Raw genomic sequence first — 70,475 nt, forward strand, 5'->3', positions numbered from 1 at the left:
AGTTCGAGCTTCTACTTTTAAAAATCCACCTTTCCAGAAATAAGTCTCTCACTGTTGCTGCTTGTTACAGACCCCCCGTAGCCCCCAGCTGCGCCCTGGACACAATATGTGAATTGCCCCCCATTTATCTTCAGAGTTTGTACTGTTAGGTGACCTAAACTGGGATATGCTTAACACCCCGGCCATCCTACAATCTAAGCTAGATGCCCTCAATCTCACCCAAATGATCATGGAACCTACCAGGTACAATCCCAAATCCATAAACTCGGGCACCCTCATAGATATCATCCTGACCAACCTGTCCTCTAAATACACCTCTGCTGTCTTCAACCAGGATCTCAGCGATCACTGCCTCATTGCCTGCGTCAGTAATGGGTCCACGCTCAAACGACCACCCCTCATCACAGTCAAACGCTCCCTAAAACACTTCAGCGAGCAGGTCTTTCTAATCGACCTGGCCCGGGTTTCCTGGAAAGATATTGACCTCATTCTGTCAGTAGAGGATGCCTGGTTATTCTTTAAAAGTGCTTTCCTCACCATCTTAAATAAGCATGCCCCATTCAAAAAATGTAGAACCAGGAACAGATATAGCCCCTGGCTCACTCCAGACCTGACTGCCCTTGACCAGCACAAAAACATCCTGTGGCGTACTGCATTAGCATCGAATAGCCCCCGTGATATGTAACTTTTCAGGGAAGTTAGGAACCAATATACACAGGCAGTTATGAAAGCAAAGGATAGCTCTACAAACAGAAATTTGCATTCTTTAGCACAAACTCCAAAAAGTTCTGTGACACTGTAAAGTCCATGGAGACAGTGTAAAGTCCAAGAGCACCTCCTCCCAGCTGCCCACTGCACTGAGGCTAGGAGACACTGTCACCACTGATAAATCTACCATTATCGAGAATTTCAATAAGCATTTTTCTACGGCTGGCCTTGCTTTCCACATGGCCTACCCCTACCCCGGTCAACAGCTCTGCACCTCCCACAGCAACTTGCCCAAGCCTCCCCCATTTCTCCTTCACCCAAATCCAGATAGCTGATGCTCTGAAAGAGCTGCAAAATCTGGACCCCTACAAATCAGCTGGGCTAGACAATCTGGACCCTCTCTTTCTAAAATGATCCGCCAAAATTGTTGCAACTCCTCCCTATTACTAGCCTGTTCAACGTCTCTTTCGTATTGTCTGAGATCCCCAAAGATTGGAGAGCTGCCGTGGTCATCCCCCGTGGTCATCTCTTCAAAGGGGGAGACACTAGACACAAACTGCTACAGACCTATATCTATCCTACCCTGCCTTTCTAAGGTCTTCGAAAGCCAAGTTAACAAACAGATCACTGATCATTTCGAATCCCACCGTACCTTCTGCGCTATGCAATCTGGTTTCCGAGCTGGTCATGGGTGCACCTCAGCCACGCTCAAGGTCCTAAACCATATCATAATCGCCATAGACAAAAGACAATACTGTGCAGCCGTATCCATCGACCTGGCCAAGGCTTTCGACTCTGTCAATCACCGCATTCTTATCGGCAGACTCAACAGCCTTCGTTTCTCAAATGACTGCCTCGCCTGGTTCACAAACTACTTCTCAGATAGAGTTCAGGGTGTCAAATCGGAGGGCCTGTTGTCCGGACCTCTGCCAGTCTATGGGGATGCCACAGGTTTCAGTTCTCGAGCTGACTCTCTTCTCTGTATACATCATTGATGTCGCTCTTGCGGCTGCTGATTCTCTGATCCACCTCTACGCAGACGACACCATTCTGTATACTTCTGGCCCTTCCTTGGACACTGTGTTAACTAACCTCCAGACGAGCTTCAATGCCCTACAACTCTCCTTCCGTGACCTCCAACTGCTCTTAAATGCAAGTAAAACTAAATGCATGCTCTTCAACCGATCGCTGCCCGCATCTGCCCACCCGCCTAGCATCACTACTCTGGACGGTTCTGACTTAGAATATGTGGACAACTACAAATACCTAGGTGTCTGGTTAAACTGTAAACTCTCCTTCCAGACTCATATTAAGCATCTCCAATCCAAAATTAAATCTAGAATCGGCTTCCTATTTTGCAACAAAGCATCCTTCACTCATGCTGCCAAACATACCCTCATAAAACTGACTATCCTACCGATCCTTGACTTTGGCGATGTTATTTACAAAATAGCCTCCAACACTCTACTCAGCAAATTGGATGCAGTCTATCACAGTGCCATCCGTTTCGTCACCAAAGCCCCATATACTACCCAACACTGCGACCTGTATGCTCTCGTTGGCTGGCCCTCGCTTCATATTCGTCACCAAACCCACTGGCTCCAGGTCATCTATAAGTCCTTGCTAGGTAAAGCCCCGCCTTATCTCAGCTCACTGGTCACCATAGCAGCACCCACCCGTAGCATGCGCTCCAGCAGGTATATTTCACTGGTCACCCCCAAAGCCAATTCCTCCTTTGGCCGCCTTTCCTTCCAGTTCTCTGCTGCCAATGACTGGAACGAATTGCAAACATCACTGAAGCTGGAGACTCATATCAACCTCACTATTGTCGTAGCTGAATCAGAATTAGTTAGGTAACATAGATAAATAAGATGTTTTATTTACTTTCATAATATGCAGAATATCAGAAAGGGAGAAGGGCTCCACTATGTCTGTACGCTGGTCACTCCCTTCTTTTCCCATTGGGGGGAGGAGTATGGCAGTGTCTGGAATCATTATATTACCCCTCTGCTGATGTTGAACTTATCTTTCATAGTATATGACCTAGAGGTTCACTCCCCTTAGTGAGCTTCTCCAGGAGTGGGGAGAAGAGGGGGTGTATTTGAGATGGGAGTATCTACAATTGACAATTGATATATGCCATTGGATGAGGTAATGTTTTGGTCCTAAGTGGTACCAAGAACGAGATTAGAACCTCGGTTAAAGAGACCAAACTGAACGATAATTTATAGCTAATGCTATAAATTATGGGATACTCCTCTTTCAAGTAAAAGGCCCTTTGTAATGTTCCTAAGATCTGTTTCGTCATGTGAGTTGAGAGGGGTGTGTCTTGGCTATAAATGATACTAAGAATTGTTTTGTAGGGACTCTCAGAGAATTCATTTATAGACACAGAATTGATCTGAGAGTCAAAAAGGGCTATAGTGAAGCTCATATAATTAAAGATGGAGTTTAAAATATAACTCTGACCTGTGTGTGGTTTGCTCTCTCAATGTTTAGTAATACAGGAAATTACCACGACACTATCTTTAAGCATCAGCTACCAGAGCAGCTTACAGATCATTGCACCTGTACATAGTCCATCTGTAAATAGCCCATCCAACTACCTCATCCCCATATTGTTATTTATTTTATTTATATTTTGTATTTTTTTTGCTCCTTTGCACCACAGTATCTCTACTTGCACATTCATCTTCTGCACATCTCACTCCAGTGTTTATTTGCGAAATTGTAATTATTTCGCCACTACGGCCTATTTATTGCCTTACCTCCCTAATCTTGTGTTATTGACTGTACATTTGTTTATTCCATGTGTAACTCTGTGTTGTTGTTTGTGTCACACTGCTTTGCTTTATCTTGGCCAGGTCACAGTTGTAAATGAGAACTTGTTCTCAACTGGCTTACCTGGTTGAATAGAGGTAAAATTAAAAATTAAGAAAATACTATATGTGGGAATGTCTTATGTCCGTCCTACATGTAGTGTTGGTACATGGAATATTCCTCAACTGCATATATCATAAATTGCTATTGCAAATAAAGTATTATGTTCAACAACTGACATTTTCAGATATTATTTTGACAAACATGCTTTGGTGCTTACAATTCATTCTCTATTGTCAGAGATTTGGTGGGCACTGTCATCTGCGGTCTTTGTGATATGACTTTCTTTAAGCATGTACTGATGAAACTGTCACTTAATAGTTTTTTCTTAAAGTCTACAAACGCTCTACATTTATTCACTCTGTGATAGGGTTGGATCATATATGCTACTGTTATTATTGTCCTGTAAATGGTTCAGTGCCTATAATTTAGGCTGTGTGTAGAATGGGGCATAAAGGAAATTACCTCTACTACTAAATTACTACTAGATTATAGACATACAAATTTGGCTTGGGTATTCATTTGCCTATAACTAATCATAATTCCATTATTTTTACATAAAAAAGAGAATACTTCCAAATGAGAAGATCCTGCCAAGGAAAAGACGACTGGGCGGACATAAAGTGGAAAGGAGGGAAAATAACTCACACCATGCAGCAGGACTCCTTCAGCTGAGGGGTCTTGTAATGCAGGTTTGATAGTTATATTTTCAATAATGAATGGTTAGCTGTTATGTGACAATTAGGTCAAAAAATCTATTTTTTTAGTGTAGATGGCCAAGGAAGTTGCACAGAACTTCCCCAACATCCCCTCCCAAATTGATATCGAACCTTCAAAAACACATGGAGCAACTGCAAAAAGAAATGGCTGAGGATATGCTAAAAGTGTCTGGTATGTAATGACATTTAATTCAAAGTAAATGTAAATTCTTTATTTTTATCTAGTTGTGTGGGACAGCCATATGTTCAGTTCATGCCTATGATTTCAGAGTTCAACAAAGCCAACAACTGCTTCATGTGTGCCTCTGATAAAGAACCTGGATGTGGCCCAAAGACTGACTGGGTTAGTAACTTTATTTAACATGTTTAGAATCTTTTGACAACAGTGACAGCATGTCAGACAATTTATGATATAACACAATGGATGGCTAATTCGTCATACTGCATTGATATTTGATATTATTTATAACGCGTTACGCTTTGTCTTGTTTTAGATTGAATGTTTTGCATGCCAACGGTGGTTCCATGTGCTGTAACTAGGAATGAAGACTAAAGAGTTCAACAGAGTAAAGAACACAAACTGGAAGTGCTGTCTTTGTTGTTGAAAATGTATGCTATACCCCATCCATACTGAAGAGGCTCTGAAATGAACATCAACCAGAGATAAAGAGAAAGTTAACACTGTGAAATGGTTTGTACTTAATTGTAGTTAAATGTCTGTTGACATGTTGGAAAAGATTAAAGGTTTACAATTTCTGTTTCATTTGTCAATATTCCATTTTTATTCATTGATTTACTGCCCACCATTACTGTGGTTACATGTTCAGTATATGTATTGACCAGCAAACCCACTGCAGCCTACCTCACTAGCTCACTCCCCATCCCTGCTTTGGACAATTAATAGCATGACTCTCGTACTTTGCCCTTTTCCTTTATGGTTGATATTAACGACGAACGGAGTTATTATCTGTCTCTCTCCTATTGTGTACCGCTGTTAAATACTGTGGGGAAAATAAAAAACTGGGAAAATAAGTACTAAGAACTACCAATTATTGTAGATAAATATTAAAGAAAAGGGTAAACAACACTGGACTGAACCCCCTAATTGTCAAACTAATATTAATGTACAACAATATAGAAGAGACATGACGAGAGGTTATGCAATATGGGTGTATATCCACTGCACGCTTCTTAGGTGTGTAATTGACATGACCAAGGAGCTATTGCAAATTTGAAAAATTCATGTAAAACTATATGAGATGAAAATGGACTAACTAAAGGGTGTGCAATGTGTGTCTATGCTATCGGGTTAGCTACAACCAGTTTTGAAAGTGTTAGGTGTAATGGTTAAAGAGCTATTGAAATTAGATTTATTTTATTTTATTTGTCACTATGTTGACGGTCCCTAACTGTTGTTGGTGGACGTAAGGAAAACTACAGGCGAATATCCAACCTGAAACTGGCTTTACCTCGGTAAGATATACTTACTAAGGCTCTGGCTATCCGACTAGAAGCGGTTATGCCTACAATAATACCCCGCCGATCAGATAGGCTTTAAGGTCAAGAGACACATCCTATGTACTAGGTACTATCCTATGCAATAGCTGGTGGACAATATAACATTTTTATAAAACAAGGCGACATTAAGTCCTCAGAGCAGAGGTTACTCTCAAAGTAATCGAGAAATGGCTGCCAGACCACGTAAATCGTTCATGGGAGGAAGAGTTTGGAATCGAGATCTCCGATATCACCTGGCATTCTGCAATTGACAGGATACACTCATCCTCTATCTGCATTAGACATGAGTTACTACAGTTTAAGTATTTAATCGCCTACACGTTTGCAGGAGTAGACCTGCCAGATTGTAAACAGAAATAGACCCAACCTACTCTAGATGCCATCAGCCAACCGCCACTCTGTATCACATGTACTGGTCATGCCCGACACCAGGTCCATTCTGGTCCTCTATCTTTGAGACTTTCTCATATATATGCAATAAGAACATTTCCCCAACTCCCTTTTGTCCCTATTATTGAGGTGCTCCCGAAGGGATTACTTTCTGCATTACCCAAGCAGAGGCCATAGCCCACTTATTCCTTTTTAAGTGGAAATCCGATACCCTGCCATCGCATGCTCACTGAGTTAGGAACGTTATGGCCCATCTTAAACTGGGTTAGTGATGTTATGGCCCATCTCAAACTAGAGAAGGTAAAATATTCCACCCGTGGCTCCTTTAAAAAGTTTTCTAAGGTCTGGCAGCCATTTCTTGACTACTTTGAGAGTAGCCCCTGCGCTGAGCACTTAATGTAGCCTTCTTTTGCATAGGACAGCGTAGGACAGTACCAATGTAACCTCGATGTGTCTAAGATGTCACATGTCAATCTAAGATTGTAGGGAATAATCTTAAGGAGAACTGTGGTGTACACAGTGTATGACCTCCCAGAGGGCTCAGTGACACTGTGTAAGAGTGCCCCCTATTACATATTGGGTGGAACTGTGAGACCATTCAAGTTGACTACTACTAGGAATAAATATATTTGACCTCATTGCCTTAGCCTGGCATCCAAACTGAGGTGAAGTAAAACAACGGTGTGCGCAGCATTCAGTATGGTTCAACCAGGCTGTCGTTGGCTCTCTCTGCCCTCCACATCAGCTTTACTTCTCAAGGGTAAACTAGATGACTAATTGAACATGGACACTGACAATACTGGGAAGAAAAAAACATGTTTTATTTTCTTCCAAAATATGGTGGCTCTTCTGAATAGATGTCGATGTGGGGTCCTATGAGTCGTGCAGGTTAAGCAACGCCTGAGCTGTGTCAGAGAAGACAGAGAGAGTAGGGGGAGTGACAGAGAGACAGACAGAGAGAAAGAGAGAGAGAGATTTTTTTGACTCAAACATACTGTAGGTCTACTGTGTCTATTATGTACTTTACAATGAGGTTCTAAAATGAGGCATACTTATTACATGATCAAGGTATCTGACAAAAACCCAAGAAACCTATTCAGAAGGGAGCTGTTGTTACAATAGTTCAGACTCATTTCTACTAGTCTCGGCTATCAAGACTATTGCAAAGTGCATAGTCTCAAGTGGTTTCCTCTCCCTATCTCATCTCCTTCATCTGCGCTCAGTGCCACCTCTCGCCTTTTGGAGGACCCTACGAGAGATTTGGTTGGGGGGCCCTCACCCCCCGAGCAAAACCTTTTAGTCTCTTCCCCCATCTAAATATAGTCCGGGAGGGGACTACTACTACTACTACTCTGTGTGATTACTTACCTGCCAAGTTCTGCAGTCTCTTCCTCTCGTCCAGGTTGTGCTGGAGCATCTCCAGCAGCTCAAAGTACCTGAAAAGGGAATCCCGGGGCCAGATGACCTTCTCGTCCTCCTCTTGCTCCTGCATCACCTTCATGTTCTCCTCCACGTACGACTCCCAGTCTAACAGAGAGGGATAATACGAGGAAATCAGTTAATTAGGGCATGAAACAGAAAAATGCAGCAGAAAACGAGTCCAGGGATACCCTCTCTGTTTCAGTTTGTTTTAAGTTTGGTGCCTTTATGATGACCCGGATGGCTCAGACTACTCTTTTAGAGTGCATCGTAGTAATGAGATCTCAGTGTCCAGGGCATGTTGGTATGTTCACTGTAATTCTTAACAGAATTGATGTACTGTACCAAATATAATCACACACTCCAAATGTACTCCCTATGATTTATTGGGTATCACCGACATTTTGACACACATTTGGTTCCTTGGAAGTTGTGGGAACGTGTGTTTTTGGTTTCAGATTGGTTCCCAGGAACGGAGCCCTAAGTTTCCTGACGGGTAAAACTGAACTTTTTTTTTTTTTTACGTTCTTAGAACAAAACCAAACATTCCAGACTGTTATGGGAACATTTATTTTTTGGGTTGCAGGGACATTCTGAGAACATTTCACTTGAGTTTCTGGGAGGTATTATTAACTCTGAGAACGGAAATTATAGTTTATTTGAAGGTAATTAAATAACATTCTGAGAACATTCTCTAAATGTTATGAAAGATTTGTTAAGTTATTAGTGAAAGTTTGCCAACAATTACAGTAGGTGTGATCTTGCACACCCTTAACAAGATGGAGGATTAGAGAGTTTTGTTGACGCTGAGAATGGAATGTATATGTAAATAACATTCTTAGAGTGTTCTCTGAAAGTTACTTAAGTTTCTGTGGTTTTTCTGGAAAGTTTCCTTCATGTTCTGAGAACAGAATTTAGAGCTTATTGATGGTGATGTTTTTGGTAACATTTAGAATATTACCAAGAACGGACATAAAAGAGAACCATACATTCTCCGAAAGTTCTGAGAACATTGCTTAAGTTACACCGTTTTTGAGAATGTTCCCAGAATGTAGTCAAAATATTAAATTAAATAGAACCACATGGGAACTTGTGCAGAATGTTCGGTACTGAAATTCCCACAAAAGATTGTTGTTTCTTAAAGTTCTCTGAACAATTTAAGAACATGACTTTAAATAGAACCATGAGGAAACCTGTAAGAAACGTTATGCTGACGTACTGAAATTCCCACAGAAGACCGTTGTTTCTTAACATGAAACAATTTGAGAACATTCCCAATGTCAAACCATTTAGAGAACGTTCTCAGAATACTATCAAAATGTAATTAAATGTAACCATGTGTGAACTTTTAGGAATCGTTCTGTTAAAGTAATGAAAGAAAGTTTTTTTTGTCAAGTTCCTTAAATGTGCTGAGAATGTTCCAAAGCCAAGCAACTATCCTGCACCATTCACAACGCTGTGGGAAGGTTGTATGCAAAATAACCATAGCACAACCTCTAACCTCTCAGCTCTAAAAAACGTAAGGTTCTTAGAATGTTCTTTGTTCTGTGACAAAATAAATGGCTATTTTGTCTCATTCAAGGATTGCAAAGAAATGGTCCCTATTCAAAGTATGATGAGTATATTACGGTGTCCCATTGGTGGTTAGGTTTGAAAAGAACCCACCTTTTTCTGGAATATTACATCTTGTAAACTTTAGTAGATCCTCAGTGGAAAATGACTCTTCACCATCCTCTGCCACTTTGCTCAGCCTAAATGTATATTTGAATATATTAGACCTAACCTGAACTTTTTTCAATTGTGAATTTAAATGAAATTAATGCAATTGTGTCGACATCAAATTGTTTTATACATTTTATGGTATGACAGGGACGAGAACACACATTAAAGGTTATAAGAAACTGTCTTACCCGGCAAATTTCGAATGACTTATCCTCCTACAAAAAGAAAAGCAAAAACATACATTTTTCACGGTATTTGTCAAAAGACATTTCAATGACATCAACATATTTTATCGAAACAAAGGTAATATATTGGTTAGTTTCTATTGGCCCAGCAAGTAATGGTGAACATCAACATCAAAGACATTCTATCTTGAAAAGGATAATAATGTTTCATTTCTTTACTTGTAACGTTACATCTTATTCGCCAATCACGCCGGTCTGAAGAATCCAATAGAACATCTCCACACTCACCTCTTTATGATCTCAGCTTTAAAGAGATCAGCTTTGGCCTGGATCTCAATCTGGTGTACCTCTTTAGAGAGGTCACTCCGGATGGCCTGGAAGTTATTCACTGGACGGACAAAAAGGAAACAGACAATTAGGTAAAAAATCTGAGCATTATCACATTAGCATACCACTTAGACTGCATGCCCAGTAGTATTTATGCAAGGAGTATGGACATTGGAACAGTATGATATAAAGCCGTTTATATCAGTTAGAAATCTTTTTTAAATTTCCATTTTAATGTGAAATATCTAGATAAAAGATAAAAACCCACAAACAGACAAGTCTGAGTCAAAAAGTCAAAAAAAGAAAGAAAATGACATAGCTAAATGGATGCTCTTTATTAAAGCATTACAGGGAAGTACCTACCCATAATACCCACGAAGATATTGCGGAATACGAAGGAGCCTATGAGGAGCCAGAGGATGATGTATAGGCCACATATGGTTTTGTTCAGTTCTGGAACTTTGCGGGTGTCTGCGAGCAGAGCGTACCAGTGATCCATGGTGAAGAGGATGAAGAGGGTGATGAAGGAGTTGTAGATATCTCTGGGAGATGATGAAAGTTCATGAAAACGTGTCAAAAATCTTCAAAGATGTAACATGGCTGTAGGTTTTGTTCCGTAACGGAAATGGATTCTGACCGGTTGGACTCTAACCTTATCTGTAATGTAATATCAAGTGTTTGCATTCTACTTTTGAAGCCTTCTTAAAATGTGTGCGATTTAGGAAAATGTGATGTTTCTCAATGACCACTGTTCACATTAATATCATATTATCATAACTGAGAATGAGAGAAATACTCCTGTTAAATACTTCCAAAGAAATCAAGCTTTCATAGTAAGAGCAAATGTCACACACTTAAAGTTCATGTTGTAGACCAGGCCCTCGACGTTGGAGCGCGTGTAACTCTCGAACAGGATGACTCCAACCACAGCGAAGATATAAGCAAACACCAGCAGCAGTAAGAAGATGAAGGTCATAGACTGTAAACACACAGAGATGTCATGTCATCCTTCAGTAGAATAGTATAGAATAGAGGCACTTCATAACAGTGGGACCATTTCTATGTCCCATGAGGTCACAAAAGGACCACCCATGTATACAGGTAGGACTAATCAAATCATATGTATTACATTCGCCGAATACAACTGGTATTGACTTTACAGTGAAACGCTTGCTTACGAACCTTTAAAAATAATAATATAAAATAGTAACTAACACGAGGAATAAAATAAAATACACAAGAATGGAGCTATATACAGGGAGTACCAGTACCAGATTAATGTGCAGAGGTATGATGTATTTGAGGTAAATACACTACATGACCAAAAGTATGTGGACACCTGCTCGTCAAACATCTCATTCCAAAATCATGGGCATTAATATGGAGTTAATCCCCCTTTTCTGCTATAACAGCCTCCACTCTTCTGGAAAGGCTTTCAACTAGATGTTGGAACATTGCTGCGGGGACTTGCTTCCATTCAGCCACAAGAGCATTAGTGAGGTCGGGCACTGATGTTGGCCGATTAGGCCTGGCTTGCAGTCGGTGTTCTAATTCATCCCAAAGGTGTTCGATAGGGTTCAGGTCAGGGCTCTGTGCAGGCCAGTCAAGTTCTTCCCCACCGATCTCGACAAGCTATTTCTGTATGGATCTCACTCTGTATACAGGGCATTGTCATGCTGAAACAGGAAAGAGCCTTCCCCAAACTGTTGCCACAAAGTTGGGAGTACAGATAGAATGTCATTGTATGCTGTAGTGTTAAGATTTCCCTTCACTGGAACTAAGGGGCCTAGCCCGAACCATGAGAAACAGCCCCAGACCATTATTCCACCTCCATTAAACTTTACAGTTGGCACTATGCATTGGGGCAGGTAGCGTTTTCCTGGCATCTGCCAAACACAGATTAGCCCGTCAGACTGCCAGATGGTGAAGCGTGATTCATCACTCCACAGAATGCATTTCCACTGCTCCAGAGTCCAATGGCGGCAAGCTTTATACCACTACAGGGGAAGCTTGGTATTGAACATGGTGATCTTAGGCTTGTGTGAGGCTACTCGGCCATGGAAATCCATTTCATGAAGCTCCCGACAAACAGTTCTTGTGCTGACGTTGCTTCCAGAAGCAGTTTGGACCTGGGTAGTGAGTGCTGCAACCGAGGACAGACAAGTTTTACGCGTTACGTGTTTCAGCACTCAGGGGTTCTGTTCTGTGAGCTTGTGTGGCCTACCACTTCGCTGCTGATCCGTTGTTGCTCCTAGATGTTTCCACTTCACAATAACAGCACTTACAGTTGAGCGGGACAGCTCTAGCGGGGCAGAAATTTGGCGAACTGACTTGTTGGAAAGGTGGCATCCTATGATGGTGCCACGTTTAAGTCCCTGAGCTTTTCAGTGAGGCCATTCTACTGACAATGTTTGTCTATGGAAATTGCATGGTTGTGTGCTCGATTTTATAGTCCTGTTAGCAACTGGTGTGACTGAAATAGCCAAATTCACTCATTTCAAGGGGTGTCCACATTTTGTATATATAGTGTAGGTACCTAAAGGCAGGGTAAAGCTACTAGGCATCCGGATAGATAATAATATGAGTAAAATAAAGAGTGTGTGTTTGTGTTGTGTCGGTATCCGTGTGTAGTGAATGTGTAGTGTGTGCTCCCTCTCTGGCCTCTAGGTCACCAGGCTGCTCGTTATGGCGCACACCTGTCACCATCGTTACGTGCACCTGTGCATCATCAGACTCACCTGGACTCCATCACTTCCCTGATTACCTTCCCTATATATGTCACTTCGTTTGGTTCCTTCCCCAGGCGTTATTGTTTCTGTTCCAGTGTCATGTTGCTGTGTTGTTTGTGTTTCTTGTTTTGTATTTAGTTGCGTTTATTTATTGAAACACTCACTTCATGAACTTGCTTCCCGACACTCAGCGCACTAGTTATAGAGTGTGTATATGGTATGTGCAGTGCATTCGGAAAGTATTCAAACCCCTTGACTTTTTCCACATTTTGCTACAGCCTTGTTCTAAAATTGATTAAATCCCCCCATAATGACAAAGCAAAAATAGGTTTTTAGATTTTTTTTGCAAATGTATTACAAATAAAAAACAGATACCTTATTTAGTATCTATAAGTATTTAGACCCTTTGCTATGAAATTCAATTGATCTCAGGTGCATCCTGTTTCCATTGATCATCCTTGAGATGTTTCTACAACTTGATTGGAATCCACCTGTCATCAATTAATTTGGAAAGGCACACACCTGTCTATGTAAGGTCCCACAGTTGCATGTCAGAGCAAAAACCAAGCCATGAGGTCGAAGGAATTGTACGTAGAGCTCCAAGACATGGGATTGGGTCGAGGCACATCTCTGGGGAAGGGTAGCAAAACTTTTCTGCAGCATTGAAGATCATCAAGAGCACAGTGGCCTGCATCATTCTTCAATTAAATACATTTTGATCCACCAAGACTCTTCCTAGAGCTGGCCGGCTAGCCAAACTGAGAAATCGGGGGAGAAGGGCCTTGGTCAGGGAGGTGACCAAGAACCAGATGGTCACCCTGACAGAGCTCTAGAGTTCCTCTGTGGAGATGGGAGAACCTTCCAGAAGGACAACCATCTCTGCAGAATTTCACCAATCAGGTATTTATGGTAGAATGGCCAGACAGAAGCCACTCCTCAGTAAAAGGGACATGAAAGCCTGCTTGAAGTTTCCCAAAAGGCACTTGAAGAACTTTCAGACCATGAGAAACAGATTCTCTGGAAACCTGGCGCCATCCCTACGGTGTGCTGTGGGGATGTTTTTTAGTGGCAGGGACTGGGAGACTTGTCAGGATTGAGGGAAAGTTGAATGGAGCAAAGTACAGAGATATCCTTGATGAAAACCTGCTCAGGACCTCAGACTGGGGCGAAGGTTCACCTTCCAACAGGACAATGACCCTAAGCACACAGCCAAGACAATGCAGGAATGGCTTTTGGGACAATTCTCTGAAAGTCCTTGAGTGTCCCAGCCAGAGCCCGGACTTGAACCAGATCGAACATCCCTGAAAATAGCTGAGCAGTGATGCTCCCCATCCAACCTGACAGAGCTTGAGAGGATCTGCAGAGAGGAATGGGAGAAACTCCCCAAATACAGTGCCACGCTTGTAGCGTCATACCCAAGAAGACTGTAATCGCTGCCAAAAGGTGCTTCAACAAAGTACTGAATAAAGGGTCTGAATACTTAAGTAAATGTGATATTTCAGTAAGACATATATTGCAGCTTTTAAAGTTTCTATAATAGGAGACTCTGGAACGAAGCTCATCCATCTTATTCTCGAGTGACTAGACATTTGCCAATAGAACAGACCGGAACGCTTTTCAGTTTTTCTCTTCGCCTCAATTTCACCAGGACTCCACCTCGTCTCCCGCGTTTACGCCTGCAGCGTTTTGGTAGCCCATGGAACAAAGAAATATGGTCCAGTATGAGCAGTGGAACAGCTGAGTCTGAGTTGAAGTCGTATTTTAAGTTGAAATCGAGGTTAGTAACTGTCAATCTGATGTCCAGAAGTGCTTGGCAGTCATGTGATAATAGTATGGCTAGAAGTTGACCATGTTACCTGCCTGGGGCCTCATTTATCAACCCTGTGTAAATGTATCACTAAAATCTGGCGTACGTGGAGATTCTAGGATTTTAGCGCACAACAAATTATTGGGATTCAAACTGTCACACACAACATACACACATGTTTTCATTGATAAATCAGACACATACCAGCCTGAAAAACGTCATCCATTCACCTTTTGTGTTGACAAAAACGCTCTCATTTGCTGTATAATTTGGACATGTTGGAACTGGGCTGTGACTTTTTCAAACCAAAAATGCATGCCATCTATAGCGACTGCCAAATACTGGCCGCACATTCTGGAGGATTGATTGCCATTTTGAACAATTTCAAAATAAATTATACAGCCTTGGGATAAACTGAGATTACAGGCCATGATGTCACTCTCTTATCACACAATTATTCTAAGTAGGCTACTAATTACTTTCGAGCATACTCGGGCTATTGATTGAGCGATGGATAAATGTTAGCCTAATTTGATGTGTAGAGGAAATAAACCAGTCATGTCAGAAAGGAGAGATGCCCTGCAATACGATTATGATTTAGGTCTATATAACACAAGTAAAATAAACATATTAGGCTAATTGCTGCTATGCAATATACTTACAGCAAATGCATGTTTTATCATTAGGCCTACCTTTTAATGTTTTTATTAGTCTACTATTTTTATATTTCCCGTGCCTCACACACTTCCATTTCCCACAAAATAACAATATTTGCTTGCAATACAATTGATCAACCACTAGAAGTTGAGCGTATGCATGAGCTGAGCTGTATGTGGAGATACTCACACTTTCCTGTCAAGTTCAAATGGATAAATGCCTTTGCGAGAACTGGCGTGCAAGGTTGAGTCCTTTTCGTGCACACGCACCTTTGAAAAATGTGTCATTCATGTTTGTCCCACTCCCAAAGTCTGTATCACTCAGTCTCTAAGTGCACAATAAATGCTGACACCAATACAGTGGGAGTGTAAAACTGTTGGATCCATAGACATAGAATGAACAATTATACTGTATTTCTATGGTTGGTTCCCTACCTTGAAAGCTTTGGAGATGGCCAACACGATAAGGCGGATCTGCCTGAATTTAGAAATAATTTTCAGGGAGCGGAGGATACGGAACTTCTTTAGGAGTGCCACAATCTCCAAGTCGTCAGTGTCCACCCCTTTGAAGACCTTCACGATCTCTGGTATAACAGACTGGGGGAGGAGAGAGGTAACCTGAGTACTGTAACTGGGATTTGTACTTGTATGTACAGTACCTCCAGAAAGTATTCACATCCATTCACGGATTCCATTTTGTTGTTACAGCCTGAATTAAAAATGGATGAAATATCAACAAAATAAATTCTCACCCATCTACACAAAATACCCCATAATGACAAAGTGAAAACATGTTTTTAGAAATTGTTGCACATTTATCTCAAATGAAATACAGAAATATCTCATTTACATAAGTATCCACACCCCTGAGTCAATACATGGGATCGCCTTTGGCAGCAAATAGTATTTCTGGGTAAGTCTCTAAGAGCTTTGCACGCCTGGATTGCACAATATAAAATGATATAAGCTAAGTCAAGTTGGTTGTTGATCATTGCTAGACAGCCATTTTCAAGTCTTGCTGTAGATTTTCAAGACGATTTTAAGTCAAAAACTGTAACTTGAGGGCCTCCCGGGTGGCGCAGTGGTCTAGGGCACTGCATCAGAGTCTCTGGGTTCGCGCCCAGGCTCTGTCGCAGCCGGCCGCTGGCGCAGTGCGCGCTAACCAAGGGGGCCAGGTGCACGGTGTTTCCTCCGACACATTGGTGAGTCTGGCTTCCGGGTTGGAGGCGCGCTGTGTTAAGAAGCAGTGCGGCTTGTTTGGGTTGTGCTTCGGAGGACGCATGGCTTTCGACCTTCGTCTCTCCCGAGCCAGTACGGGAGTTGTAGCGATGAGACAAGATAGTAATTACTAGCGATTGGATACCACAAAAATTGGGGAGAAAAGGGGATAAAAAAAATAAAACATTCACTGCAACTCCAGTGTAGATTTGGACTTGTGTTTTAGGTTATTGTCCTGGTGAAATATGAATTCATCTCCCAGTGTCTGGTGGAAAGAAGACTGAACCAGGTGTTCGTCTAAGATTTTGCCTGTGCTTAGCTCCATCCAGCTTTGTTTTTTATTCTGAAAAACTCCCCAGTCCTTAACGATTACAAGCGTACCCATAACATGATGCAGCCACAACTATGCTTGAAAATATGGAGAGTGGTACTCAGTAATGTGTTATATTGGATTTGCCCCAAACATAACGCTTTGTAGGTTAGTATTGTGGATTAACTACAATGTTGTTAATCCATCCTCAGTTTTCTCTTATCACAGCCATTAAACTCTGTAACTGTTTTAAAGTCACCATTGGTCTCATGGTGAAATCCCAGAGCAGTTTCCTTCATCTCTGGCAACTGAGTTAGGAAGGACGCCTGTATCTTTGTACTTACTGGGTGTATTGATAAACCATAACTTCAACATGCTCAAAACTATATTCAACGTCTGCATTGGAAAACCTTCCTGATCTTTGATTCGTCATTGGAAAACCTCCCTGATGTTTGTGGTTGAATCTGTGTTTAGAATTCACTGCTCGACTGAGGGACCTTACAGATAATTATATGTGTGGGGTACAGAGATGAGGTGTTCATTCCAACATCATGTTAAACACTATTACACACAGAGTGAGTCCATGCAACTTAGTATGGTTTCTAACTCCTCTAGCTCCACAATGAGATAGGGTGTAGGCCAGGCAGCAGGGTAGGGTGTAGGCCAGGCAGCAGGGTAGGGTGTAGGCCAGGCAGCAGGGTAGGGTGTAGGCCAGGCAGCAGGGTAGGGTGCAGGCCAGGCAGCAGGGTAGGGTAAAGGCCAGGCAGCAGGGTAGGGTAAAGGCCAGGCAGCAGGGTAGGGTGTAGGGTAGGGTGCAGGCCAGGCAGCGGGGTAGGGTGCAGAGACGCAGACTCTGTCTCGACCTTTAAATCTTTATTGAAAACGAATCTCTTCAGTAGGTCCTATGATTGAGTGTAGTCTGGCCCAGGGGTGTGAAGGTGAACGGAAAGGCACTGGAGCGAAGAACCACCCTTGCTGTCTCTGCCTAGCCGGTTCCTCTCTCTCCACTGGGATTCTCTGCCTCTAACCCTATTATGGGTGCTGAGTCACTAGCTTACTGGTGCAATTCCATGCCGTCCCTACGAGGGGTGCGTCACTTGAGTGGGTTGAGTCTCTGATGTGATCTTCCTGTCCGGGTTGGCGCCCCCCTTGGGTTCGTGCCGTGGGGGAGATCTTCGTGGGCTATACCTTGTCTCCGGGTAGTAAGTTGGTGGTTGAAGTTCTCTCTAGTGGTGTGGGGGCTGTGCTTTGGCAAAGTGGGTGGGGTTATATCCTGCCTGGTTGGCCCTCTCCTGGGGGTGTAGTCGGACGGGGCCACAGTGTCTCCTGACCCGTCCTGTCTCAGCCTCCGGTAATTATGCTGCAATAGTTTGTGTCGGGGGGCTAGGGTCAGTCTGTTATTTCTGGAGTATTTCTCCTGTCTTATCCGGTGTCCTGTGTGAATTTAAGTAGGCTCCCTCTAATTCTCTCTCTCTCTTCTCTCGGAGGACCAGAGCCCTAGCACCATGCCTCAGGACCACCTGGCCTGATGACTCCTTGCTGTCCCCAGTCCACCTGGTCGTGCTGCTGCCTCAGTCTCAACTGTTCTGCCTGCGGCTATGGAACCCTGGCCTGTTCACCGGACATGCTACCTTGTTCCGGACCTGCTGTTTTCGACTCTCTCTCTACCGCACCTGCTCTCTCTAACTCTGAATGATCGGCTATGAAAAGCCAACTGGCATTTACTCCTGAGATGCTGACCTGTTACACACTCTACAACCACTGTGATTATTATTATTTGACCCTGCTGGTCATCTATGAACATTTGAACATCTTTGTCATGTACTGTTATCTCTACCCGGCACAGCCATAAGAGGACTGGCCTCCCCTCAGTGCATGCTTCCTCTCTAGGTTTCTTCCTAGGTTCCTGCCTTTCTAGGGAGTTTTTCCAAGCCACCGTGCTTCTACATCTGCATTGCTTGCTGTTTGGGGTTTTAGGCTGGGTTTCTGTATAGCACTTTGTGACATCGGCTGATGTAAAAAGGGATTAATAAATACATTTGATTGATTGACTTGTTAAGCACATTTTCACTCCTTAACTTATTTAGGCTTGCCATAACAAAGGGATTGAATACTTATTGACTCAAGACATTTCAGCTTTTCATTTTTTATGCATTTGTAAAAATGTCTACAAACATAATTCCACTTTGACATGTGGTATTGTGTGTAGGCACAAAATCTCAATTTAATCTATTTTAAATTCAGGCTGTAACACAACAAAATGTGGAACATTTCAAGGGGTTTGAATACTTTTTGAAGGCACTGTATGTGTATATACATATATATAGGTTATATAGGCATCTATCTACATCACATCTACCGTACATTCACATGGAGATAACTCATTATTAATTTCTTTGCTGGTTTGACTCTTACCAGCATGGTAACAGCAAAATCAAAGATATTCCAGGTGCTTTTCCAGAAGTTCCAGAAGTTGTCCAACCACTTCAATAGGATCTCCAGGAAGAAGATGGCCAGGATGCTCCAGTCCAACATTTCCAGAACCAGTTTCACAATCTCCAGCTTGGGGTCCATGTTGTCAAACAACTCTGGGCAGAAAGAATAGTCAGGTTGCCAGGTCTGCTTCTTGTCCAGCCAACAACAGTCAATGAGTTGGCTAAAGCAAAGATAAATCATCTGCAAACCTTAGAATATATTTTGAAGCTAAGAAAGATCTAGCTTTTGTGTTGATAAAAACATTTTTTTTTAAATTGCCAGGCAAAATAGTTTAGAGATTGGATGATAGTTATTAATGTCGGAGGGGTTACCACCTTTGAGATGGTATGCATGGGCAGCCTTCCAAACCCTAGGAATAGCACCCAAGATAACAAAATATTTCAATGATTCCGCAATCAGGGTAGCAGAAAGATGCTGCAAGAAAGGATTAAGCAAATCAGCCCCAGTGGATTTTTCTTTACATTAATCTTAAGCAAGGTGTCAATCACATCTCAGTAGAAAGTTGTTGAAATTAAAACAAAGATTCAGTAGAAGTTGACTGATCTTTCATTGAGCCAACTGGAGGTTGGGCGACTAACTGACCAGCATCAGTTAAACCACCATTTCTTTCAAATTAAAAGCCCGCTGAGATAAAATGCTGATTAAAAGCATCGCTCATCTGATTTTTCTCAGTAATGATGCCAGTCTGACACGATTTGCTTAGGCGAGGAAGGGGAGGAATTTCCACGTTTCAGTGCATTAACTGTTTTCCCAAAATGTTACGGCTCACCAGCAGAGTCTGAGATAGAACTTAGAAAGCAGCTTGATTTAGCTTTCTTAATTAAGGAAGTGTATCTATTTCTCAATTGCCTGAAACACTCCCAATCAGCTACCGAGTCAGTTTGTCTGCCAGAGACACAGTATAAAAATGGATGAAAAAAGTTATAGAGCCAGTTTAGGGTCAGGCATGCAGCCGATAGAGGAAAGCTCAGAGCAAAACATACAGTAGTATCTTGAAGAGATACTTGGGGAGTTAAGTTTTTAAAATTCATCTTCAGAATTATATGAAGATCAAAGTGTTTTGTTTCGTATCTCTAATACGTGCAATGATCACCAATGTCATTAGCAAAACATCACTTACTTAATTAGGTTAATCAGCGAGGACTTTGCTGGATTTCTTACATGAATCAGTGTAGGTTTGGAGATTAGTTGAGTCAGGTTATAGTCCAGACAAATATTCTTTAAATGATCAGAGGCCATGTTAAGCCAATCCAGTTTCAAATCTTCTAACATAACTAATTCAGATTACATAAAATGTTATAAATACTCAGAAATAGTACCAACAGCATCCGTCAATGCAGCAGGAGGGCAGTAAATCCCTGCTACAAACAAGTTAGTATTTTGGCATAAAGCCACATCTATAAGCAAACACTCACACTTTTTGTGGATAGTGACACTTAGAGAACATGCATTGATTTCACATGTATAGCCACCCCTCACTCTTTTTTCAGGATATCACGCCTGAAGATGTTGTAATCCCCAATTCCAATGTCCTTATTCATAATCAAACCACTGAGCCAGGTCTTTGTGAGAAACAGAATATCAGGGTATGTGTCATGCACCCAGAAATCAAGAAGGTCCATCTTTGACATGACGTTCATGTGCAACAGCCCAAGCCCTCTAATTGATTTGAAAACCGAGGGGGTATCCATTTGTGGAATTCACATTAGAACTAATTGCACTGGTCGAGCTAACCCCTATCTGCTGACAGAGTTATCGCTGGAATGACAGTGGTATTCAGGGGAGTTAGAGGAACATAAATTAGGTTACTTACATTGACCACACAACCATTTCTACGGGAAATAACATGCTTTCCATGTCCTCTGTTGCTAACTAGGACAGGGGGGACTGGAGCACTAACAGACCCGGACCGTACACTTTGAAATATAGACGTGTGGACATATGGGAATAATATGGGAATAATATGGGAATAAAATGCATTACAAGTGTTAATGATTATTTAACATTGAATTGATATGATGAGAGAGTTTGATATTTCTTACCTGCTTGTATCTCCAATACAATGGTGTTCAGAATGATGAGGATGACAATGATATTCCTAAATATTTTACCTTGAGAATTTTGTCAAGTACACAGTACACTTGAAAGAAATATGTGCAAAGCTATTTCCTGAGACAACACTTGTTCACTTGTAATGTTCCTATGAAAAATCATGAAAAGCACTGAAAAACTCTTGAGCCCAAACAACAAAAAAGACATACATGAGTCTCAAGTCCATCACTGTAGTAGAACCCCCCCCCCCCCCCAAAAAAAATAATATACATATATTAGGGGAGTTAATTTTTTAAAATTCATCTTCATAATTATATGAAGATCAAAGTGTTTTGTTTCGTATCTCTAATACGTGCAATTATCACCAATGTCATTAGCATATATATATATAGGTAGTTTGTTAAGTTTTTTTTTTAATGGCTTGTATCTATAGGGTTAATTGCTTTACGCCATTGCAGTTCCATTACATTTACAGGTACAACTAAAACCCTAGGCTTTGGTTTTCCATTCAGGACTGGGTGTAAGGATACTCTCTAGAATCCAGTGGGCAAACATGTTCAAGGGCGGATAGTTGGCATGGAGGTTCTCCAGTCGTCCCTGGCGACGGCGGTCCATGGTGATGGTGCTGCCCCTCTGGGGGGAGATATCGAAACGCACCAGCTGGTGTGTGTCCTTCCCCATCAGACTGGTGTAGATCTCCTCGTCTGTCACAGACAGACAGACACGAGACAGACACGAGACAGACACGAGACAGACACGAGACAGACACGAGACAGACACGAGACAGACACGAGACAGACACGAGACAGACACGAGATAGCATCCTTGTTATTTAGCAATACCTTCTTAAAAACAATACACACAATAAAATCACAGTATTCCTGTATTTTAAAGTGTAGGCCAAGCAGGACCAAAATGTGTAATCATCTGAAGTAAACATACTTCTACAAATCTTTTCACATACAAACACCTCTAATCTCAAAACTACTGAGGCCGGTTTCATTCAGACCAAATAGGAAGCATTACTGTGGGCTACCTAAAACATCATTGGTGCAGTATTTGGGGCTTCCTCTCTGCTCCTCCTGTAACTGGTCCAGCAGAGAGAAGGTCTGGATGAGTTTGGACCTGACCGCCTCTGCTCTGGGAAGGAACTTCTCATTGGTTGACTTGTCCCTCTCATTATGGCTGTTGTAGGAGGGAAGATCCATGGAGGGGGGCTCCTGGAAAATGACCATGCAAATTACGGCAATTGTTGTCAGTGATTAGACCCTGAATTTACAGTAAAGTTTTTAAAGAATGCCATTCATATGACAATTTGGATGGCCATAAATTCACAACATGAAATAGTCTTGTTAATATTACTTACCTGTGTCCCCATTTGTCTATATGAATACCGTTCAGCTAAGCAAAACGAAAACAGTTTGACATGATTTCACCTAAGCAGTTTAAAATGACAGAAATTTTCCCTTCAACAGAACACACATTTGTCATAAATCGAAATGGTATTTTACTATGTGTGACGTCACAACAGTATAATCGTTCTAGAACGTAATCTCTCACCTCTTATTACATCGTTCATCAAAACCTGTTTGATGTTGTCTGTACTCCATAAATCAATCAACTCTGTCAGGCTCTTAGTTTAAAATACTGTAGTGATTAATACATGTAAAAGTATTGTATCATCTGACACAGAACATTTGTTTGGAAAGAAAAACACAATTTATCAATAGTAATGAATAAGCAATGAACATTATAATACATACTATTTTAATATCTGTGATTTTATATTTTTCCCACAACAAATAACGTTTGTTGTACTGTATTTAGATTAATTGAACTCTGTGATCAATATTATCAGTATCAATTTTGCGATTTAAATCAAATAAAAATAAAGGGGATGAATGGGGATTGGTAGTGAACAAGGAAATCATATGTGCCTGACTCTTATTGGCTAATTCAGACAGTATGACGCTGTTCAAAATCCAATGGTGAGATGCCACACTTTGTTTAGAAGCCCAGTAATTCACATCCTTACCATCTCCACTAATAGCCCTTTCTCTTTCTGTTTCGAACAGTGCCTCCAACATTGGGCCTAGCACATTATCACATTAGGAGGGTTTCCAAAAACCGGCTTTACATTTTAATTTGTTCCTCTTTTGGCACGTTTTGCAATGTTGAAATTGTTTTTCTTCATTGTTCTCGCCGGGGCTGCCCGGTCGAGTGATGTGATAGAATTCTCTGATGATGATTTCGACAGTAAAATTGGAGATCACGGGATGATTCTAGTGGAATTCTTTGCACCATGGTAAGGTCTACAGAAACGCATAGCTAACTACATTCTGAGGCTAAATTGTTACAATTTTGTCTCCAGTGAACAGACACTGTTAGCTAGCTAGCTCTACTGCCCAGTTACTCGCGTAAGAGGAATACATAAAAAAAAGTTAATGCTCTATAGAATTGAATTGTTGACTTTCTGGCTGTCAACTAACTGTTAGCTAGCTACTAGTTAACTATATGTATCAACGTTAGCTAGTTGAGGAAACAAACACTTTTCTAACGTTAACGTTACCTACTTAATGGTTAGCTCACAACATTTGCTAGCAAGTTAGGAAGTGAATGTTAAATTGTCTACAGCCTAGCCATAGTGACCCATTTCTGCTTATTTCTAACATGCACTTTGCTAGCTACATAGCGTTGCTCGTTATCAAATATCATATGTTATACTAGCTAGCTGGGTGTCTCAGAATGGGCATAGCTAACGTTAGTATGTAACTAAGTTGGCAACTTTGGATGTGGCCTGGCAAGCCACAGTGTTTAATATAATAGAAAATTTAATTTAATTTCGTAGGGTTTCAGGTTGATCATGAGTTTACTCAAATGTAACTTGTTTACCTCTCAAACCTAACTTGGAGGCTATAAGCGAACTAAAATGGGTTTAAAATCACCTTACATTAGTAAGTTTGAGGCTTGGCATACCACTTTTGTAATCTTATGATTGGCCATTGAAGTTTGGGTGGCTACTCCTGATTGGTCCCCAGAACAGTTAGTAGGCAGTTCAATGCTGTCAAACTTGAACACGACTTAATCTTTGATCAGAACCATCTATCCTTTTCAAGATAGTTAAGATTTGATAACTTCATTCACAGATTTGTATTTTCCAGCAATAATGTGGATTTCCTTTTTCCTCAACATTGCAGCTGCATTTATTAAAACGTCAATTTACACCCATCCATTTAATCCATCATGGTGGTATCAAATTCCGCCTGCTTTTAAAGCCCACCCCTCTAGATTTCAAACTAAGGTCTGAATGGATTATTAACGGCAACATAAGGGTCAAGCTTTTTATTGTTTTACTGATCTCCGTTTACCTCACTTGTGTGTCCCTTAGGTGTGGCCATTGTAAACGACTAGCTCCGGAGTTTGAGGTGGCAGCAACACGTCTGAAAGGCATTGTCGCATTGGCCAAGGTACTTTAGTCACTTAATGCACCTACCGTTTGTACATTAAAATGTTACCTTTGGATTACAACCGGTTGTGTGACATCCCCATACTCCTGTAAAGACAGCCATGTCTACAAGGTTTATAAACTGAGTTAGTCACCTAGTTTGTGCTCTTTGTCACATTCACTAAGTAATGGCCACCTGTCATTGTGCTTTAGGTCGACTGCACGGTCCAAAACAATGTGTGCCAGAAGTACGGAGTTAGCGGTTATCCAACACTGAAGATCTTCAAAGACGGAGAGGATGCCGGTGCCTACGATGGGCCCAGAACTGCAGGTATTTGGACTTAACATGCCGAGTCTTGACCTGATGCGCTTAGATACAAAAGCATAATAACTGCCTGTCATCCACCTATTGTATGTTTTGACCAGGTATTTCAATGGTCTCTCTCTCTGTCAGATGGGATTGTGAGCCATCTAAAGAAGCAGGCTGGCCCATCTTCCGTAGAGCTCAAGACCGAGGCAGATTTTACGAAGTATGTCGGAGACCGTGACGCAAGTGTTGTGGGTAGGTTTAGCCTTTGGAAGTTGACCTCTGCATAAATAACCAAAACTAAGTTTTTCTACTTTTGCTTTTGTTGTCAATCATATTTGACTGTATGGCGTATTTCCTGTGTCTGTCCTGTCCAGGTTTCTTTGCTGACGGTGGAAGCCCAGCCCAAGCAGAGTTCCTTAAGTCGGCCAGTGCCCTCCAAGAGTCCTTCCGCTTTGCGCACACCAACTCTGGGGAGCTTCTCCAGAAACATGGCGTGGAGGGAGAGTGAGTGCTCCTCTTAACATTGTGTTTTCTCCACTTACCTCGAGGGTAGACCAGCTTTAAAAATTGCAGATGGATTGTGACTTCTATCAATGTAATTGTCTGTATAATTTCCAATCCCCCATATTTGTTTGTTTATTATGATTATTATATTTTCCTAACTTTACCACCCCTCCCCTAGTTGGAGTAAACTAATGAACAACAACACTTAGGCTTCTACTTCCAGCTCACGCATACTATATACGTTTTACAAACACTATATTTTACATTGTTAGGTTCTAATTCTCAGAGTAAAAAACTCAATGGACACTATGAAAGCTCAACTAAGTTTATTCTTCCCAGATGATCGATACAGCTGCATTAGACACAAACCTTTTCACACAAGCACTGATATTTAACCCTTCCTCCTAGGCTGAGTGTCCACTTATACATCTGTACAAACATTGTCTTTACTGCTAGGCAGGACACTGAGTGGTACGGCCCAATCACTTTTTTATTTCTCCCTTAGCATGACCTGACCTGATCTCGACCCCCCCCCCCCCCCCCCCCCCCCATCACTAATCCATGGCTCTCTCTCCTTATCAATGCCACGTGATCGCTTCCCTGCACTCAATATTTCAATAGGTTATCTGATATCATGTAAACGTTATACTTTACCCCCTCTCCCTCAGTGACATGAATAAGTATATTTCATATTCTCAGAATCCAACATTGGTTATTTTGTTTGTTTTTGGTCTCATCCTTCAGCTTCCCTCAACCCCTCCCATTTCTGAATACCATCCAGATGATTTGCTATATATTAATCAGCTCTGATGATTCACTATAATTCCATTGGTTGTGAGAATTTTGTATAATTTATATTGAAAAACTCAAAGTTTTGAATCTGGCGTCGTTTTGGTTATCAGTTCATAAACCATGTTTGAGTGTCCTTACCTGTTGTGTCCCGATCTGACTGCTTGTGTTCTGTTTTATTGCAGGGGAATCATTCTGTTCCGTCCAGCACGCCTCAGCAACAAATTTGAAGAGAGCAGTATCAAGTTCAGTGAGGACAAGTTCACCAACGCTATGATCAAGAAGTTTATCCAGGACAACATGTGAGTTTTACCACAAAATGTTCCCCCTCGTGTTGCCAGCAGGTAAAAAGCATAGGCAGTTTGAATGGATTTTTGTTGTTTGCTTATTTAATGAGTTCTTGGAAGATGCATGGGCCAGTTAAGACCAATTTCTCTGTGATGAGCAGCCTTTTTATTTTTGCTCAATCCCACAGTCGAGATGGTGAATTTTTTTTACCAAGTTGTACCTCTTTTACAATGCATTTTGGATGCTGACATTAATGAAACGAGTTGTACCTCTTATACAGATTTTTTTCTTTTTTTTCTCCCCGTCAGCTTTGGAATGTGCCCCCACATGACTGATGACAATAAGGACCAAATGAAGGACAAGGACCTGCTGGTGGCCTACTATGATGTGGACTATGAGATGAACCCCAAAGGCTCCAACTACTGGAGGAACCGGTAGGGTCCCTAGTAAATAACACTTATTCCCAGTAGGGAACCTTCTTTGTGTGCGTTAGTGTATTTTGTTCTAGCTGTCAGTCCCCAAGACTAAACTTGTACCTCATTTTGTGTACTCTGAATGCCGGTTTCCTGGACACTGATGGGTAAAGCATGTTCAATGAAGATTTGCAACAGATTTGCATACAAGTGGACTCTTTTGGGATCCATGACAAAATGTTCTAAAGCATTGTTGTATGTGTTAAGTTCATGTTTTAAGTATCCCTATATTTCTGTTATTACGGGGCTATCACTCAGTCAAGAGTGCGCATGCGCAGGAAGTCTAGTGGTTGTTGGACCTAGCCTCGAGTGTGATGGCTACTTGGAGTGTGTTCATATAGTATAGTAAACTTTGTTAAACTGGAACTTTGTCGTTGTGTCATTTCGAGTTAACATTGGTAGCAGAAGATGGCTTCTAACTACAACGTGCCACCTCGCTTCGACGAGAAGAGGTCGTACGAAAGTTGGAAAAATGAACTGGGAATCTGGATACGCGTTACTAATCTGGAGGCGAAAAAGCAAGCACTTGCAGTGGTATTATCGCTGGAGGGAAGAGCGAGAGATACAGCACTGGAAATATCCGTTGAGGATTTGAACAAGGATGACGGTATGGGAACTTTGATCACAGCACTGGATTCTGTATTTCTCAAAGAAGAGAAAGACCGTGTCTACGAGGCATATTCAAACTTTGACAGTGTTACGAGAGATATTTCGGTTGCAATGGCAGACTACATCATTGATTTCGAACAGAGGTACAATAGGATGCGCAAGTATGACATGGTTCTCCCAGATGCAATGCTAGCGTTTAAGTTGCTAGACACTGCTTGTCTAGATGGTAGGGAGAAACAGTTGGCTTTGACTGCTTGTACTGTGCTGACTTTTGCATCTATGAAGTCGGCACTAAAAATAATATTTGGTGAAGACGTCTGTCGCGCCAATAACAGATGGAATGCAAGTGAGTGACGCAGCATATTACACCGAGCAGCACAGAAAAGGCGCCAACAAGTCACGTTCTCAGGACAACCAGAAGAGGGCGCCATTTCCAGGCACAAATCCACTGGACAAATTTGGAAGGAGATCGAAATGTGCAATTTGTCAAAGCACTTACCATTGGGTTAAAGACTGTCCTCACAAAAATGAACAAGTTAAACTAACAGAGGAAAATGTAAACACAGAGGTAGAGCAGTGTAACATTACACTGTTTTCAAATGAATCTGATACTGAGATTTTTATAGTTGAATCCTTAGGATCTGTGGTGATTGATACTGCATGCACACTGACAGTGTGTGGTGAAAAATGGCTTGATAGCTATGTCAGTGAACTAAACATGAAGGAAGTACAAAATATGATTGACACACCAAGCAACAGAGCTTTCAAATTTGGAGATGGGAGAATTGTCCATTCTACCAAGAGTTAAGATACCAGCAAAAATTGGTCAGACTAAGTATCACATTGAAACAGAGGTGGTCCCTACAGATATCCCCTTACTATTAAGCAAAGCTTCACTCAAGAAGGCAGGGGCTGTACTAGACATAAAAAATGACAAGGCAGTGATGTTTAAACAACCAGTGACTCTTGAACTTACTACCTCAGGTCACTATTGTGTAAACATTTTGGACAAAGACATCACACAGAGTCCATGCAAAAATGAGATTCTGACTGACACGAAGCACATGGAGATTCTGACAGTCACAGAGAACATGAACACAAAAGACAAACACAAAGTATTGTTAAAGCTTTACAAACAGTTTGGACATGCTACAGTTGACAGACTTCAGAAGTTACTCAGGAGTTCTGGGAATAATGATGATGAGAGTATTTCCATTCTACAGCAGATAGTTAAGAATTGTGAGACATGTCAAAAATACAGCAAACCTAAGCCCAGACCAGCTGTTGGTTTGCCACTGGCTTCCGTGTACAATGAAACAGTGGCTGTAGATCTACATGAGTTAGGACCAAGTGTGTGGTACCTTCACATAATCGACCACTTCACACGCTTTAGTGCTGGAAGCATTGTGAATACAAAGAAACCCAGTGAAATCGTCAAGCACTTCATTCATTCTTGGATATGTGTGCATGGCCCGCCACAGAAATTGTACAGTGACCAATGGAGGAGAATTCAATAATAATGAAATAAGAGAAATGGCAGAGAACTTCAACATGGAAGTAAAGACAACTGCTGCATACAGTCCATGGAGCAATGGACTTCTTGAGAGACACAATCAAACACTCACAGAGAACATGCTGAAAGTGAAGCAAGACAATGGATGTAACTGGAACACAGCACTAGATTGGGCTTTGATGGCAAAAAACTCAATGCACAATGTTCATGGTTACAGCCCATATCAACTAGTGTTCGGGCAGAACCCTAATCTTCCCTCAGTACTGGTTGACAAGCCACCAGCACTAGAAGGGACCAGTGTGAGTGCATGGGTGGGACAGCACCTTTCAGCACTACATGCAGCGAGAAAAGCATTCACTGAAGCAGAGTGCTCAAAGAATTCGCAGGGCTCTGCGGAAAATAGCTTCGACCCACCGATGAGAAGTACGAGACTGGAAACAGAGTGTACTACAAACGAGTTGACTGTCAAGAGTGGAAAGGACCGGGAGTAGTCATTGGCCAAGATGGTGTGGTGATATTTGTGAGACACGGAGGCATCTTTGTCAGGGTGCATCACTCAAGATTGCGGAAAGTAAATGATCAACAAGATAGAGGGGCTGTTGCTGAGAATCAGTCTCCTAATGAAAATGACAAAAAGGACACAGTAACAGACACAAACCTACCAGATGTCACATCCAATGATATGGACACTGAAACTGACACAGGAAATGGAGCAGAGACCTTCAACCATGCCACAGGTAATACTGTTGAGGGTTCAAATGATGAAAACATTCAACAACAGCCACATGTGTTAAGAGAACATGGTTGTTCCAATCTGAACTGGACAAACTGTTAAATACATGGACAGAGAAAGTGGTATTCCACACACAGCAACCGTCATTGGAAGAGCAGGAAAAGCCAAAGGAAAACACCAGAACTGGTACAACTTGCAGTACTCTGAACCAGCTACACTTTCTGGTACAACAGGGTCAGCTGACCTGTCACTTGTAGATAATCTCAGAATTGAATCAATGGAAAATCGAGAAAAACAGAATGACATTCAAAATGATGATGTACTTGAAACAAAGGACGTGTCATTTGACTCAGCTAAGCTAGATGAGCTCAGTAATTGGAGGAAAAATGGAGTGTTTGAGGAAGTCAAAGACATTGGTCAAAAATGTGTCTCAACAAGGTGGGTGTGTACCCTTAAAGAATCCTTAACTGGAATAGTGCCCAAAGCACGTCTAGTGGCTAGAGGTTTTGAGGAGCTGGCTGCTAAAGAACTCCCAAAAGACTCACCGACATGCGCCTCAGAGTCACTCAGATTGCTGATGTCAGTGATCTGCCAGAAAAAATGGAAACTTAATTCCATAGACATCAAATCTGCATTTTTGCAGGGAACAGAGCTGTCAAGGGACATTCACATCCGACCTCCGCCCGAAGCTAAAAGTGAAGGAACACTGTGGAAACTAAAAAAGTGTGTGTATGGACTGGCAGATGCATCACTCTACTGGTACAACAAAGTCAAGGCAACAATGCTGAATACAGGTGGAAAAATGTCACAAGTGGACCCTGCAGTCTTCTATTGGCTTGATCAAGACTGCAATGTGACTGGAGTACTTGCCTGTCATGTTGATGACTTCATCTGGGGTGGCTCACAGACCTTTGCTACAACTGTGATTCCAAACCTCAAAGCTGTTTTCCAGGTCGGCCGTGAAGAGCATGATCATTTTTGTTATGTTGGCATAGAGTTTATTACAGTTGATGGAACAATACTGATGCAACAGGAGAGCTATATCAAGAATCTTCAACCCATCCACATGGATTCTTCAAGAGCCGTACAAAGGAATTCCCCTCTATGTGGAATTGAAGCTGATCAATTGAGGTCGAAGATAGGTCAAATTCTATGGGTTGCTAGACAGAGTAGACCTGATGTGATGTTTGCAACTTGGCATCTAACACAAAACACGCCACTGTACAAACCATTCATGAGGCAAACAAAGTTGTTCGTAAACTGAAATCACAAGTGACTTTAAAGTTTCAGCATGTTGGAAAAGATGACTCTTTGAAACTAGTTGTCTTCAGTGATGCTTCGCTAGGGAACCTTACAGATGGAGGCACACAAGGTGGACATCTAATCGTGTTAATGGGTGAAGGAGGAAGATTCTCACCTATCTGTTGGCAGTCAAAAAGGATCAGAAGGGTTGTCCGAAGCACACTTGCTGGAGAAACACTTGCTCTTGCGGATGGAATTGACAATGCGATCTTTCTTGCAACTCTGTTCTCAGAGCTTACCACTGGTGAGACAAAACGGCACATTCTACCTGTAGTTTGTGTCACTGACAACTACTCATTAGTTGATGCTGTGAAGTCAACCAAGTCTGTCACAGAGAAAAGACTTCGTCTTGATTAGCAGCATCAAGGAACTTATTCAAGCACAGAGAATCCAGCGGATTCTGTGGTCGACCACAAAGGAACAGCTTGCTGACTGTCTGACTAAAAAAGGAGCATCCAGTCTTGTGCTCCTACAGGCTCTCAGTAATGGAAAGTGGCAGCTTGAGTAATACAAATAAACTGTCACACAACCCATTTGTAATGGGGATCTTGAATAATACTTGGACATTTAATTATGTTGTTGATGTTTTATTTGTCTTTAAAGAAAAGGGGGAGATTGTTAAGTTCATGTTTTAAGTATCCCTATATTTCTGTTATTACGGGGCTATCACTCAGTCAAGAGTGCGCATGCGCAGGAAGTCTAGTGGTTGTTGGACCTAGCCTCGAGTGTGATGGCTACTTGGAGTGTGTTCATATAGTATAGTAAACTTTGTTAAACTGGAACTTTGTCGTTGTGTCATTTCGAGTTAACAGTATGAACCCAACTCCCTCTCTCTCGCTGTCTATAGGGTAATGAAGGTGGCCAAGAGCTTCCTGGACCAGGGGAAAACGCTGAACTTTGCCGTGGCCAGCAAGAACAGCTTCAGCCACGACATCTCTGAGATGGGCCTGGACGCCAGCTCCGGAGAGCTGCCCGTGGTCGGCATCCGCACTGCAAAGGGAGACAAATACGTCATGGCCGAGGAATTCTCGTAAGTGTCACTCACCATGCAACTCAAAATGGCACTTCGGACATGGTATCCCTTAGGTTAGGATGACGTAGAACTGGGCGATATAGACACAAATGTGATAAATTGCGATTCTTTTTTTTGGGGGGGGGGGGCTAGAGCTGGGAGATATGGACAAAGTTATATCGTGATAAATGTAACTTTTGCTCGATAACAACAAATACCATAAAAACATTTAACAGACAGTTGCTTTACATTACAAGCGGCAGGGCTCTAGATTTTTTTTATTTTCTTCCCAGTGTCAAGACAACTGAGATGGTGGTCTAGGATTTTAAAAAAAAAAGTAAACTCTTTCATCTAGGACATGCATCATTGATATTTTTATGTGCAACCTGTCAAAATAGGATCCAGAATTGTCAGATTTATTTTTCGCTCCTCAGAGAATTTGCTGACGTCTTTGTGCACATTGGCCTAAAGGACGTATTATTGACCACCTGAGGAAGTGGGAACTCAAAACACTTAGCTAGATTGCTAAATCTAAAATATGGTATTGTTGCTAAATTTATGACTCTATCAGTAAATGTTGGCTAATGTCCTACAAAAATTGTCCAGCGCTAGTTCTTGCCTACTTGATGCAGGGCTATTCACTGCGTACGGTGTGCTCCGCGGCACATCAAAACCATACCACACTACAGCCTACTCCGGTTGTAAAGTGGCGCCATGAAATCAGAATTATGAGGTGAGGCATGTGTGATGTACTCTCAGGAAAGCTGTTACACTCCTCACTGTAACTAGAACGACAGTAGTTTTTCAGTCTTTTTCCTGCAATAGCATTTTGAGCAACGGTCATACAATGCCTTCAAAGTATTCACGCCCCCTTGACTTTTTCCACGTTTTGTTGGTGCAGCCTGAATTTAAAATGGATTAAATTGGGATTTTGTCACTTGCCTACACACAATACCCCACAAAGTGGAATTATGCTTCTCTAAATTTTAATTAAAAAAAATACATAACCTGAAATGTCAATAAGTATTCAACCCCTTTATGGCAAGTCTGAATAAGTTCAGGACTAAACATTTCCTTGAGTCACCTAAGTTGAATGAACTCATTCTGTGTGCAATAATAGTGTTTAACGTGATTTTTGAATGACTACCTCATCTCTGTACCCCTACACACATCTGTAAGGTCCCTCAGTCGACCAGTGAATTTCAACCACAAAGACCTGGGAGGCTTTCCAATGCCTCGTAAAGAAATGGACCTATTGGTAGATGGGTAAAAATAAGAAAAGCAGACATTAAATATCCCTTTGAGCATGGTAAAGTTAATAATTACACTTTGGATGGTGTATCAATACACCCACCCAGTCACTACAAAGATACAGGTGTCCTTCCTAAGTTGCGGAAGGATTTCATTCAGGGATTTCACCATGAGGCTAATGGTGACTTTAGTTAGTTACAGAGTTTAATGGCTGTGATGGGAGAACTGAGGATGGATACACATTGTAGTTACTCCACAATACTAACCTAAATGACAGAACGAAAAGAAGGAAGCCTTTACAGAATAAGGCACTAAAGTAATACTGCAAAAATGTGGCAAACAATTTACTTTTTGTCCTGAATACAGTGTTATGTTTAGGGAACATCTGCTACAGCACATTACTGAGTACCTCTCCATATTTCCCAGCATAGTGGTGGCTGCATCATGTTGGTGTGCTTGTAATCGTTACGGACTGGAGAGTTTTTCAGGATAAAAAAATAAACTAAATGGAACTGGGCACAGGTAAAATTCCTAGAGGAAAACCTGGTTCGGTCTGCTTTCCACCAGACACCGGGAGATTAATTCACCTTTCACCAGGATAATCACCTAAAACACAAGGCCAAATCTACACTGGAATTGCTTACCAAGAGGACCATGAATGTTCCTGAGTGGCTGAGTTAGATTTTCAAGCAGATTTAAGTCAAAATCTATGGCAAGACCTGAAAAATGGTTGTCTAGCAATGATCAACAACCAATTTGACAGGGCTTGAAGAATTTTGAAAAGAATAATGGGCAAATGTTGCACAATCCAGGTGTGGAAAGCTCTTAGAGACTTACCTCAGAAAGACTTACTGCTGTAATCACGGCCAAAGATGATTCTAACATGCATTGATTCGGGGGGTTAAAATTAATTAAATAAATATTCATAATTTTGTTTTTACAACCATTTGAATTTTTCTTCCACTTTGACATGAGTATTTTGTGTTGATTGTTGACAAATGACTAAATCCATTTTAATTCCACTTTAACACACCAAAATGTGGAATAAGTCCAGGGGTGTGAATACTTTCGGAAGGCACTGTATATTTGTGGTTCTCAAAATGTGTCTTTGCGCACAGTGGGGAGAGGGAGTGAGCGTCGGCAGCCGACAGGGACAGGTAGATGCTTTCATAGCAGGAATCAACATAATGCATAGGCTATTACTGTTGACCAAATAATGGTTCTGGAACAATCTACAGGAATGTTGTGTATCAAAATGACCAATGTAAGCCAAAATGCTTTGGTAAGAGGAAGACAATGTGGGTGTATCGTTCCAGCTCTACGGTGACAAACTGGTTAATGATTTAGTAGTTATGAGTTTATTGATCATAAAAGTGCTACCTGTAATTTACCTAGGGAATTCACATGCACTCATCACCTTCACGTAACAGTGAGTACAACCTGCCATTGAATTCCATGAACATTTCAAGCGTCCCTTGAAGAATGTTAAAAAGCACTTGGGGCTTTTGGAGCCAAATTTGTGACATTTAAACTCTGCGGCAAAGGATATCATGTACACTTTCCACCCAATATAGAAGCACTAATGGGTCTTGATGACCTCTGTAGAAGTAGAAACGTCATGTGTCTGGGTTTTATTTCCCCACGTGTTATTCCCTACTCATTCAGTCCAATGTCTTGGTCTTCCACAGACGTGACGGCAAGGCCCTGGAGCGTTTCCTGCAGGACTACTTTGACGGCAAGCTGAAGCGGTACCTCAAGTCTGAGCCCATCCCTGAGAACAATGACGGCCCCGTCAAGGTGAGTCAGCACTTGAGACTGAAATTGCAAGTGGTTTTAAGGGTGCTCCCAAACCAGGGGGAAAAACACAGCAACTCAAATGATTTCCAGTGAGAGCAGTGTGTTGTGGGAGGGCCTAGGTTTATGTTGTGCTGTCTGAGAGATTCCCCGAGTTTACGCCATTTAAAAAAAGCATGGGTTTTCTCAAGGTTTGTCTGTGTAAACCATTCTCACCAAGGCCTATTTTATTTTTCCTCTGTTCTCCAGACTGTGGTGGCTGAGAACTTTGACGCCATTGTGAACAACGAGGAAAAGGACGTGCTGATTGAGTTCTACGCCCCGTGGTGCGGCCATTGCAAGAGCCTGGAGCCCAAGTGGAAAGAGCTGGGAGAGAAGGTAAGGGCTACTTAATTTTAAATCTTCTTTACTATGTCATGGCCATTCTACATTGGCACGTGAGACTAACCCTTTCCCTCCCCTACCTCACAGCTGTCCAGTGATCCCAACATTGTCATCGCAAAGATGGACGCCACAGCCAATGACGTGCCATCTCAATACGAAGTCAGGGGGTGAGTGATAAGTCTTCAAGTCAGAACTATTTGGAAAGTGCTTGACACACACACAGGACCTACAAGTCAAACAAGTCCTGTCTGTTACACCCTGATCTTCATGTTTCCCCCCCCCCCACCACTGTTTCAGATTCCCCACCATCTTCTTTGCTCCAGCTGGACAGAAAATGAGCCCAAAGAAATATGAGGTTCGTCCCGATTATACATAACATATACGGCTTGGGTTAAAGTATCTGGCTCATGTAAGACTCAAAGGGTACTCCCGCTTAGACCTCATTTTCTCATGTTGATGCAGCAGCTTACCTGGCTTGATGTTTTTTTTTTTCAGGGTGCTCGCGAGGTCAGCGACTTTATCTCCTACCTGAAGAAGGAGGCCACCAACCCTCTGGTGGCTCAAGAAGAGCAGTCCAAGAATAAGCAGACCGAGCTATAGAAGCTCAACTGGAGCCAACATTCCGAGGCGGGAAACACTGACAGAACTCAATTATATTCCAATCTTTAGTGAACTACAGAATGCTCTGAACCCTCCCTTGGGTCCTGCTGCTCTGGGAACACTGGAAGGTGGTGGTGGCCAGGGCCTGCCTGATTTTTAAATGTATGGAAAGATGGACAGTTTTGAAATTGAGATTATTTCACCTGGTCTGTACCTCTGATGCACTTTGGTTTGATACCAATTTCCAGTCATCAATTGTTTAGTTTTTTTCTGAAAGCGGGGTGGTTATGGTTATTTTATTTTGAACCATGTTTTTGTACATTTTGGAAGGATTGGGAATAAAAGGCCCACAAAACAAAAAGGCATGTTTTTATTTGAATTTTGGGAGAAATGTATCTTTTCAGTCAGGTGTATAGAACATTATCAAGCTGTGTATGACCCAAGTAGTAGGATAGAAAACATATATAATTCCTCAAGGAATTATATGGTAATTAGGATCGAAAACATATTCTTCAAGACCACAGGGGACCATTCTATAGAATGTTGCACTTTTAATGGGAGTGTTTTTATAGCTTACTCCTTGACCTAAAAGCATGTTCCATGGAGATACTCTATTGAAAGGGTGTTTAAGTCCAGGAATAGGCTTATTCTGTTTTCAGGAAACTGGCCTTGATTGTGGGAGGCCATTTCCAGAGACACCAGTGTGCACTGTCTTTTGTAACAAAGTCAAGTGTAATGGTTTATTTTCCTCTTGTGAAAACAGTTTGTGCTTTGCAGATGTTGCTGTGTAATGTCATTGATCTTTGAGCAGAGGTATGAAATTCTGCTGTGACCACTGATTCATAGATTGAGCACCTGAATGGTTAAGAGCAGGGGTACTTGAGTACTATTTGAGAAGGTCCTGTCACATTTCCTAGGTGGCAAAGGTCTGGCTACAGACAGCTATATCGAACTGCTAATACAGTTTGTGGTGGCAGGTAGCCTAGAGGTTCAAGCGTTGGGCCAATAACCAAAAGGTTGCTAAATTGAATCCCCGAGCTGACAAGGTAAAAATCTGTCGTTCTGTACCAGAACAAGGCAGTTAACCAACTCGCGCAAACGAGGCCGTCATTGTAAATAAGAATTTTATCTTAACTGACTTGCCTGGTAAATAAAAATACAGGACTTGTAAAGGCCCAGTGCACTATTGTGAAACAATATTTTTGCCCTAAAATATAAATATATATATATATATATAGTGTGTTTAATTTATTTTCTATTTTCGGGGGGGGGGTGTTGCCGCACCCTCAGTACCCCTACTTCCTGCTGCTATGTCTCTGAGTTCCAATCTGTTTGAATCAGACTTGAATGTTGGAATTAACTGATCTTCCTCTCCAGTAGAGGGCAACATCTTTTGGGATTTTTCAGCACATTTTGTTAACCTGGAAGTTATTTTGTGAAATGACACATCAGGCCACGAGTTGGTATTTTTCTCTGATTGGTAGGATTGGTTTAACTATGGTCCAATCAAGTTGAGAACGAATGCCAGAGGCGGGGCTTACTTGCGTACGAGCCAATCAGTGCCAAGTAAGTAAAACTTGCCTGGGCTTGTTCAGTCGAGTGTTCGGGACGGGTGGACGTGTCAGCAGAGGTACTGTATGCTATCTATGCTTTAGGTAATTTATGTAATAATTCGGTAGCATAATATTTTGGTTAGTCAATGTCATAGAGCTAAGCAATTATCTTAATATGTTATTTTTCGACATTTTGATTTCATTTGATTTTGCCACGTTGTTAACACGCGGTCCGGAACACGGACAGATGTGACATTTAGACACATTGTCTTTGGCATCATTTCTACTCTTTAGTCACTAATTTGTTTTCTCAATTGAGGTAGCTAGTTATAGCTATTGTGACATAACTAAACTTATATAGCTATTGTGACAACTAAACTCATATAGTCTTTTCCTTCGTTTTTGCCAATGAAATAAATAAAAGGTGTGTTGCAGATGTGATACTACATGGAAAGAGCGATGTCTGAAGCATGGACTTCAATTGGAAGTAAAACCCATCGCAATTATTGGGGACTTATCAACAAGTACAGATATTTATCCCGGAAAGCCATGTTCCTCAGTGCAGTGGAGAACGCCAGAGCACGGAAGAAGCACCAAAAGAAGAATAACATCTCCAGTAAGAGAAAAAGGATAGAGGAAAACAATAAAACGCCGGACACTATCCAAAGAGTAAAAAATATAAAATTAACTGCGAGACACACGTGTCTAGAAGTTGATAGCGCTCTAATAACCACAGACTCATGGACTCATGTTGCTAAATTTGGACTGCCATTGCCTCCTACAGTAGAGGGTTTACCGATAGCTGCTTCTGGGGACAACCGTGTAGCCAACCAGCAGACTTCAGAAGGCAAAAAGCTGCTTGGGGCCGCTCTGAGTGAACTATGGGAGGTGGACAGTGGATTCTCGTCTGAGGCCAGCCCTTCTGCTAGCGGACGCAGTTCTCCCTGCCTCACCATGTCTCCGACCACGGTGGTGGCAATGGACTGCGAGATGGTTGGTACAGGGCTGGCCGGGCGCACTAGTGAATTGGCACGCTGCAGCTTGATAGATTACCATGGCAATGTTCTGTACGATAAGTACATCCGTCCGTGCCAGGCTGTGACCGACTACAGGACCCGTTGGAGTGGCATCCAGAGGCACCATTTACAGAACGCTCTGCCCTTCCCCAAGGCTAGGACAGAGGTAAGAAGAGAACTAGCCCCTATTCATCACACGATTGTCTGCTACTCTTTGGCCTTTTTAATAGTATTATTTCCTTTGTGACTTCTGGACCAAAGATTACAGTAGTCTATATGCTAAAAATACCCAACTGGACCTAGCCAGGGTCACAAAGGAAAGTAGATGTGCAATTGAAGCTGTTTATGATTTATTTAATACTTTGATTATTCCTATTTGTCTTGTATGTGTGTTCCTGTTGATAATGGCCACCAATACTATGTCTGCTTTCCTGGTCCAGATACTAGGAATACTGGATGGGAAAGTGGTGATCGGCCACGCTCTATACAACGACTTCCAGGCCTTGGATTTCAACCACCCAGGTCACATGATCAGGGACACAAGTGGTATGCGTCTGCTCAGGCGACTGGCTGGCTTCCCCACAAAGCGCTGCGTCTCACTCAAGATCCTGGCCAACAGCCTCCTAAACAGGAAAATACAGGTGAGCGCTCCTCTCTGTCATCTCTAACCAGAGATGGCTAGGTGTGTTTGGTGACCATGTTTTTGAACGCGTCTGAGGTTAGGGATCTGAATAGATCGATGGGTATCTTAATAGTGTTGGGTTGGTCATTGGCGTTAACGTTTGTCATTTTGAGTCTGATGTCAAGTGGTCTTTGTCTTGTCCCTGACAGGTTGGAAGGAGGGGCCACAGTTCAGTGGAGGATGCTCTGGCTTCCTTGGACCTGTATAAACTCGTGGAGGGGGAGTGGGAACAGGACATGCGAGAGAGAATGACGGACCGAGACACAGGCACTCTCCCAGATCCCGCTACCTCAAACCACTACATGCAGGACCAGTACTGGCCAGAGGACTTGACCGATGATGGCCATTGAGAGAAGCCTGTATAGGAGGGTTGACGGGGTAGAGGTAGGCCAGGGGGTTCTAAGTCAAGTGATCCAAGTTTGGCAAGCATGGCAGTATGGTTTAGTCAATATCAAGCTGCTCTTCTGACTGGCTATTAACTGAAGTTCATGGGAAAAGAGGTGATATTAAATGAACCTGATTGGCTGATGTTGCACACATCCATGCCGGGAGCCACAGTTTCCACGGGGGATAAGGTCATGGCAACACATCAAGTCGCTCAATGTCCAGAATGGCGTCAAGAAAGGGAGTGAACTGGGAAAGGAGGGGGGTAAATGCAATAACAAGGGATTTACTTGAATGCATTGCAGCCGTATGTCTTTGTGTATGTAGAGCATGTTTGACTTAACATGTAGATAAAGTGGTAAATTGGATACGAAACACATGCTTCTTTTACTACTTGGATAATTAGAACAATGGCTGGAAGTCTATGGGTATCTGCTAGCAGCCCTTGTGATAACACTAGTTAAGATTGGTTTGCAAAACTACCTCTTAACTTCCTTCATACTGGACACAGACACACTTTTTAACCATTAGTTCATCGATCTCTGGAAGTAGATAACGGGCCTCTGCGGCAAAATCCTGAGGTATCCCTTTAACTCACCATTTCAGCTTTCTTGCATGAAATTACACCAGTATCTCCTGGTGAGTGGTCCTTTGCCCCTTCAGTCACCTAATAGTGAACCGTACTGCCAACTTGATGTTTTATGCTGCTGTTCTATGAAGACCCTGCTGTGCCTGTGCCCTAATTGGGTGTCAATATATTGGATTAAAATAATTTACGAAAATGTGTACTGTCTTAACTATAGGTTGACCGATTATGATTTTTCAACGCCAATACCGATTATTGGAGGCCCAAAAAAAAGCCGATACCGATTAATCGGACAATTTTTATTTATTTGTAATGACAATTGCACCAATACTGAATGAACACTTATTAACTTAATATAATACATCAATAAAATCTATTTAGCCTCAAATAAAGAAATATGTTCAATTTGGTTTAAATAATGCAAAAACAAAGTGTTGGAGAAGAAAGTAAAAGTGCAATATGTGCCATGTAAAAGTTTAAGTTCCTTGCTCAGAACATGAGAACATACGAAAGCTGGTGGTTCCTTTTAACATGAGTCTTCAATATTCCCAGTTAAGAAGTTTTAAGTTGTAGTTATTATAGGAATTATGATTCGTTGACTATTTCTCTTTATACCATTTGTATTTCATATACCTTTTGGATGTTCTCATAGGCACTTTATTATTGCCAGTGTAACAGTATAGCTTCTGCCCGTCTCCTCGCCCCAGGAACACATTGACGACAGCCGCCCTCGAAGCATCGTTGCCCATCGCTCCACAAAAGCTGCGGCCCTTGCAGAGCAAGGGGAACACCTACTTCAAGGTCTTAGCGCGAGTGACGTCACCGATTTGAAACGCTATTAGCTAGCCATTTCACATCGGTTACATCAGCCTAATCTCGGGAGTTGATAGGCTTGAAGTCATGAACAGCTCAATGCTTGAAGAGCTGCTGGCAAACGCACGAAAGTGCTGTTTGAATGAATGTGTACGAGCCTGCTGCTGCCTACCACCGCTCAGACTGCTCTATCAAATATCAAATCATAGACTTAATTATAATATAACACACAGAAATACGAGCCTTGGGTCATTAATATGGTCAAATTCGGAAACTAATTTCGAAAACAAAATGTTTATTCTTTCAGTGAAATACGGAACCGTATTTTATCTAACGGGTGGCATCCCAAAGTCTACATATTGCTGTTACATTGTACAATCTTCAATGTTATGTCATAATTATGTACAAATCTGGAAAATTAATTTAGGTATTTGTTAGGAATAAATGGTTTTCACACAGTTCGCAACAAGCCAGGCGGCCCGAACTGCTGCATATACTTTGACTGATTGCACGGAACGCAAGAGAGGTGTCACAATATCCCTAGTTAAAAGAAATTCATGTTAGCAGGCAATATTAACTAAATATGCAGGTTTAAAATATATATACTTGTGTATTGATTTTAAAGAAAGGCATTGATGTTTATGGTTAGGTACATTCATGCAACGACAGTGCTTTTTTAAACTTCTTATGGCTGGGGGCAGTATTGAGTAGCTTGGATGAATAAGGTGCCCAGAGTAAACTGCCTGCTACTCATGCCCAGTTGCTAATATATGCATATTATTAGTAGATTTGGATAGAAAACACTCTGAAGTTTTTAAACTGTTTGAATGATGTCTGAGTATAACAACTCATATGGCAGGCAAAAATCTGAAAAAATCCAACCGGGAAGTGGGAAATCTGAGGTTTGTAGGTTACAACTCTTTGCCTATCGAATATACAGTGGGATATTGGTCATATTGCACTTCCTAAGGCTTCCACTAGATATCAACAGTCTTTAGAACCTTGTTTGATGCTTCTACTGTGAAGGAGGGGGGAATGAGGGCTCTTTGAGTCAGTGGTCTGGCAGAGTGCCATTAGCTGACCATGCACGTTCACGTGAGAGAGTTAACTTGCATTCCATTGCATTTCTGAATACAAAGGAGTTCTCCGGTTGGAACATTATTGAAGATTTATGTTAAAAACATCCTAAAGATTGATTCTATACTTCGTTTGACATGTTTCTACGAACTGTAATATGACTTTTCGTCTGAACTTTTGCCTGGACCTGCCCGCGCGTCGTGAGTTTGGATTGTGTACTGAACGCGCAAACAAAAACGGGGTATTTGGACATAAATTATGGACTTTATGGAACAAATCAAACATTTATTGTGGAACTGGGATTCCTGGGAGTGCATTCTGATGAAGATCATCAAAGGTAAGTGAATATTTATAATGCTATTCTGACATCTGTTGACTCCACAACATGGCGGAAATCTTTATGGTTGTTTTGGGCTCTGTACTCAGATTATAGCATGGTGTGCTTTTACCGTAAAGTTTTTTTGAAAGCTGACAACGGTTGCATTAAGGAGAGATTTAGCTAAAGTTCCATGTATAATCTTTTATCAATGTTTATTATGAGTATTTCTATACATTGATGTGGCTGTCTGCAAAATCACAGGATGTTTTGGAAGCAAAACATTACTGAACATAACGCGCCAATGTAAACAGATTTTTGGATATAAATATGAACTTTATCGAACAAAACATACATGTATTGCGTAACATGAAGTCCTATGAGTGTCATCTGATGAAGATCATCGAAGGTTAGTGATTAATTTGATCTCTAATGATGCTTTTTGTGACTCCTTTCTTTGGCTGAAAAAATGGCTGTGTTTTTGTGAATAGGTGCTGACCTAACATAATGATATGTTGTGCTTTCGTTGTAAAGCCTTTTTGAAATCCGACACTGGTGGGATTAACAAGTTTATCTTTAAAATGGTGTAAAATACTTGTATGTCTGAGGAATTTTAATTATGAGATTTCTGTTGTTTTGAATTTGGCGCCCTGCACTTTTACTGGCTGTTATCATATCGACCCCGTTAACGGGATCCCAGCCATAAGAAGTGAACTAGTTAAATAAAGGTGTAAAAAAAAAAAAAAACGTCCACAATCGGTGTCCAAAATGCCGATTACCGATTGTTATGAAAACTTGAAATCGGCCCTAATTAATCGGCCATTCCAATTAATCGGTCGACCTCTAGTCTTAACTGGACTTCAAAATAGATGTGCTAATGCATTGCACGAACATGGAATTTCACCTTTTTTCTAAATGTTTCAGATGAAACGCAGTGTTAAAATGATCTGAATCTGTCTTTTTTTGCCTTGAATATGAGCAACTAGTTCGTTTTCTCCACTAGGTGGGAGTGCAATCTTGGAACAAAGTCAGTTTAGCTTTCGATCTCGTTTCAGAGTCGTCTGTGATGTCAAATGTACAGCAAGTCCTCTGGTCTTCCATATAATCATCAAAACTTAGATAACCCTTCACCATTATAAATCAACATGCCACCTTAATTTTTATATTTTTGATAAATTACATAAAAAAGTGCAAGTGCTACCTTTTTGTCACTGGTGTTACCTATATTTTAGATGACAAATCAAATTTGATTAGTCACAGGTGTTCACCTTACAGTGAAATGCTTACACACGAGCCCCTAACCAACAATTCAGTTAAAAAAATATGGATAAGAATAAGAAATGAAAGTAACAAGTAATTAAAGAGCAGCAGTAAAATAACAATAGCGAGACTATATACAGGGGGTTAACGGTACACAGTCAATGGCACCGGTTAGTTGAGGTAATAAACAAAGCAAAAAAAGAAACGTCCTCTCACTGTCAACTGCGTTTATTTTCAGCAAACTTAAAATGTGTAAATATTTGTATGAACATAAGAAATAGAGAAAATGTATCACTAACCTTTGATGAACTTCATCAGATGACACTCATAGGACTTCATGTTACACAATAAATATATGTTTTGTTCGATAAGTTCATATTTATATCCAAAAATCTTAGTTTACATTGGCGCGTTATGTTCAGTAATGTTTTGCCTCCAAAACATCCGGTGATTTTGCAGAGAGCCACATCAATTTACAGAAATACTCATAATAAACATTGATAAAAGATAGAAGTATTATACATGGAAGTTTAGATAAACTTCTCCTTAATGCAACCGCTGTGTCAGATTTCAAAAAAACTTTGCGGAAAAAGCACACCATGATATAATCTGAGTACAGCGCTCAGAGCCCAAACAAGCCATACAGATATCCGCCATGTTGTGGAGTCATTAGAAGTCAGAAATAGTATTATAAATATTCACTTACCTTTGATGATATTCATCAGAATGCACTCCCAGGAATCCCAGTTCCACAATAAATGTTTGTTTTGTTCGATAACGTCCATAATTTATGTCCAAATATCTCCTTTTTGTTCGCACGTTTAATTCCAAAATCCAAATTGATGACGCGCAGGTCAGAGTCAAAAAAATCCATTACAGTTCGTAGAAACATGTCAAACGATGTATAGAATCAATCTTTAGGATGTTTTTAACATAAATCTTCAATAATGTTTCAACCTGAGAATTCCTTTGTCTTCAGAAATGCGATGGCATTCAGGTCGCTCACACGGGAGCGCGCGTGGTCAGCTCATGCCAGACACCTGACTCAAAGAGCTCTCCTTCCCTCATTCTTCACAGTAGAAGCATAAAACAAGGTTCTAAAGACTGTTGACATCTAGTGGAAGCCTTAGGAAGTGCAATATGAAAGACACTATATTGGATAGACAAATCTACAAACCTCAGATTTCCCACTTCCTGGTTGGATTTTTTCTCAGGTTTTTGCCTGCCATATGAGTTATGTTATACTCACAGACATCATTCAAACAGGTTTAGAAACTTCAGAGTGTTTTCTATCCAAATATACCAATAATATGCATATCTTAGTTTCTGGGACTGAGTAGCAGGCAGTTTACTCTGGGCACCTTATTCATCCAAGCTACTCAATACTGCCCCCAGCCATAAGAAGTTAATGACCGTTCCACAGGTGCATGTTCATTATTTGTTTGTGGTTCATTGAACAAGCATGGGAAAGTGTTTAAACCCTTTACAATGAAGATCTGTGAAGTTATTTGAATTTTTACGAATTATCTTTGAAAGACAGGGTCCTGAAAAAGGGACGTATCTTTTTTTGCTGAGTTTGTAGTTAGAGTTATTAAAGTGACTATGTATAGATTATAACAGAGAGTAGCAGCGGTGTGGGAGGAGGGGCAATGCAAATAGTCTGGGTAGCCATTTGATTAGGTGTTCAGGAGTCTCATGGCTTGGGGGTAGAAGCTGTTTAGAAGCCTCTTGGACCTAGACTGGCGCTCCGGTACCGCTTGCCGTGCGGTAGCAGAGAGAACAGTCTATGACTAGGGTGGCTGGAGTCTTTGACAATTTTTAGAGCTTTCCTCTGACACCACTTGGTATAGAGGTCCTGGATGGCAGGAAGCTTGGCCCCATTGATGTACTGAGCCGTTTGCACTACCCTCTGTAGTGCCTTGCGGTTGGAGGCCGAGCAGTTGCCATACCAGGCAGTGATGCAACCAGTCAGGATGCTCTCGATGGTGCAGCTTTAGAACCTTTTGAGGATCTGAGGACCCATGCCAAATCTTTTCAGTCTCCTGAGGGGGAATAGGTTTTGGCATGCCCTCTTCACGACTGTCTTGTTGTGCTTGGACCATGTTAGTTTGTTGGGGATGTAGACACCAAGGAACTTGAAGCTCTCGACCTGCTCCACTGCAGCCCCGTCGATGAGAATGGGGGCGTGCTCTGTCCTCTTTTTCCTGAAGTCCACAATCATCTCCTTTGTCTTGATCACGTTGAGGGAGAGGCCTACCACTGTTGTGTCATCGGCAAGCTTAATGGTGTTGGAGTCGTGCCTGGCCGTGCAGTCATGAGTGAACAGGGAGTACAGGAGGGGACTGAGCACGCATCCCCGGGGGGCCCCCGTGTTGAGGATCAGAGTGGCGGATGTGTTGTTACCTACCCTTACCACCTGGGGATGGCCCGTCAGGAAGTCCAGGATCCAGTAGCAGAGGGAGGTGTTTAGTCCCAGGGTCCTTAGCTTAGTGATGAGCTTTGAGGGCACTATGGTGTTAAACGCTGAGCTGTAGTCAATGACTAGCATTCTCACATAGGTGTTCCTTTTGTCCAGGTGAGAAAGGGCAGTGTGGAGTGCAATAGAGATTGCATCATCTGTGGATCTGTTGGGGCGGTATGCAAATTGGAGTGGGTCTATGGTTTCTGGGATGATGGTGTTGATGTGAGCCATGACCAGCCTTTCAAAGCACTTCATGGATACAGACGTGACTGCTACGGGTCGGCAGTCATTTAGGCAGGTTACCTTAGTGTTCTTGGGCACAGGCACTATGGTGGTCTGCTTGAAACATGTTGGTATTACAGACTCGGACAGGGAGAGGTTGAAAATGTCAGTGAAGACACTTGCCAGTTGGTCAGCGCATGCTCGCAGTACACGTCCTGGTAATCCGTCTTGCCCTGCGGCTTTGCGAATGTTGACCTGTTCAAAGTTCTTACTCACATCAGCTGCAGAGAGCGTGATCACAGTCTTCCGGAACAGCTGGTGCTCTCATGCATGTTTCAGTGTTATTTGCCTCGAAGTGAGCATAAAAGTAGTTTAGCTCGTCTGGTAGGCTCGTGTCACTGGACAGCTCTCGGCTGTTCTTCCCTTTGTAGTCTGTAATGGTTTGCAAGCCCTGCCACATCCGACGAGCGTCAGAGCCGGTGTAGTACGATTCGATCTTAGTCCTGTATTGACGCTTTGCCTGTTTGGTGGTTCGTCGGAGGGCATAGCGGGATTTCTTATAAGCTTCCGGGTTAGAGTCCCGCTCCTTGAAAGCGGCAGCTCTAGCCTTTAGCTCAGTGCGGATGTTGCCTGTAATCCATGGCTTCTGGTTGGGGTATATACGTACGATCACTGTGGGGACGACATCATCGATGCACTTATTTATGAAGCCAAGGACGGGTCTACTCCTCAATGCCATCGGAGGAATTTGATTTGGTGCATTGTGAACTAGGCTTTCCTGAATGTAAAAGGTCAATTCTAATATTATGACATTGTTTTGATTAGTAATAATTTGCTTTTAACCGGTATGTGTAAAGTTCTATTGTGCAACATTTTGATATTTCTACCACGTGTTTTGTGTTATAACTGAGGTTGAGTCATCAAAATTGGATTAAAATGCTTACTAATGAATGCAGCAACATTTGGGTAGATACAAATAAACATGTATGAAAATTGGCTACTCTGATGCCAGAACACCAATATGACATGCAGTAACACCAGTGACGGAATGTGAAACCAATGACATAACTTACGTTCATTTCATACAATTTTGATCAATTTAGTAATCGTTTTTATTACAAATCATTTTATACCATATGAACATTAAAATGAAGGTTATTGGTCAAAGATGAAGCCTATTGATTAAAATGTCTTTCCTACCACAACATTGTCATACAAACATAAAACGTGTCTATTAGAGCTACAGAACAATTGAAAACACAACAATGAATGTAGACGAAGACTTAAGTTTTCCCAAACGCACTGAGAAACATTTAGTATGCAGTAAAACACGTTCATGGAATAGGCCTATTTCCTCTGTATTTTCCTGTACTAATTATTTCCCATTCTAACTTTCACTTGAGAATTGTTTGTCTTTAGAAGAGTTTGTCCATATGTTTGTCTTTGACATGTTATTGGGTCACATCCATCTGTTATCATCGCCGAGCCATTCCCCATTTCTTTCTAGCCACGGATGGCTTCTTCTCTGGTAATCAGTTCACATCTGCCACTTTCACACATTCAGGTGCTCCTCCAAGTACTTCCAGATACCGTGTGGTCAATCTGAGCTGATCTTTTGGCAGCGGCTTTGGCATCAGACACACACTCTGGTCATCCTCATACCAGTTAATATCATCTCTTGGGCTTGGCCAGAAGAACTTGTTGACTCCATTCCTGTGGATGCACTTAACTCTTGACGTTTTGTTCTTCGACTTCCAGTATGGTTGCTCATCGTAGTTCACAATGCACTAAATCAAATCTTATTGATCACATACACATGGTTAGCAGATGTTAATGCGAGTGAAGCGAAATGCTTGTGTTTCTAGTTCTGACAGTGCTGTAATATCTAACAAGTAATCTAACAATTCCCCAACAACTACCTGATACACAAATCTAAAGGGGTGAATGAGAATATGTAAATATAAGCATATGGATGAGCGATGGCCGAGCGGCATAGGCAAGGTGCGATAGATGGCATAAAATACAGTATATACATGTGATATGAGTAGTGTAAGATATGTAAATAATTATTGAAGTGGCATTGTTTAAAGTGACTAGTGATCCATTTATTAAAGTTGCTAGTGATTGGGTCTCAATGTAGGCAGCAGCCTCTCTGAGTTAGTGATTGCTGTTTTTCAGTCTCTCGGTCCCAGCTTTGATGCATCTGTACTGACCTCGCCTTCTGGATGGTAGCGATGTGAACAGGCAGTGGCTCGGGTGGTTGTTGTCCTTGATTATCTTTTTGGCCTTCCTGTGACATCAGGTGTTGTAGGTGTCATGGAGGGCAGGTAGTTTGCCCCTAGTGATGCGTTGTGCAGACCGTACCACCCTCTAGAGAGCCTTGCGGTTGAGGGCGGTGCAGTTGCCGTACCAGGCTGTGATACAGCCCGACAGGATGCTCTCGATTGTGCATCTGTAAAAATTTGTCAGAATTTTGGATGACAAGACAAATTTCTTCAGCCTCCTGAGGTTGAAGAGGCACTGTTGCGCCTTCTTCAGCACACTGTCTGTGTGGGTGGACCATTTCAGTTTGTCCGTGATGTGTACGCCGATGAACTTAAAACTTTCCATCTTCGCCACTGCTGTCCCGTCGATGTGGATGGGGGATGCTCCCTCTGCTGTTTCCTGAAGTCCACAATCATCTCCTTTGTTTTATTGACGTTGGGTGAGAGGTTGTTTTCCTGACACCACACTCCGAGTGCCCTCGCCTCCTCCCTGGGTGCTCCAGACGGAGTGGGGGGTTCACTAAAGAGGTAAGCTGACCTCTTGGTCCACCTCGGGAAAGACATAATGCATACGATGTCTTTCTATCAATGACTGGAACTCTGAAGCATACCTGCATGTGAAGTTTTCACATCAAGCAGTCATTGGTCAGGTTCTCTCTCAAGGTCCGGTAGCTGTGGTACTGCCATCGGATGTTGAACAGATGGCTCCTAAATTTAAAGAGCCTATCCTGGAACTGGATCTCCAGCTCTTCTTCGGTTATGGCTGTATCCTTCTTCACAGTGATTAAGCTACTTTTCTCTTGTTCTTCATTTGCTCCATCTTCTCCAGACACCCCTGGGTGAGCAACACCTCTTCGTTGGATTGCTGTCTAGCCGGTGGCGCAGTGGCATCTTCACATTCGCCATAGGTGCATGCCTTTGAATTTTTACAAACTGTGCTATCTGCAATCTCCTTGAGGTTGCTGGTCTGTGAAAGACCAAGTTTGTGCATTTTATCTGCCATAAACTGCAAGTTCTCATGAGTCTTACACTGGCAAGTTTCTCAGTCTCTCTCCTGCGGTGTCACCACCCAAAAGGGTCTCTCTTTGCAGAAGAAGGGGTCATCACTGTCTCTCCTACTCTCAACATTTCTCTGTGTTTTTGTCCCTGTCTGTCCCGACATTGCTTTCGCTACTGTCTTTTTCTTCTTTCTGTGAGATCATTCGCTTTCTTTTTTGACTCTCTAAATCCTTTAAATAAGTAAGTCGTTTTTTTCAAGATAGGCTTCTCTCTGGTCCGGGTCAGCATCCCTGCACTGTCTGTAGAGTCTTAGCTTTTCAGCAGTACATACTTTTTTAATTGCCATAACTATCAAAAGGAAAGCCATATTATGTTACAAATTACAATATTGAAATGTTGTAAAACCTTACGTTGATATAAAAAGTTAGCAGTGTTATTGTCACTGGTGTTACTGGAGTGTCACGGGTGTTACCAGCAGGAACAGTAACACAAGTAACATAACATCAGTGAAGAATCTGCTGACAAGATGGCATATCTAAAATGGGGGCCACAGTAGTGCAAACCACACTTTTTAAATTGTAAATAAATCACTTAATAATGTGATTGGATCAATTATTTCAATCATATTTCCTTTCCCCATACTATAAACTGTATAACACCAGTGACGGGTTTAAAGGCTTTGCATTAAATGACCAAATTAATCATCAAATTGCTAACATGGTGTTTTTTAAATTAAGGGTAACATCAGTGACATGAAATTGAGGGACAGGTAATATAAATGATTTATAATATTTAGTTGATATGTTTATGTAATTCCTTAACAGCTATAATACTTTACTTTGTATTATGACATTTAAATATTTTGACTCAAAATATGTCACTAATCCATGTTTCCTGGCTCAAGGTGCTGACCATGTTCTACAATAGAAATATATAATTAGCAATGTTACTTGTGTTACATGTTTATTAAACACTTAAATTACAACAAAAACATATTTGGTGTCATTATCAGATTTTTGGGGTGTTTTTCCCTGGTTAATGCGAGGGACAGGAAAGCTACCATTTCCATAGAAGCACCCAGATGGGGGATGCGGTCAGGGCTCTGTGCAGGCCAGTCAAGTTCTTCCACACCAATCTCTTTGTGCATGGGGGCATTGTCATGCTGAAACAGGAAAGGGTCTTCCCCAAACTGTTGCCACAAAGTTGGAAGCACAGAATCCCCTAGTGTCATTTTATGCTGTAGCTTTAAGATTTCCCTGGAAATAAGGAGCCTCGCCCAAACCATGAAAGACAGGCCCAGACCATTATTCCTCCTCCACCAAACTTTACAGTTGGCACTATACATTCGGGCAGGGAGCGTTCTCCTTGTATCCGCCAAACTCAGATTCGTCTGTTGGACTGCAAGTAGGTGAAGCGTGATTCATCACCCCAGAGAACTCCGTAAAATCCCTCCAGAGAGCTCCTTAAACTTGTGTGTGTAAATGTTGCAGCTGTAGCCACTGGGAAATCAAAAGTCTGCCAATTTTAAACTGACGAGCTGACGGGTCATATGCAGGTTCTACAGTGTAACCATTCTGCCTGTATACTGCAGCTTGCTTCGTCAGACCTACAGTCATGACCGAAATTATTGGAACCCTTGATGAAGATTAGCAAAAAATACTGTTAAAATATTTTTTTTAAATACTGAGCTATATTGTGTGATAAAGATAATTGGAAAATAATTTAATACTAATACAATTGCTCAGAGAAAGAGGTTTTGTTTAACAAGTAATCAAGATAGGTGTGGCAATAATTTTGACCCGTTTTCAATACTCCAGCACCTTCCCCTTGCAAGGATAATATCACTGAGCCTTTTTCTAAAATGTTTTATGATATCGGAGAACACGCCGGGAGGGATCTTAGACCATTCCCCCATACATAATCTTTCCAGATCCTTGACATCCTGGTCTGCGCTTATAGACTGGCCTCTTCAATTCAAACCACAGATTTTCAATGGGGTTCATGGCCATTGCAAAATTTAGATTTTGTGGCAAATTAACCATTTCTTTGTGAAATTTGGTGTGCTTGGGGTTATTGTCCTGCTGGAACATCCACTTGTGGCCAAGTCTCAGCCTCCTGGCAGAGGCACCCAGGTTGGCAAAAGTGTCTTAGTACTGGGTAAAGGTCATGATGCTGTTGACCTTAAGAAGGGCCCAGGACCAGTGGAAGCAAAATAGGCCATATTTTACAGTAGGCATGTAATATGGTGGTGGATCTTCGATGTTATGGACTTGAACACCACTGAAAACCTGTTACTTGTTTAAACAAAATATATTTCTCTGAGCAATTGCATTAGTAAAAAATAATATCATTTTCCAATTTTTTCTATTTATTTTACAGCATTTTTTTGCTAATTGTTATCAACGGTGCCAATACGTTTTGGTCATGACTGTATATTATATCAAAGGAGGCTCAGAGACGCCTGCTCTGGCAGTTACAGGTGTGAGCATGTATATAGCTTTTTTATGCTCATGATTCTGCACACAAATATCGTCTTTAAAAAAGGAATTGTGTTTATTTTCCTCCTTTAGTTTTCCCCACAAATGCCCTTGTACATTTCTGAAGTAGCCTACAGATATCCATTAACTTGAAGTGGTTGGTCAATACTGAGTCTTTCGAATGGCTTACTAAAGCTCTACAAAGGTTCTATGTAAGTCCACTTCAGTCTACTGTGGGTCTTAAAATGTGGTAAAAACATACAAATAGGGCTTCCCGAGTTGCGCAGCGGTCTAAGGCACTGCAATGCGTCACTACAGACCCGGGTTCAATCCCAATCTGTGTCACAACTGGCTGTGACTGGGAGTCCCATAGGGTGGCACACAATTGGCCCGATATCATCCGGGTTAGGGCAGGGTTTGTCCGGCGGGGCATTACTTGGCTCATCGCGCTCTAGCGACTCCTTGAGACAGTGTTTCCTCCGACACATTGGTGCGGCTGGCTTTCGGGTTAAGCGGGCTGGTGTTAAGAAGCGTGGTTTAGCTGGTCATGTTTCAGAGGATGCATGACTCGACTTTCGCCTCTCCCAAACCCATTGGGGAGTTGCAGCGATGAGATAAGATCAACATTGGGGAGAAAAACGTGGTAACACACACACACTTAAAAATATGAACTGCCTATTCTAAAGAACAGCTTGTCTGTGCATTTAGGAAGAGCCTGTTGAAACTAAACAGTGATGTATTTACATATTTTACATAGATTTTAAAATAAGTTGATAAAACACCAAAGATGATAAAATAACTAAACCAAGATAGACCACAGCTTGTCATTTCCAATGTGAACAAATGAGTCATAGAGGGCAGAACAAGCAGGGAGGTGGGAAGAGCCAAGCACGAGCTAGCGAGATCCTATTTGTCAGTTCTAGCATCCTTCTGCATATTTCCGTTAGGGAACACCTACCCTGTGAAGTGTGGGTGTGCAATAACTAAATTCGCCTTCACACTCCTAATAAACAAAGTGATTTTTAAAAACTTTTGCAAATGGTAAAGTCTACTAAACTTAGTCCACTCTGTTCATAACAGATTGTAGTTTTGGGAACAGAAACCTGTATTGAGATCAAATGGTTCATTGATGAGAACATTTGCAGCATGTCAGCCAAACTCCATCTCCTCTCACTGTCAGCTACTGTGATTCCTCTCACTACCATATTTGCACTATGCAGAAATTGCTCTGCCATTTCCTGGTTGCTAAAATTCTAATAGTTTGCCTAATTTCAGTTTATGTGACAAACTAAGCTAGTATAGTGTAGAGAATCATTGTACCATCTAAACCACTGTGAAATATATTTTCCATAACCAAACATAGTGTATTTCAGCTGTTAGAAGCTGGTGTACAAAACCGAAAGTAAAAAATGCAAAAATGAAACTTAAGAACGGGAAGCATAGAAATGTGGCACATAGAACAGGTCTACCGCTTCTTAGACTTGCAGATCTGTAACTCACATTTCTATGAGGTCAGGTCACCCAAAAAGTTACATATTGCCACTTTAACTACGTCTGTTCGGATGTGATTAGGGTTGGAAGAACAGACATAATCGTGTAAGGTTTAAAACTTACAAGCAAAAATATAGGCAGAGTGTCTTCGCAAGTCTACGTCCTTAAAAAAGCCTTGACACGGTTCCCTGGCAAACCAAGGCCGAGATTCAATGAAAGGCGCATTGTTGACAAGTGCATTGCACTTAACTTTGAAAAGTACATTTAGGCTTGAGCCGACGTCCACAGTGTTTACCACGAATGCGATCTCCGCCTACGTTGGGGAAATTGGCAATTTCAGATTGCTATTAAAAAAAGGCACATTGGCAGTAGTGCAGTGCTGAAACAAGTCGTTGAATGAATCCCGGCCTTAGGGAATGAACCTTTAATGGTTGCCATTACATCAGAGCTTCCTTTTGCCAAGCTGAACAGTTCATCAAAGTTCTTTCCTTCCACCTTTTTTTGGTTTGGTCATGGGTCATGCTGATGATTGAGAGAACTGCCAGTATGGCGTCACAGAGAAATCCTGCAGCTTTAGCCACTTAGATCAACACTTGCATTAGCAGAAACAAAAACTAGTCCTGTTTGGAAAGGCAGATCAGCTCTGAAAAAGAGCTGCTGTGAAAAGATCTGTGATTGGTAAAAAAAAGATCAGATTTGGGCTGCCTGTCTAAACGCAGCCTATATGGTCCCACTATCTGTGTTGCTGCTGGTTCACTCACTCACACACTCCCTCTCTAACACACACACACTAAAGCTTTAACTTAGCCCTTGGGCTCAGGGCTGACTATGGGAACACAGAGCCTGGCATTGTGCTGCTATTCGGGACGCTTTAGTCACACGGACCCCCTCATTGAGCGGATCAGACCTGGTTTAAGAGATTACTCCTGCTCCACCATTGCATCAGTGCGAAACGTGCATCCGTGACATTTTGGGGGAAAGGGGCTCACTACCGAATATCCTTCATCTGCTTTATACTGTAACACCCATGGCTACCTCAACATGTAACTCTTGGTTACTTCCTACGTCACTCATTATTTCACCATCACTGGTTATATTCCTCACCTACTTCCCACATGTACTCATTTCATTGTTCCTCAATGTTTCCCGTGCTACGAACTAAAGACCACACCTAACACCTAGTATTTGTATATTTCTCTCTGCATAGCTGAATCACTCAATTAATCTTACTCCTTAGTTCAATCACCCTTTCACTTTTTCTAACCCTCATTCTATTCTGATTAAATGGGGGACTTTTGTACCTGTATGTACCTATGTAACAAACCTTACATTAAACTCGTCTCCATTCTATAGGGTTAACATTGTTTGTAGCCACATGCACCACAATGCTACTATACTATGTTATATAGCACGGGCACAGCATTTTAATCCTTTATAGTACATAAGAACATATGTATTTGAAAACGAACCTGATAACACCTGGATAATAGAACTCGTGGCTAATTTGGGCTCTGTGTTTACTGATAAGAATAGACCTTACTCCACATTCTAATGCATGGGGGTGGGGTCCAGTAGTCATTGGGTGGTGGAGAAGAAGGTATCATGATATATCAAAAAAAGGTTTAGACAATCTGGGCTAGTCCCATTGACATGTCCTCGCATTGCACTTCATTGTCAGTGATACAATATTATAAAAACTCTTGCTTTATACACTTTACCTGGCTGCACACATGGTGGCAGCGGGGGGGGACCTGGTCCTATACAGCAAAGACAGACCTCCCACTCATATGCATGGTCATACACGTGAAGGGTTAGATTGCCTTCAACACCGGGTCTGAACCTCCCCTTCTCGAGGGGTCTGTTCATGTTGCAGGCCACAGAGAGAGTATTAACAACCACTACTTTTCACTTGTTCCAAGAAGCGTTGGAATGCAATCAACTTCCTTCCCTACTAAATGCCTCCCCCTTTTCACCTCCCACCCCCCCCCAAACCACCTCTAACCTAAAAGTGTATCCCTACCATTACATCTCACCTCACAGCAACCCCTACCGTCACCCACGTCACTCTAGCCCACCCTAACCCCACCTCTTCTTCGATTGGCTCAGCATCATTGCCCTCTTCTGTCCTTCCCTCCTTTCCATTTTATGCTGATTATCAGAGAAATCTGATGGGCGTAATCCAGTGTGACGACACCAATCCTGACGCTACAAATGGTAGGGCCTGGCCGTCCTGCTCCACACAGACTCTCGACAGCGCCCAGCTTCCTCCCTCCCCAGGTAAGGCTCGATCTCCCCGATCCGGAAGCCTCCGATGTGGGGTACCCACTGTGACCCATCTCCCTCACACCCAGGGGGTGGTGCATTCCAAATCCTGCTGGGGGTTTGGCAGTTCTGATGGACCCAGTGGAGTGTTGCTGGATTGGAGCCCAAATTAGGAAGTTTCTTTGCTCAGGAGGAAGGAGTGAAAAATGATTGGTATTTCATGACATATTACTCCCATGTCCTTGTATGCTGGTTTCGTTGTTGAACGCTGCGGGGTTAAATCTGCTAAACACGAGAGATTTGAATACTTTGTGGTTCATAGACCATATCTCAAATGTGGACAGGCGGAATGTTTCAGCTTCCTTCTTGTGCCTAGCGGAGGACTTAAGAACCCATTGCCCGTAGCTCTGAATAGCAATGGAGTCCAGTGCTTTCGCAGAGCTCTCTAGCTGACTCAAGACAGAAGTTTGAGGGAAGCTTTGATGGTTGCTCCGATGATCTGAATGCACTATGGGATCAGTTGTACAGTTTCTCCGAATTGAGTGGCTGACCCACGCCTGACCCTGTCCATACAACTGTGCTATTGTGTCAGTGATATCATGATTGAGTCTGGTGTTTTTATTTGATACATCCTGCTATATAAGAGAATACACAGAATCAGACATTTTGTTAATTCAGATAACGGACAAATAAGGCACACAATCTGAAGCGTTACAAATGCTGGTGGGTTAAGATGGAGTGAGTTTAAACCTGGAGTACAATACGTGAATTGTTTATTTTGATGTTTTCCTGGAATCCAATCAATTCTCCAATTGTGAATAATTAAATGCCTCTTATTTTCCAGTGGGTACAAAGCTGCTCTAAACAACTAAAGAAATGGCTGTCGTCGTAAGTACCTCTAAGCTCCTCTCTTTGTATGCAACAGGCTTAGATGCTGCACTGTAATTACTCAAGCCATTCAGTGGTGTTTGTATCGCAGATCAATGGTCAAACGTAACAAGTCTGGGGAACGACGAATGTAGCGACATTGAGCTTGAGAGTCAGTTTTGAGAAATGTTATTTTTCACCCAGTGATGAGCAGAAAACAGAGTGCATCATCGTGTTCCTTCGGAGGATGCAATCCACAATAGATAGGCTTATTGTGTCATCATGTTCTTCCATCACTTCCCATAGTAGGGTTACTCAAACAGCAGAAATAGAATGACACTCAATATGGCCGCCAGACAGTCCACCCATCAGGGAACGTTGACTCAAACGTCATAACTTCCTGTGCCATGGACAATGTCAGCTCAACATTTCTCAGGCACATTAGCGCTGGATGCTGTCAATTGCTAGCATTAACCTCTAAGCAGATCTCAGCCCAGGTTAACCAGGCTTTACTGTGCTCATGTGAGGGAGATTAACTCATGCTAATACTAAAGCCCATTGATAGAGGCCTCCTTTTGGATTGTAGATTGGCGTACGCCCTGGATTAAACCTCATTCGTAAGGTAGCTATTTGGTAGTCTTGCGAGCAAATGGAGTTTTTGTTGGCAAGTCATGGTTGTGAGGTCATCCACCCCTCTTCTCCCCAGAGTGGAACGTTCCGCATGGTGTCGGAAGAAGAGCAGGCTCTCAGGGCCAAGCTGGAGCGCCTCACGGTCAAGGACCACGGTCCCGTGTTCGGACCCTGCGCCAAACTGCCTGACCACACCGTGCAGAAGGTCTGCGGTCACTTGCTCACACTGTAAATTCACTTCACATCATAAGCCCTACCATAAACTCAAGTGCAACCACAAATCATGTGTCGAGTTCAACTGGAGTCCAGACTACCTGTACAAACGCTCTCTGGTCTCAAAAACAAGAACACTTAATTGTATCTTAAATTTCCCCAAAAGAGCTATTTCTTTGCAAAGGCAAATTACAAGGACAAGCATGACATCATACTGTGTAGATGCCACACATAGCACAATCATCTGGAAAAAAAATATAGCTGCTCTTCAGTTCTGAGGTTGTAGACCTCATCTGAGTTTGACTGACTGATGCTTTGATGGTTCCCTACAGGCCAAGGATGAGCTGAACGAGACAGACGAAAAGCGGGCGTTGGCAGTCAAGGAGCTGAGGGGAATCATCAAGGAGAAGGCAGAGGCTGAGGACGACCTGGCCAAAGGGGTGCTGGAAACCTTTGGAGAGAAGCCCGACGGCATGCTGGTCCGCTTCATTCGAGCCAGGAAATACGACGTGCCCCGAGCCTTCGACCTAATGAAGGGTGGGTCCCCACAAACTACTGTACTGTATGTCAGTGAAGTTTAGTGAGCACGTTTTCGGTCTATTTCATTGAAGCTGATGTCATGTGTTATAAATGCTTTATCTTAAAAGGACAGGCAGCTATAGCCTGGTCCCAAATCTGTTGCTGTATAGCTAAGTACTGTTGGAGTTGGCAAGAGAGCACGAATAGATTTGGGACCAGGCTAAGGAATCCATGCTATTGTGCACATGATCATTCTAAACAGTGGATTTGGAACGAAATGTTAAACCTAACCAAACAACATAAGCGTCTGTTGAAGTTCCTTTATGCTTAACTCCTAACTTGGCCTGACTATATCTGATCTTGATGATCCTGTGTCTGCGTTCAGGATACGTGCGCTTCAGGAGGGATTACCCGGAGTTGTTCGAAAACCTGACCCCGGAGGCTGTCCGCAGCACCATCGAGGCCGGCTACCCAGGCATCCTGTCCAGCAGAGACAAGTACGGCCGCATCGTTCTGCTCTTCAACATCGAGAACTGGGATTACGAAGAGATCACCTTCGATGAGGTGACTACCGGGGACCTGGGTCCCCACAATGCACACATTTGAGATACATTGGGGGCGGCAGGTAGCTTAGTGGTTAGAGCGTTGGGCAAGTATCCGAAAAGTTGCTGGATCGAATCCCCGAGCCGACAAGGCAACAAGTCATTGTAAATAAGAATTTGTTCTTAATTTACTTGCCTAGTTAAATAAATAAAAATCTAAACATTGGTGGTCCCCGCACGGCACTAAAAACATGACAGGACCAACATTTTCATAGATATACAGTAATGGTTGTCAAATGGGAGTTATTGAACATTGAAATCATCCCATGATAATAATAATTTGAATTGGCTCATGAGATCTGTGGTTATCAAGGGCTTCTGTCACACTCAACATGGGAAAAGAATGTGCTCAAAATCTGAAAAAATAAATAAATACAAATCTGTGTACAGGTAAAAAGGTTGCTTGGAACCAAAAATAAATCATGTAAAAATACAAAAAAAGGGCCAGCACTCACTTGATTACGATTTGCAATAATAGATGCTTAGTTTTAATTCTCTTTCATAGCAATATTACTTAATAGACCACACACTGGCCGTAACGTATGCCAGTGTGGTCAGTCTATTGAGTCATGTTGCTATGAGAGAGAATTAAAAACAAAGCTCCTACTATTGATAATCATAATCAAGTGAGTGCTGGCCCTTTTTCCCATTCCTCGTCATGTTGACAACAGAAGTGTCAACGGGTGTGTGCTTCAAACGTGTGTGTGTGTGTGTGTGTCTGCGCACATTTGACTATGTGTGTATGTGTGTGCTCATCAGATCTTGCGTGCCTACTGTGTAATCCTGGAGAGCCTGCTGGAGAACGAGGAGACTCAGATCAACGGTTTCTGCATCATTGAGAACTTCAAGGGCTTCACCATGCAGCAGGCCTCAGGCATCAAACCCACTGAGCTCAAGAAGATGGTGGACATGTTGCAGGTCACTTTCACACACATTCCAAAGGAATAGTAAACAGCACATTACCTTATGATACAAAATAATGGATTTCAAAATATATAATTTTCGGGTTATCGTCCCGGCTCTAATGCGCTGAACTTTGTTGTAGCGCAACAATTATAGTTTTCCTTTCCGTTACTCGTATGAGGATGATTATTTATGGTCATAGTGGTGGTGAGATCTGTAATGAATTGAACCGCTGTTCCTCTTGTGTGTATCAGGACTCCTTCCCTGCCCGTTTCAAGGCTGTCCACTTCATCCACCAACCCTGGTACTTCACCACCACCTACAACGTGGTCAAGCCCCTCATGAAGGGCAAGCTGCTGGAGAGAGTGAGTGAAGCAGGCCCTGTGAAAGAACACGGAAGAATGCATTTTAAAATTGAGCCTTTTTATAGTGAGAGGTTGGTGGGAAAGTAGTGGGCAAAAACTTGGGATTTTAAAAAAATGGGGAAAATGTCTGAAGTAACATGATAAAAAACAACAAGTAAGGAAGGTAAATCCGTTCTTAAATCGACATGTAATATACAGGTAACAGTAAATACAATAATGAAAAACACTCAGTGGACAGTTTATTAGGTACACCACCCAGTTCACAAAAATTGTTAGCTCCTACAGACTGAGTCACGTGGACGTGGTTTGCTATATAAAGCAGGCATCCAGTCATTCAGTTACCGTTCGATTGAATGTTGGGCAAAACGAGTGGCCTATGCGACTTTGAGCATACGATCATCAGTGGCAGGTGTGCCGGTTCCAGTATCTCAGAAACAGGCGGCCTCGTGGACGTTTAACGCAAGACAGTGTCTAGTGTTGACAGAGAATGGTGCGACACACAAAAAACATCCAGTCAGCGGTAGTCCTGTGGGCGAAAACAGCTCGTTGATGAAAGAGGTCGACGGAGAACGGCAAGAATCGTGCAAGCTAACAGGTGGACTACAAACAGGTAAACAACAGCGCAGTACAACAGTGGTGTGCAGAACGGCGTCTCGGAATTCACAACTCGCCGGTCCTCGTCACGGATGGGCTACTGCAGCAGAAGACCACACCGGGTTCCACTCCAATCAGCTAAAAACAAGTAGTAGTGGCTCCAGTGGGCACGCAATCACCAACACTGGACAATTGAAGAGTGGGAAAAACATTTCCTGGTCAGACTAATCCTGGTTCCTGTTGAGTCATGTTGATGGCAGAGTACGGATTTGGCGTAGGCAGCATGAGTCCATGGACCCATTCTGCCTGGTGTCAAATGGTACAGGTTGGTGGCGGTGGTGTACTGGTGTGGGGAATGTTTTCCTGGCACAAGTTCAGTCCCTTGATACCAAATGACCAACGTTTCCATGCCACTAAGAATTCAAGTTGTCCTGTAGGCAGGGGGGGGGGTCTGACCCGGTACTAGATGGGTGTACCTAATAAGCTAGCCACTGAGTGTATATGGTGAGAATATTTTAGTTAATAGGTTTGTCTGTCTACCAAATCAGGTGTTTGTCCACGGAGACGAGCTGGACAACTACTACAAGGAGTTTGACGCGGACATCCTGCCCTCCGAGTTCGACGGCAAGAACTCCAAGTACGACGGCAAAGCCATAGCAGCCAAGCTGTTCGACTGAACACCCCTCTTCCCCATCTAGACACACACATCGCCAGACAGACTCTGGAGAAAGAAAAAAAATGAAATAAAAAGCATAAGTGTGGCTTTAGAAAACTGTGTGAAAAAAGGGGTGTGGCTTTGTTTTCCAGCGGTTTTGAAGTATTAATACACCTTACAAAAGCACTCCCAACAGCACAGAGACTATACATGCCTGGCTCAGGCCTTATGTTGGGTTACTTAACAGCCCTAACCATCGAGCTTTTCTCTGTGCTGTGGGGATGTGCTTTGTGTTAACCCCATCTCTGACCCAGACAGCTAGTACTAGTTAAACCTGGCAGGATCCAGTTTGCTCTATCCACCTCACGGTGATAGAAGGCCAGGAATCCAAAAAGTCCCTGTCTCCATTTGTTTGTGCTTGGAGAAGAACGAGCGGTTTAATTCTCTGAATTGCTGCAGAGGCATGAGCACGTCACCACTGTGTGTACAATAAACTGTATATAATTAAAGATGACAAATCGGTTCACCTTGGCTTGTAGAATCTTTGGAAAACACAAAACATAGGTTAGCAAGGAATACACAATAAATGCAGAGAAATCTACAACAAAATAATATATTTCAAGGATACAAGTTCAACGTCCCCCCCCCCATAAATGTATTGCGTTTTGCACACCCTTATCGGAACCAAAACACACACGATTACTTTATACATCACGCCAAGTTGTGATTCTACATTATAATGACTGAACAGCATTGTACATCTATAGGGGTTGTAAACAAAATAAAAGGCAAACAAAGGATGCATTCCATAGGGAAAAATAGTGGAAGTTATGACATGACCTTAGTTCTCTCTGCAAGGCTCCGAGTACAGCAACTCTTCTCTCATCTACCCAATGATATCACAGTAACTTGGTTCATTTTTATACATGGAATACAGAGAAGTGCAAATAAAAAGACAGAGCCTTGGATTCAATCAAAGGCGCATTGTCGACAAACGCACTGCACTGATCAACATAACCCAAAATTCCCTGACACGTGCAGAGATCACATTCAGAAGTCAGGTCAAGTGCAAATTACCTTCAAAAAGGGAAGTACGTTTGTCTACAATGCGCCTTTGACTGAATCTCGACCAGAGTATTTAAGACAACTTAGTCTGTGCTCTACATCTCAGGAACCACACCATTCTTTTTTTTTACAGATATTTTTTTTTTTTTTTAACAACAGTTCCCAACAAATATCTCTTAAAAAGAACAGCGAAAATATTACCTGGAAAAAGGGAAAACAAGAACAAAAAACAAAGACGCTGTCAGACTAACAGACTAAACAAGGTAACCTCAACCTTCTTTGTGTTCATTTTTTTTTAAGCATGGGGCTTTGCCCATATAAGGAAGAAGACCAAGTCACATGTGTTTTGGTATTTCAATCGAGGACAACTGGGGTCTACATTCTGTAGAGCATACCTATATATTATTTCACAACAGCAACAAACCTAAACGTGGCTTCAATTTTAATCTTAAGCTGTTGGGTGAGTTCAATGATTCAGGTAGACACACAATGTTCATGGCAAACCTTGACAGTCAGTTCCCTATTGGGTTAAATCAATCAACTCAAATAACCAATGCTCAATGGTGGGTGCGCTTGTTTTGTGTCGCCCGTTGCCCCAGGTGGGTGGAGTTTGCTCATTTTAAACCATTCCATTGGTCCTACAGTGAAATCTCCAAAACGTGCATGCCAGAATAAAGTGTCATTGACATTGCACCATTGAACATGGGCTACTCAGGCAAACCAACTGAATGACTGAAATAGCACAGTGGCTGTGAATAAGGACTTTCGTCAGTGCGCTCGGCTTGTAAGAATCAACTACTTAGAAAAGGTCCGAAACATTCCTATACTCACAACTCAAGTTACAATATATAAAAATCTATGCATTTGATTCTCAGAAGTAGAGTGCTGTGTAGTGCAAGCCAACCATGGGAGAATTTCAGAGGCTGTTCCACCAAGTATAGAGTACAGGAGAAGGCAACTTGTCATTAATGTGTTCTGGGTAGGATTGGGTGCTTCCTCAGAATGTCAGATATTTACAGAGTGTGGTCCTTGAACACTATGTATGCATTTTTTAAATAGTCATAAGTACTTTAAACCATTGCCATCCTTTCTTGGTTTGAAATCATTTTTTTAAACTTTATTTTTTAATGTTTGAGGCACTTTGACAATGTGAAGACAAAATATAGTATCACTAGGGCCAGGAAAGTATTGCCTATTAGCCTAGAACTAGAGCCCAGACCAGATTTTGACCCAATTATTAAAAAGAGCTAAAGAAGCTTAACATAGAAATAAAATGTCTGTTCTAGGAATTCTATTTCTCTGCTTAACAAAAGCCTTCAGAGTTTCAACCTCCCAGAGCTCCCATTTGAACCCCCCCCCCCCCCCCGAGTGCTATTCACCCTCACGACAACAGTACACACTCGGGAACAAACAGCTAGGGAGAGTCGGGACCAAGTAGCAACCCAAGTGTGAGAACCAAGGGGTGCTGGCTGGGAATTTGCACACAGAAGCTAAATCTCCTCTCCAGTCTTTTCCACAGAACTGACCAATAAATAAGCCACTGTGGAGTCTTGTAGCTGTTCACCAGCATGTGCAGGTTACACAGTGTATCCACGTTTAGAGGAGCGAGTGCCATCCATTCGACTGACTGGAGTCCATGGGTAAGGCTTTCAATGAATGTCATTCGCAGCTGAATGCTGTGTTTCTCAAAGCAAAGCTATAGTCCGACAAAGTCAGGCGAGTTACTGTGCCCATAGATCATCCCCGTCCCCCTTTTGAAGAATACAGGGTTCGGCCTTCTCTCGTGGGCGTATGTGTCCTTATAAACCAGAAGTCCCTTAAAAAAAAAAAAAAAGTGTGAGTGACAGAAAGTGACTCTTGATTGACAGGATATTAGGGGAGTAGGACAGAGGAATACTGGACGTGCGTGTATTAATAATAACAATAACGTATGTGTGTACGCCTGTAAATGTAGGTAGAGTGAAACTTTTCCTTTAGTCTCATGGCATCCCCGTTTTATCCCTGCCAGTGTGTGTGTCCATACAACATACGTGAGCATGTGTGCGGTAAGCTTTACCGTCGCCCTGTGGACAGGGTCCACGACGTGTCCTCAGGCAGGGCGGTCTGTGTCTTTCCCACTGGCATATTGCATTGGCATAGCCCACGATAACCTTGTCCATCCAGGTGAGGGGCTGGGGAAACAGCACAGCCCCCTCGAAGAAGCCCAGGTGACCCCCGTGGAGCGTCAGGGCGAAGATCACATTCTGCTTCTTTTCTGACGGGTGTGGAGAAAGAGACGGTGATGCTAACAGTTAGCATGTGGTGGTGTCGTTACGTAAACAATGTCTTATGGTGGATGCTGATACTACTGGTACTAGGTAAGATGCCACCAAAGTGGTATTGGGGTGCAGAGGAGTATTTCTGTCTGTAATAAAGCCCCTTTGTGGGGAAAAACTCATTCTGATTGGCTGGGGCTGGCTCCCCCGTGGGTGGGCCTGTCTCCCAGGTGGGTGAACCTATGCCCACCCGTGGCTGCGCCCCTGCCCTGTCATGTAAAATCCATAGATTAGGGCCTAATGAATTTCAATTGACTGATTTCCTTATATGAACTAACTCAGTAAAATGAAATGAAAATGTTGTGTTCATATTTTTGTTCAGTATAGATTAGGTCATCGCACTCTTACTCGAACACAGTAAACACGATGCAAAACACCTCGAATGGTAGATGTAACAGTGCAAGTCGAGGAGGTAATGAATTAGATGTACTGACGATTCATTGGTTTATTTTTGTGCAAGCTCGCAGGTAGCCCTTTCTGGCAGAGCCTCGAGTTTCCACAGATGTGTGACTCCTTCGCCTAATCTCCTTTCCATTTCTGCCACCCAACACTCTCAGCCCTGACTCTGTCTTTATTTCTCTCTCGTAACTTTTAGTCAGTGCAAACTGAACGCAAGTGAGGCTCAGATACAAATCAAAAACGTGTACGGGACAGAAGTATAGATTATATAAAACGTGCAGCACACTGCTTTTCTATTCAAGCCGCAACCCAGTCTTTCACTCTGGCCCAGGTGACACCGTTACAGAAACACTAGTGACCAGAGTAAATAATACAACAACTGTCAGTAAATAACATGGCCACAGGCCTGCCCTGACCAAGCATGGGCCTGTATTTACAAAGCATCTCAGAGTAGGAGTGCTGATCTGTGGCCTGTCCATATCATCTTATTCATTATGACATTATCCAAGATCAGCGTCTGTCTCTATGTAAAGTACATACGGTTAGTGGTGAGGTGGTAGCAGCTGACCTGCGATTAGCTCTCCATATGGAGGAAGCACACGCACACAAACACACGGGCCAGTTAAAAAAGGCAGCTCATCAGCGCTGAGAGGGAGCAGAGAGGCACACAGCAGAGGCAGCTGGTGCCGGCCGTGCAGCACAGTGCTGGCTGCTGAAAGAGCCCAGGCAGACTGAGGCTGGCTGGCTTCCCGACTGACCTCCAGATACAGACAGACAGCGCTAATGGGATTAAGTGCTGGCCTTTAAGGCCAGAGAGACGATGAACTGGAGTAACACTGACTGAACCCATCTACCTTTATTAGAGAGCATGACTCACCCTTAAAATCGGGTTGTGTGCGACTACATATGGTACATGAGGCTACTTCCATATCCGCATCTATGCAGTTGTCAAATACAATAGGTTTGTTTGCACTCTAGTAGCCTTTGGTGGTGAGGATAGCCTGTATACCCTCTATGGGACACCGCCCACAACACATCCTCTATGGAACATGCAGGCCAGGCGTAGAGTTACAGGGCCTAAGGCAGGGCTCTCCAATGCTGTTCCTGGAGTGCTGCCCTCCTGTAGGTTCTCAATTCAACCCCAGATGTAAATAGGCTGATTCAGCTTATCAACTAGCTAATTATTAGAATCCGGTGTGCTAGATTCGGGTTGGAGTGAAAACCGACAGGTCGGTAGCCCTTGAGCAACATGGTTGGAGCGCCCTGGTCTCAGGGGAAGTAGATACCAGCCCCTTTCTCCTACAAGCCCTGTGGCTGTTGATTTACACACTAAATGGGGGTCGGGCAAGTGACTCCCGCCCACTGAGGCAGACAAATTCTTAAATGTGGGCGACACATGGCGCACGCAACAAAAAACAAACACACCCTATAAATAATACCACAGCACAGGGGATCGCATGGCCATGAAATATTCAAAAAGACTGTCTGGGCAGGGAGACGCTGCAGAGAAGGATTTATCAACACTTAGAGGTCAACACTTAAGCAGAGAAAGGAAGAAGCGGCTAAGTTGACGTGACCCTGGTGTTAATTGAATAATTAATTGCGCTACTACTAATGACATTGCACATCGGCACAATGTCCAGGGTAAAAGGATTTTGCATTAAACCAAATGTAATCAAATAAGAATGCTCAGTACACGTTTATTGGAGGTGATTTTGCCATAAATTGTGAACTTGGTGAGCGTGGCCCATTTACTCCCATCGATTTTTTTTGGAAGATATCCTTTCCCGGCTACTAAAACTGCTAAAACTAATCACTCACTATGAATTAATAATTGGTATTAATGAATCAATAAAATGTGATGAGTACTCAATTAGTTACAACTCTTACTGAATGGAGCTAATACCTGCGAGTGTGCGTGGGATGGTCAGAAGTGACCGATGGACCAGAGGGTCATCTGAGGAGTTGACCAGCAGTAGAGGCACATTGATCTGAAATAGGATTGTCATCATCACCCCCATTCACCATCATCATCATTAAGTTTGAAAATCACTTTGTAATCACTCTGGGCTAGGTTTCTCAAATCCTTAGTAGCTAAAATAGTCAAAAGAAAAATCTCCACTACCCAGACCGACAACCACATTAGTGGAACAATTATAAAATCAATATCTGACTTCAATCTTCGAGCAAAATCTGTTCAATTAAGCACTTTGTGTGTCTATAGGAGACTTGAGTCTGGGTCGTCAAGAGCAATAATGTACTACTTCAGCTACGAAGGCTCTGGGAGACTCAGGCCTGGTCCGTGTTTACTCACATTGTGAATGTAGTGTACGCAGCTTTCCTTCTCGTAGTACTCTTTCAGCGTGTCGTGACCATGGAACTTTCTGTGAAACGTATGAACAAAAAACCCGTCAGGTTATAGCAACAAGGCCACAATTACTAAAGACAAGATTATTTCAAGATGGCCACCACAGTCTGAGAAAGCCGGCCGTCACCTCATGATATTGTCATCGATCTGCATGAGGGAGGTAGCTGTGTACAGTCGGCTCAGGTCTGCGTCCTCCATCTTGCTCGAGTTCATCCCAAACAAACTGCCCCTGTCAATCAGAAACAGTGTACAGGTGGTACACAATGTATGACGTAAAATAAATTCCTGCAAAAAAATTCACTCCAATTCACTCATCAGTATCAGAAATATAACTTACGAAAAAAATATTGCAGTACGCTGAAAATACTGCGTCCAAATGTTTTTTTACTGCAGTAATTTTGCAGTGTGACTGCAGTTACAGTGCAGTATACTGCAGTTCAACTTTAGTTATTCTGCAATTACGGTGTCCAAAATACCAGTCGACTGCAGTTACTGCACTTCTACTGCAGCAGGTGTTAACAGACAATGCCAATAAAGTCAGACTAAGTGCCAAATAAAATGTTTTTTTTTGTGGTTTAATAGATCTCGAAATGTATAGATGAAAGATTAATTTGCCATTTGGGTCACTTCAAAGTGATACAAATGAAGGTTTTACAAATTATAAGTACAGCAGGTCAGATTTCTCCAGGTAATTTTAGCACATAGGTCTATTGATAATTTACCTTGCGCACATTCTATCGGTTCCTCTGATCCATCCACGACAGCAGCAAATCAACACATACAGCATCTAGCTATATCCCGCTCAATACAAAATGAGACTCATTATAAATGAAGAGTTGAGTGACAGAATACACGTGTAATTTAGGGACAGTACGTTATTTATAATGAGGGACACCTGGAGAAAATTAGACTTCTGAAGTGGACAAAGGTGAAAAGACAGCCATTATAATAAGAGCACTGTATGAATCTCTTATTTGCGGACCGCGAAAGAAACAGTCTAAGTATGGGGAAGGAGTGTTTAACTAAGCTATATGGAATTGTTTAAAAAAACAAATATTTAAAAAAGGGCATACCAAAGATCATTTAGCTTTTTAATTAAACATTTAAAAAAAGACCCCTTTAAATATATATATATATAGAAAAATATTGAAACATTATTTGTTGAAAAAAAAAAAGTTGGGTCCTTATCGCTTATTAGCCGAAACAAACACATTGAATAACAGATTCACTACATGGAACAACCGACCAAATGAATTCAAAAGGCACTGTTGAATGACTGTATAGCCTAATAAGGCATCTTTCGTTTCATCATTATTTAAATTTCATTTTATACAGTATAAATGTGCATTTTATAGGCATGTTGTTGAACTGCTAAGCACTCCTGCCAGCCTGTAGCGTCACACAAATTCTTCACAATTGATTTCTTAAAAATGGCAGGCTATAGCCTTGAAATAATGATCATAAAATATAGCCTAAATAATCAATAGGCTACCTGGCTTGCCGCCGATTCATTCTGAGTTAGTACGTTGTTGAGTAGCCTGTTGATAGAATCACACGTCACTTCTCAAGCAAAGTAAACGTTTTGTCTCCTCGGCTATAGGAGGATGTAGTGCAGCCGCCGAATGTCAGAGACAAACCAAAGATATCCAACCCACATGCGTCGGAGTCACTTCTTTCCCCGGCTTTTTACAGCTTGTTTGTAGCATAAAGCTAGATATATACAGTATATATATACATTTGAAACAATGTATACAGTACCATTCAAAAGTGTGGGCACACCTACTCAGTAAAAAAAAAAAAAAAACTATATTGTAGAAAAATTGTGAAGACATCAAAACTATGGAATCATGTAGTAACCCCCCCCCCCCCCCCCAAAAAAAAGTGTTAAACAAATATAAATATATTTTAGATTTGAGATTCTTCAAGAGTAGCCACCCTTAGCCTTGATGACAGCTTTGCACACTCTTGGCATTCTCTCAACCAGCTTCACTTGGAATGCTTTTCCAACAGTCTTGAAGGAGTTCCCACATATGCTGAGCACTTGTTGGCTGCTTATCCTTCACTCTGCTGTCTGACTCATCCCAAAACGTCTCAATTTGGTTGAGGTCGGGGGATTGTGGAGGCCAGGTCATCTGATGCAGCACTCCATCACTCTCCTTCTTGGTAAATAGCCCTTACACAGCCTGGAGGTGTGTTGGGTCATTGTCCTGTTGAAAAACAAATGATAGTCCCACTAACCGCAACCAGATGGGATGGTGTATTGCTGCAGAATGCTGTGGTAGCCATGCTGGTTAAGTGTGCCTTGAATTCTAAATAAAACAGTGTCACCAGCAAAGCAGCATCACACCAGAACACCTCCTCCTCCATGCTTCACGGTGGGAAATACATATGTGGATGTGGAGATCCTCCGCTCACCCACATCGCGTCTCACAAAGACACAGCGGTTGAAACAAAACATCTCCAATTTGGACTCCAGACCAAAGTACAAATTTCCACCATTCTAATGTCCATTGCTCATGTTTCTTGGCCCAAGCTAGTCTCTTCTTATTATTGGTGTTCTTTGCCAAGAGTGTGCAAAGCTGTCATCAAGGCAAAGAGTGGCTATTTGAAGAATCTCAAATATAACATATATTTTGATTTGTTTAACACTTTTTTGGTTACTACACGATTCCATATGCATTATTTCATAGTTGTATTGTCTTCACTATTAATCTACAATGTAGAAAATAGTAAAAAATAAAGAAAAAGCATTGAATGAGTTGGTGTTCTAAAACTTTTGACCGGTAGTGTAAATTAGAATGACCTTTTACTGCTGTAATGTTCATTGCAGACTCCACTTGTAAATTGTCATTTTTATACAGTAGGGAAGCCTGCATGCTTGTTATAGGCTACAAGCAAACAAGAACACCAGCTGTCTGATACTGATGGAAGGGTGGCTGGCCCAGCGGACGCTTGAGAACTATTATTATTATTA

General features: G+C 42.1%; 5 protein-coding genes across 11 annotated transcripts in view; 3 read left to right on the forward strand and 2 right to left on the reverse strand.

Moving 5' to 3' along the window:
* Positions 1 to 6,608: 6,608 nt before the first annotated feature.
* LOC129861798 (cation channel sperm-associated protein 2-like) lies at positions 6,609 to 22,991 on the reverse strand. Of its 2 annotated transcripts, XM_055932950.1 has the most exons (13): positions 22,503 to 22,991; positions 22,173 to 22,356; positions 21,667 to 21,840; positions 21,127 to 21,195; positions 19,004 to 19,176; positions 15,496 to 15,657; positions 10,723 to 10,847; positions 10,232 to 10,410; positions 9,830 to 9,929; positions 9,545 to 9,571; positions 9,300 to 9,385; positions 7,584 to 7,742; positions 6,609 to 7,120 (listed from the first exon to the last, which is right to left on the reverse strand). In XM_055932950.1, the coding sequence occupies exons 1-13, from the start codon at positions 22,512 to 22,514 to the stop codon at positions 7,089 to 7,091; spliced, it is 1,482 nt and encodes a 493-aa protein (XP_055788925.1). In that variant the 5' UTR covers positions 22,515 to 22,991; the 3' UTR covers positions 6,609 to 7,088. The 2 variants fall into 2 exon arrangements, with proteins under 2 accessions (XP_055788925.1, XP_055788924.1); XM_055932949.1 differs by lacking the exon at positions 22,503 to 22,991 and having other exon boundaries at positions 22,173 to 22,371.
* Positions 22,992 to 23,146: 155 nt separating this feature from the next.
* On the forward strand, positions 23,147 to 36,504 carry LOC129862796 (protein disulfide-isomerase A3-like). Its single transcript, XM_055934773.1, has 13 exons — positions 23,147 to 23,441; positions 24,525 to 24,603; positions 24,795 to 24,912; positions 25,036 to 25,143; positions 25,266 to 25,395; positions 26,370 to 26,486; positions 26,781 to 26,906; positions 31,950 to 32,132; positions 35,054 to 35,162; positions 35,409 to 35,537; positions 35,631 to 35,710; positions 35,841 to 35,898; positions 36,039 to 36,504. The coding sequence occupies exons 1-13, from the start codon at positions 23,308 to 23,310 to the stop codon at positions 36,141 to 36,143; spliced, it is 1,476 nt and encodes a 491-aa protein (XP_055790748.1). The 5' UTR covers positions 23,147 to 23,307; the 3' UTR covers positions 36,144 to 36,504.
* A 1,172-nt stretch (positions 36,505 to 37,676) lies between these two features.
* LOC129862797 (apoptosis-enhancing nuclease-like) lies at positions 37,677 to 40,560 on the forward strand. Of its 3 annotated transcripts, none has more exons than XM_055934774.1 (4): positions 37,677 to 37,773; positions 38,132 to 38,878; positions 39,153 to 39,353; positions 39,544 to 40,560. In XM_055934774.1, exons 2-4 carry the CDS (start codon positions 38,144 to 38,146, stop codon positions 39,742 to 39,744), a joined length of 1,137 nt encoding a protein of 378 aa, XP_055790749.1. In that variant the 5' UTR covers positions 37,677 to 37,773; positions 38,132 to 38,143; the 3' UTR covers positions 39,745 to 40,560. The 3 variants fall into 3 exon arrangements, with proteins under 3 accessions (XP_055790749.1, XP_055790751.1, XP_055790752.1); XM_055934776.1 differs by having other exon boundaries at positions 37,716 to 37,773; positions 38,121 to 38,878; XM_055934777.1 differs by having other exon boundaries at positions 37,733 to 37,798.
* Positions 40,561 to 55,988: 15,428 nt separating this feature from the next.
* LOC129862799 (retinaldehyde-binding protein 1-like) lies at positions 55,989 to 61,990 on the forward strand. The gene is made up of 8 exons (XM_055934782.1): positions 55,989 to 56,021; positions 56,851 to 56,894; positions 57,580 to 57,708; positions 58,049 to 58,253; positions 58,621 to 58,799; positions 59,597 to 59,755; positions 59,995 to 60,105; positions 61,248 to 61,990. Exons 2-8 carry the CDS (start codon positions 56,883 to 56,885, stop codon positions 61,374 to 61,376), a joined length of 924 nt encoding a protein of 307 aa, XP_055790757.1. The 5' UTR covers positions 55,989 to 56,021; positions 56,851 to 56,882; the 3' UTR covers positions 61,377 to 61,990.
* A 1,787-nt stretch (positions 61,991 to 63,777) lies between these two features.
* LOC129862798 (monoacylglycerol lipase ABHD2) overlaps positions 63,778 to 70,475 on the reverse strand; it is an 18,502-nt gene continuing 11,804 nt past the window's right edge. For all 4 annotated transcript variants that reach the window (XM_055934781.1, XM_055934780.1, XM_055934779.1 and 1 more), the window contains 5 exons: positions 67,629 to 67,730; positions 67,448 to 67,517; positions 67,040 to 67,124; positions 64,476 to 64,673; positions 63,778 to 64,235 (listed from right to left, as the gene is read on the reverse strand). In XM_055934781.1, the coding sequence (XP_055790756.1) occupies positions 64,219 to 64,235; positions 64,476 to 64,673; positions 67,040 to 67,124; positions 67,448 to 67,517; positions 67,629 to 67,730 (472 nt within the window). In that variant the 3' untranslated portion in view covers positions 63,778 to 64,218. The remainder of the gene's footprint in view (positions 64,236 to 64,475; positions 64,674 to 67,039; positions 67,125 to 67,447; positions 67,518 to 67,628; positions 67,731 to 70,475) is intronic.

Source organism: Salvelinus fontinalis, chromosome 9 (genome assembly GCF_029448725.1).
Source record: "Salvelinus fontinalis isolate EN_2023a chromosome 9, ASM2944872v1, whole genome shotgun sequence".
In the NCBI taxonomy this organism is placed as follows: domain Eukaryota; kingdom Metazoa; phylum Chordata; class Actinopteri; order Salmoniformes; family Salmonidae; genus Salvelinus; species Salvelinus fontinalis.

Excerpts from the sequence above, each read along its gene's own strand:
- LOC129862796 (XM_055934773.1), top strand. The coding sequence starts at position 23,308 with ATGTTGAAATTGTTTTTCTTCATTGTTCTCGCCGGGGCTGCCCGGTCG. Across the intron at positions 26,907-31,949 it reads TCCAACTACTGGAGGAACCG|GGTAATGAAGGTGGCCAAGA; the intron begins GTAGGGTCCCTA and ends CGCTGTCTATAG. Across the intron at positions 35,163-35,408 it reads ACAATGACGGCCCCGTCAAG|ACTGTGGTGGCTGAGAACTT; the intron begins GTGAGTCAGCAC and ends TCTGTTCTCCAG.
- LOC129862797 (XM_055934774.1), top strand. The coding sequence starts at position 38,144 with ATGGAAAGAGCGATGTCTGAAGCATGGACTTCAATTGGAAGTAAAACC. Across the intron at positions 38,879-39,152 it reads TCCCCAAGGCTAGGACAGAG|ATACTAGGAATACTGGATGG; the intron begins GTAAGAAGAGAA and ends TTCCTGGTCCAG. Across the intron at positions 39,354-39,543 it reads TCCTAAACAGGAAAATACAG|GTTGGAAGGAGGGGCCACAG; the intron begins GTGAGCGCTCCT and ends TGTCCCTGACAG.
- LOC129861798 (XM_055932949.1), bottom strand. The coding sequence starts at position 22,371 with ATGGTCATTTTCCAGGAGCCCCCCTCCATGGATCTTCCCTCCTACAAC. Across the intron at positions 9,930-10,231 it reads TATCTTCGTGGGTATTATGG|TGAATAACTTCCAGGCCATC; the intron begins GTAGGTACTTCC and ends TTGTCCGTCCAG. Across the intron at positions 9,572-9,829 it reads AAAGCTGAGATCATAAAGAG|GAGGATAAGTCATTCGAAAT; the intron begins GTGAGTGTGGAG and ends TTCTTTTTGTAG.
- LOC129862799 (XM_055934782.1), top strand. Across the intron at positions 57,709-58,048 it reads CTGACCACACCGTGCAGAAG|GCCAAGGATGAGCTGAACGA; the intron begins GTCTGCGGTCAC and ends GGTTCCCTACAG. Across the intron at positions 60,106-61,247 it reads AGGGCAAGCTGCTGGAGAGA|GTGTTTGTCCACGGAGACGA; the intron begins GTGAGTGAAGCA and ends CTACCAAATCAG.